This window comes from Humulus lupulus, chromosome 3, assembly GCF_963169125.1.
Source record: "Humulus lupulus chromosome 3, drHumLupu1.1, whole genome shotgun sequence".
Taxonomy (NCBI): domain Eukaryota; kingdom Viridiplantae; phylum Streptophyta; class Magnoliopsida; order Rosales; family Cannabaceae; genus Humulus; species Humulus lupulus.
This window is the reverse complement of record NC_084795.1, coordinates 50,983,927-51,056,015: the sequence shown is the minus strand read 5'-3', so window position 1 is coordinate 51,056,015 and position 72,089 is coordinate 50,983,927. Positions and strand designations below refer to the sequence as shown.

Sequence of the window (72,089 nt, the reverse complement as noted above, 5' to 3'; positions counted from 1 at the left end):
TGGGCCTTGCAAGCATGAAATAGGCCCTACACGCATAATGTGGGCTTGTTACAACATAATATACAATAAAAGAATACAAAAAATACATTCAAATATTGGTTACATAAATATCCCATAAGATTCAGATCACTGTGGTTGAGTACAACATCCTTCAAGCAAGCTGTATCACTAATACGCCATTGACCATATCTTTGTTGTCGATCAGACACCTTTCGAGCAGTGACTTGCAAATGCTACTATTCGTCTTATTACTTGACAACAATAACTCCTTCTAGTGCTCTTGAACAGAAACGACCAACGCATGAAAACCGACCAACATGGATGAGTTTAATACCTAATGCTGCCTCGTGTAATTTTCATATGCCACATCATCATGTCCAACTTTGGGTTAAACATTTGCCCCCCAAGTTTATCTTAATGTGACCAACACTAGATACACTTGCATGCTTTGACCAGGTTGGTACCTTTTCAAATTCTGACACATCAAAAAAGGGAGTACCATTATTTTGAAGTGATGATGACATTTTTTATAAAGCAAACGAAGGTTTTATGATTCCAAGGTAGACTGGCACCACTTTTTAGGCAGAAATGATGGTCTTTCCGGTTTCCCATGCTGGTGACGTCACATTATTTTAAAAACAATGATAACCTTTTATCTTGATGACATCATTTGCTCGCACGTGGGCAAGACTATAAATAGCCCTCCCTTTCCTTCTTTCCTCACTTCATTCATCTTCTCCAAATTTCTCTTTCTCTTTAGGAAACCTCTCAAAACCGAAGCTCCCTTCCTTGATTCCTAGAATCCGTGACTCATTCTTCAGCATTTTCTCCTTCAAAATCAACACTCAAGTAAGTTTTTCGATTATTTACTTGTAATTTTTTACTTTCGCCTTCACCCAATCTTTGGTGATTTAGAAAATTTTCAATCAGATTCTTAGTATTCTTGAGTCAACCATAGGAACATAGAGTTTTTTTTTTTTTTTTTTTTAAATTGTTGGTTTTCATAGATAAATTAGTGTTTGGGAAGTACAAAAATACACTGTAACACCCTCTTAATCCAGGACTGTTACACTGTGTAATTAAAATAGTGTTTAACTCGCTACACGAGTCATTTGGAGTTAAAACGTGTAATTGAAACTAACGCAAGGTTTGGATACTAAAATTTTTAGTCAAATAGTAACCACTTCATTAAAAGAGTTTAAGTTTGATACACGGGATCCCGAAAGAGTTTATAAACCAAAATAGTTACAAAACAAATGGGCATGAACATGTGTTAGGGGACAAGGGTTTTAGAACAACAATGGAGGAAATTGAAATAATGCAAAACAAAAACAAAAACAAAACAAGAGAATTGAACATGTTGAAGAACCTTATCCAAATTCTCTATTTTAACCATTCTGTTGCATAAATTCATTGAAGCCATGCATGAAGCATGTGTTAGGGGACAAGGGTTTTAGAACAACAATGGAGGAATGAAACAATTCAAAACAACAACAAAAATAAATGATAGGTTTGAACAAGTTGAAGAACTTTATCCAAATTCTCTATTTTAACCTTTTTATGGAGATTGCTTAAGGTTCTACAAGTGAAATGAGAATTGGGACTTATCAAGCCTTTAAATTCTTGAAGCAAGTGATTTCTTGGAAGACCTAGGCAAATCCCCACTTGAATGACTTAAAAAAAATCAAAGCTAAAATTAAAAAAAGGCTATTTAGGATTTTTACCCCCCAAACTATTACCTCTACCGTATCGTGCCCCCTAATTTTTTCAGGCCGTTAAAAATTCTCCCCGAAATATTCACAATAATGTAAAGAAGGACTTCCGTTAACTTTCAACACATGTGGCTAACAGAATGTTGACGTGACTCTTTACATGTTGATGTGTCTTGGCCACGTTAGCACCATGTGTGTAATTTTAAATTAAAATTTTAAAAAATCTATTATCTTATTAAAAATTAATGAATTAAATATTAAAAATTACAATTAATAAATTAAACCATTTTTTATACATTAAAAAAAATCATATTTAAAAACAATTAAATAAAATAAAATTCATTTATTTTTTATTTTTTTCTCATTATTTAGTTTTAGTTATAAATGTGAAAATTAGATTTTAATTTTTTAATTATTTTTTTTAAATCTGGTTTTACATTTTTTTAATATATAAAAAATGGTTTAATTTATTAATTATAATTTTTAATATTTAATTCATTAATTTTTAATAAGATAATAGATTTTTTAAAATTTTAATTTAAAATTACACACATGGCGCTGACGTGGCCAAGACATATCAGCATGTAAAGAGCCACGTCAGCATTCTGTTAGCCACAAGTGTTGAAAGTTAACGGAAGTCCTTCTTTACATTACTGTGAATATTTCGAAGAGAATTTTTAACGACTTGAAAAAATTAAGGGACACAATACAGTAGTGGTAATAGTTCGGAAGATAAAAATCCTAAATAGCCTTTAAAAAATAGTTGATGTGTCACCTCCTTGTATGATGTTAGTAAAGCTGAAAAAGGTTGGTCCCACAAATGTTTGACCACTTTGTTCGTTCAAATCACTCCTAACTTGTTTAGATATGTTTAAATACCTTCTTGTACTAATTTACACTCAATTTGGTGATATTTTGATGATAATTACAAATTCTCAAAATTCACACCTACTTGTATGTAAAATTTTCAAACCTTACATCTAGTGTATTATTTTAATTTTATATTTAACCAATCATAATAGCACGTCCATAGGAGATTACGAAGGACTAACAAATCAACTTAATTTTATTCTCAACTAGATGTACGACCACATCAAGCTCGGTAGGCTTAAAGTCAGAGACAAAGGTGTGCACAATTAATGTTAAATCTGCCTAATCAAGTAAGATTTAATCAATCGTGTAAATAGGGAAAATCAGTTATGACTGTTGATTTGATTACTTGAAATTTAAATATCTATTGGTATTAATTGGGTAGTAAGAATTCTCAAATTTAAGTGGATAGTCAAAGGAAGCTAACTATGGAGGGGTGAATCTTTTGTATACATAAAAAGAAGTTTGCGAGAGAAGAAAGAATGATCAAATATAATTATAAAGGTCCTGTTGGTAACTATTAAAAAAAACAGTTTTTTTATTTAATTAATTAAAAAATTTAACAATTCAACCTAAAATAGCTTTTGATAACTCTATTTTTATTTTTTATTTTTTTAAATTTTAAAAATAGAAATTTTTTACTTTTAAAATTTTTTTAAACAATTTTCATTTTTTCCTTCTCTTCTTCAAATTAACACATCACATTGTTAACACAAAAAATAAAAATAAAAGTTATCAAACACGTTTATTATTTTTTGTTTTTAAAAACAAAAAACAAAAATGGTTACCAAACATATTTTTATTTTTTAAAAATAAAAAAACAAAAATAAAATAATATTTCTATTGTTATGTTTAAAAAATTTAAAAACAAAATTTTTACCAAACGGACCCAAAAGTGTCGAACCACAATAATTATTAGCCAAAGTGTTGTAAAAAAAAATATTTAAACATTGTGGTTTCAAATTCTATTAACAATGTTAACTAGTTTGAGAAATCATCAATACATGCTTTAGAAAATGTGATTATTTGTATTTTGAGTTAGATATTTTTCCAGTTTTGTAATAATTTTTTTAATATTATTTAATTATTTAAATTATTTTATAAGTTTTATCATATTTTTTAAATAATTTGTATACAACTGTATTTTGAGAAATATATTAGTATTAATGCCACAAGTACCAAATATAAGTATATAACCATTTATAAGTGTAATTATAAATATATAATTTTTAACTTATAAGCTTAATTAAATTTAATTTGGAGTATGTTATAATATATATATATATATATATATATATCTATTCTATATAAAAAGTGTATAGATAACGAAAATTCTTAGTTTTAACGGATTTTTAATTTTTTTCAGTTAACTTTAACGGAATATTCTTATATTTAACAGAATATTTTTATATTTAACAGTAAACTGTAAACATGACTTAAACTTAAATAAATAAATAATTAAACAAATTAAAATAAGATATTTTTTAGATATTTTACGATGATAATTATTTAAAAATAATAAAACTATATATTTTATAACTTAAATAAAACTTAATATTATATTAAACATATAATATATAATTATTTGTTGTGACTGCCAAATTCAAAAACTACAACAAACATAAACTTAAACAAAAATAAATAAATAATTCATTAAAATAAGATATTTTAAAGATATTTTATGATAATTTAAATAACTAAATCATATTTATTTAAAAATAATAAAGACATGCATATTATTTTTTTTATCTTATAAATTTGTGTGATAGTTTATTTTTATCAAGTGATTGAAGTTTTTTTTCTTCATCAAATTCACCAAAGGACATTACGAGATATATTAGAATCTAAAAATAGTTTATGCATATATACTACTGTCTACCCTATGACTTTTTCTATTCTTATTTTATTTTTATTATCAATTTATTTTTAAATATTATTCTATTTTATATATATGTCATGTAATCATGTAAATATATATTTATGTTGTTGACGCCGTTTTTCGTCAACAGATAAAAGAAGAGAGCACGTAAACAATTAAAGACAATGGCCAAAAGAAACAAACGAATCAAACACACGGTTTTTTACGTGGTTCAGCAGTTAAATCTGCCTAGTCCACGAGTCTCTGTTATTAATCTCAAGATTATCTCTGAACAATTCTTTAGCATGAATTCTACAGAGTTTTCTCTCAAGGATCAGAATTTCGGTCCTTTACAATGGTGCATGGCTTCTCTATTTATAGAGAAGGATGCAGAATACTATCCCACATATTTTGGGTAGTTACTCTTTTGTGAATAAAACTAAATGGCTTTAAATGCCTTTAATCAGATAAAAAAGGAAACGTCCCTGAAGACCAGGGAACGCATAACTGACTAAATAATATCCCACGATTCTTGGGGATTTACATCAATAAATGAGGATTACATCTCATGTTTACAATACTTGTAGATATTCAAGGTGGTTATAGCGTATCTCCAAGGCTTTAGCATCTCAGGTTTCATGTCATTGTGCGAGCCACTGACATCTCCCGAGCTAACGTTGCTTTCGAGATGGGATATCGAGCTCAAGACCCATGCTCCGAAGTTCCTGAAGATGAGGGTGTTCTCGGAGCTACCTTTCGAGATCGAGATCATTTCGAGATCACCGCATTCGAGATCATATATCATACTTTGCAGGCTCGACTTACAATCCTAGAGCATACCCTAACCCTCACGAGACCATTTAATGCGAACTCAACTTTCGAGGTCATATTTACTATGGCTCGAAACCTGGGTATAACATCTTGCCCCCTCAAAAGTATTTGTTCGAATCCTAAGAGAAGGAAACTTTTGAACTACTTTTTCTGGGAACCGTACCGTCACACTCTTGAAAATGGACACGCGTCAGCCGGGTATTGCTCACTTTAGGTACTTGAGTACCTTGGGAACACGCCCACGATCGTCCGTCTGACAACTTTTCGGCGCCTTCTTGTCATTAATCCCCATCCGTTCGATCTAGTGAGCATTTCACTCGACGCTCCCGATTAACTCCATTTTTCCACCTATATATACAAGACCCCCCTCTTCGTCTTCTTCTTCACGTTTGTTCATCATAAACCAGAAAAGAAAAACAACCAGAAAACCAGACTCTCTTAAGAAGCTTCTGTCCTGCACATGTTTTCTCGACCCAAGAAACAAAGAAATCCTGGTCTGTTCGAGTCAGTGAGTTCTTTCTTGCAACCTCTTCTTCAATCGACGATTTCGCTGCAATCACCATCAATGTGTAAGTACGCCATTTTTGTTGTTCTTTTTATACTGTATTTGCTGTGTATGCTAGTTTACGTTCTTAGCATGATGCGATAGGAGGTTTTGAACCGATAGGTTTTTATGCTTTCTGGATTTTCACTCTGGACGTTCGTCTCTGGTTTATACCCAGTTTTGACGTTTGAATGTGGTTCCTATTTTCTGGGTTTTGAAATTCTTAGGCAACGTTTCTTGTACATTAAGCTTTTGGATAAAAACATGGGCTTTGACAAATGCACGAAACCCAAAAACGCTTTTCCTGGCTAACCGCCACTCTCCTTTCCCTTGAATTTCGGGATTTTCAAAAAATTACCCACACTCCTTTTCTTTTTCGTGGAATACACGCCCCTGACACTTCAATAAAGGGTCTTAGTATTTAGTCTCGTTCCTAAATCTCCGAGCTCATTCCATCGAGCTCGTGACTCTTGCATGCATGGCCCTCACCATTTTTTATTTCTCGTTAGATGTCACAGAATCTGGAAAGACGGTGGGGGTCATTGCGAGCCATCCCTTACGAGCCTAAATCTCCGAGCCCAGAAACGCTGTTCGCCCGGAATCAGCGTCGGATAAAAGAATACGAGCTTGCTCGCGAGCAAGAGGATATTCGAGCCCACTATCGCCGTCAGATAGACGAGGTCATCGAAAAGAAGAGAAGAGTTCTTCGGGAGGCCATCTATCCGGAGCCCAACCCAGGACCTAGGCCGATCCCCCTCGACCCTGCGTTAAAAGTCACGGTTGAATATCATCCGGGGGAACTCCAATTTTCGTTAATGGCGGAGCCTTCGTCTTCGCAGCCTAGGAGGGAGATGTTCGAAGCTGAGTTCTACCAGAGCTCGGTTACCACCACCGACCAAATAACTGACATCTTGGCCCTTCATGGCCTCAGTTCGTTAGACACCCTGAAGTGTCGAGCTCCGGCTAGTCACGAACGGAGCTGCTTCGCCCCTGGTGGCCGCGATGCCAGTGTGAATTACGCGGCCTGGAGCCAGGAACATATAAGGGCGGGAGCTCTGCTGCCTTTGAAGTCCTTTTTTAGAGACTTCACTGATTTCGTTGGGTTGGCTCCATTCCAACTCAACACCAATTCGTACAGGGTGCTGTCTGCCCTGAGATCCTTATTCCACGAGCTGCAGTGGAAAGGACCCTCGCCTCAAGAGATTTTATATCTCTTTTGCTTGAAAAGTAACCCCTCCCGAGCTCGGGGAGGGGATGGTTTTTACTATTTCTCGAGCTACCCTAAGGAGACAAAGATTTTTGAAGATCTTCCAAACCACCCTCCTGACTCCAAGAAGGCTTTTTTCTGGACAGACGGTCTGTTCCCGTCTCGACATCGTTCTTTCAGGCGGATTCGTAAGTACTCTTGTTACTATTATTTTTTTGTGCTCGGAGTTTTAGCCCTCAAGACCATACTTAGCTGAAATGTGCTTCGCCTTTCAGCTAATTTTTAGCGTCCCTCCCCCTCCAAGACAATGAGGGAACACAGAGAGGCCTTGCTCGGACTTCCTTATGGCAGGAGGTCTCTCTCATATCTTCTTCATGAGGTCCAGCTCCGAGCCTGTGGGTTGTTGGGAGAAGGTCAGTCAACCTCTGACTGGTCTAATAAAAAATACGAACGTTGGGAGGAGGTGCCACAGCCCACAAACACCCTTCTTCCGAGGAGAGAAAAGAGGGCACCTCTCCCAGTTCGCTTGAGGAGTCCGCGATCTGGGAACGAAGCCAACGACGAAGCCTCGAGCTCGGACTCAGATGAAGGTAAAACCCTTCCTACTTCGAGAATATGGTCCCCCACTTTGCTAAAACACAGGCCCAATAGACTAGTCTCGTGCCCACAGGATAGATACCACTTCTACATATGGAGTTGGGTAGATGACTGTGTCCATAGGTTTGATAGTGGGCTCGGGAAATATGATACCATGTACACCACGAACGAGGTGTGGAATGGAATAGCGGTGCAGTACGGGACCAATGACTATAGGGACCTCTCGAGGTTATCACCGACTTATAGGGAAGGCACCCCCCCCCGCCTCTTCTGAAGACGGGGGAATTTCATGGTCCCCAAGCTCAAGCTCGGGGAAAAGTTCCAGTTAGGTTTTTTCTACCACCACTCTATACGTGATACTGAAGTAACTTGTACACCTCTTTTACTGACTCACTGTGTTGACTTGTGCAGGCGATATGGACTCCGACCTCGACGCCCTTATCGACAATGCGGGAGCGAAGAGGAGCAAACGCCCCAGGGCAGGGGGACTGAAAACCAGCCAGCCTGGGAAAGGCTCCAAGAGATCTAGGAAAACGCCTCCTCCTCCCCCGCCGACTTCGAGCTCTGCTGCTGCGTCGACTGGCCAGACTAACGCCCCCACGACGATGCCATCCTCGCAGGCCGTCGTCTCTGCGGTGGCACCGGCCTCGCAGGCTGGTATCCCTGCCGTGGTCGAATCCCAACCTCCTGTGGCGGGTCAAACATCTTCTGCTCAGCTCGCCAAGAGACCTTTTGCTTCTCGAGCTCAGAAGCTAACCATTTCCACCCATATGGACTCGTATGTGGTGGATAACGCTGCCGGACCTCATGGATCTACGCTGATTTCGGACGTCATGTCCCGGATCGGCCAGAGCTACGGCAGTTTCGAGGCTCCTCAGTGGCAATGTCTAACTGGCACTCGAGACCGCACTATCCTGTACGAGAAGAGTATCGAGCACACTGCCGCGGTAAGTATCCTTCTATATTCCTTTTGCTTACATTCATACTGTCTCGAGGCTAATGGTGGTTTCTTCCTTTTTTCAGGCTCTTGCTTTCACTGCCCAGCTCAATTACGAGCTGAACAACGAGATCCATTCGAGCAGGACTCACGCCCAAGAGGAGAGGGACCTCCACCTTAGAGCGAATGATGATCTGAAGGCGGCGAATACTAAGCTCGAGGCAGTGGTTAAGGAGCGTGAGGAAATGGCCAAGGAGCTCGGAAAGCTGAAGACTGAACTCGAGGAGCAAAAGAAAGATAACATCCAGCTTCGGGAGACCAATAAGAAGCTCGAGGAAGACCAGACCGCCACCTTCGACCTTATAGAGGATGTCAAAACTCGCCTTACTGCCGAATACAAAGAAAAGAAGGAAACGGCGGTCGACTCAGCCATGTATCGGATGTGGGCTTATAACGAAGAGCTGGACACCAGCTTTTTGGGTCCCTACGAGGCGTCGTTCCTTGAACGATGGAATGCTCGGCTCGAGAAGGAAGAGGCTGAACGACTTGAGAAAGAGAAGGCTGAGCAGCTCGAGAAGGAAAAGGCTGCTCCGGGTACCGTTTCGGAGGAAGCTCAGGAGGATAGTCATGCTATTCGTCCTGAGGGATCCGGTGCCACTGATGCTGAGAAGGCCAAGGAGACTCCTCTTTACTGAGTCTGACCTCGGGGAGATCAGTTATCGGGGCTGCGTCCCCTTATGTAATTATTGTAATTTATGCCCATGGGGTTGATACAATTTCTTTAACTAATTCTTTTACATGCTTTACATTTCTTGGCTCGAAATATTTTGCACATTTTTATAATTGATGAACCGGTTATGTTTATTTATGCATACAAACATAGTTTGGATTTAGGCTCAAAATTCGATGCATTCATGCATAGTTTATTCGAATTATCCGTTTCCGACCTCGTTACTTATCAAGGTCGGATATTACTTTAACCATGAACTCGAAAGTACTTATATGGTATGTAATATGAATGATTTGGTTATCTTTTTAGTCACTTTTCCTCTTCCTCAGTATTTTGGCTCCGAGGTTACGAGTTCGAAACTATTTTTCTTTAAGATATTCCAGCCTCGACCTCGACATATTTCGCAATAGGTTTAGGTTCCCATTTATCATCGATCGATAATTTGGCTGGTTTGTTCCAAACCTGTTAAGCTTGCACATCTGGTTAACTCCAAACGTTTTAGGTTTTTGGTAGTTCGGTTATGTCCGAACTATCTAAGCCCGCGTATTTGGTTATATCCAAACACTTAGTATGTTTTTGATAACTCGGTTAAGTCCGAACTATCTAAGCTCGCTCGGTTAAGTCCGAACTATTTAAGCTCGCGTATTTGGTTATATCCAAATACTTTATGTTTTATTTATTATTTATTATTTTTTAAGCTGGTGGTATGTATACCAATGATGCCCCCTTAATATTCTATGAGTGTGACCATAGGTTATTAAATTAAGAGAGATTGCAAAAATAAAAAATAAATTACATGCGAAACAAAGTAGACATGTTATTCAAAAACAAACTAACTGTTATACCCAGATTTCGAGCCATAGCAAATATGACCTCGAAAGCTGAGTTCGCATTAAATGGTCTCGTGAGGGTTAGGGTATGCTCTACGATTGTAAATCGGAGCCTGCAAAGTATGGTACAGACCTCGAATATGGTGACCTCGAAATGATCTCGATCTCGAAGGATAGCTCTGTGGGCCCCTCATCTTCAGGAACAACTTCGGAGCAGGGATCTCGAGCTCGATATGCCATCTCGAAAGAAATGTCAGCTCGGGAAGTGTCAGTGGCTCGCACAATGACGTGAAACCTTAGATGCTGAAGCCTTGGAGATACGCAATGATTACCTTGAATATCTACAAGTGTTGTAGATATGGGATATGATCCTCATTTATTGATGTAAATCCCCAAAAAAACGTGGGATATTATTTAGTCAGTTATGCGTTTCCTGATCTTTGGGGAACGTTTCCTTTTATATCTGATTATTGGCATTTAAGGCCATTTATTTTTATTCACAAAAGAGTAACTACCCAAAATATGTGGGATAGTATTCTACATCCTTCTCTATAAATAGAGAAGTCATGCACCATTGTAAAGGACCGAATTTATGATTCTTGAGAGAAAACTCTGGAGAATTCATGCTAAAGAATTGTTCAGAGATAATCTTGAGATTAATAACAGAGACTCGTGGACTAGGCAGATTTAACTGCTGAACCACGTAAAAACCGTGTGTCTGATTCGTTTGTTTGTTGTAGCCATTGTCTTTAATTGTTTACGTGTTCTCTTCTTTTATCTGTTGACGAAAAACGGCGTCAACAGTTTGGTGCTTTCATTGAGAGCCTCAAGCATCCATCCCAGAAAGATTCATGGCTACAAACAATCAGAACACTCCTGAAGAAAATTACCAAAGGCGTCCTGGAAAACAACCGATGGAGAACCCGGACGCTGAAGAAAGGAGTGGATCCTCCGATTCCCGGGGACCACCTCCACAACCAAGGGATGAGGACATGTATTATAACCCTGAGCGTTATGTCCCTATTGTAGAATTGGAGAATCGGCAGCTGAAACAACTGCTGGCAGATGCCAACAAACGTAACGAGAAGTTGACTAGGATAGCCGCGGAGGTGCAGGTGGCTCAGCCCCCACCTCCGCGCGAAGACCAAGTCCCTCCTCCAAGGGACGTGCACGTTCCTCCCCGGAGGCCCCGTGGGCGTCCACGAAAAAATGCTAACACAAGGAGGCCAGCGCAACCTCCAGCACCAACAGAGCCATCTGCTCCTTCTAGGCCTCAGAGGAGTACCCAAGCTCGGGTCCCACCTAATCCACCTGTGGAAGTGCCTGCAGGAACTGAGAACAACCGAGCTCCTGTCGAGGCTCGGACTCAGGTTCCTGGTAGCGCACCAAATGCAACCGGCCCATCTCGGGCAAATTCTGGACCTTCCAGGCCGAGGCAAGGACGGCAACCACCTTCACCTATACGGTTTCCTCCGTCTCCCATAAGATATCCTTCACCTCCCCGCAGGAACGCTCAACCTGGTCGAGATCAGGATCAAGGGCGTACAGGGGAGAGACAAGGAGACAGGGAGACGTTCCAGGGGCGGAAAGGCGCGCCATCCGAGAGAAGTCAGACGTCCCGATCTCGCACTGCAGTGACGAGGCGACATAGAAAGGATCCACCACGAAATGACCGATCGATGAGTTTCACTAGCGATGAGTCCGGAGAAACAAGGTCTGTCAGTAAACACGACCGGGGTCGTAAAAATACTGGGAATCACAAGAGCCATCCCAACCTGCGCAATCACCTGAATCAGAGCAGGGGAAAGGGAGATCAGACAAACCCGGATCTTAGGAATCATCTGAATGGGCGTAGAGATCCCTCACGGAGACGCGAGCCTGGGATCGCGATTAATGACTATCAATTCCAAACACCGCCTAAGGACCCAGTACAAGAAAGGATCGATCAACTCGAAAAATCCTTTAGGCTTTTGAAGAATGAGCGAGGAAACGGTCGATATGAGGACTCTGATGAGGAGCTCGAGCCGTTTGCTCCCAATATTTCTAACACTCAGTTCCCCCAAGGGTTTCGGATTCCTCACGTCCCAGCGTTTGAAGGAAAAACCGACCCATGCAGCCATCTGAGTACATTCAACACTATCATGAGAGCTAGTAACGTGGGTTACGAGCTCAGATGTATGATGTTTCCAACATCATTGGCCGGGCCTGCCAAGAGTTGGTTCGAGAAGTACAAGAGACATTCTATAACTTCGTGGGATCAATTGTCTAGAGACTTCAAGAAGCAGTTCCGGGCTATGGTGGGAGTCAGACCCGAAGCATCCACTTTGACTAACGTCCGACAACAACCAGGCGAAACACTAAAGAGCTACCTGACAAGATTTAATCTAGAGGTCGCCCGAGCTCGTGACGTGGATGACAGCGGGCACTTGATGGCCATCCGAGCTGGTGTTTTACCCGGGAGTGCCCTTTGGGATGACATACAAGGGAAACCGGTGAGGTCGATAACCGAGTTTAACAGACGGGCGCAGAAATTTGTCAATGTAGAGGAAGCGAGGTCAACACTCAAAGCGACCTCGCAGACCGAAACTACAACGATAAACATTAACTCCGCCTCAACCTCGGTTGACCCTCTAGTTACACAGCCTACCTCGGAGAATCCTTCCAAGAGAAAAAAAAAGCGAGGGAAATAATCCCGAGGCTGATGGAGGAAAGAAGAAAAAAGGAGAAAGATATTTCTCCGTATATAAAGTGCATACCGAGCTCAACGAGTCTCGGGAAAACATATACCTGGCTAATGAAAACCAGGTCCCCTTCAGGCGTCCGGATCCTATGAGGAATCAAAAGTCCAAGAGGGACTCCAGCAAGTATTGTCGATTTCATAGGGACACCGGCCACACAACTGATGAGTGCCGACAGCTGAAGGACGAGATCGAAGGATTGATCTCGAGAGGTTATTTCCGGCAGTATGTCAAAAACCAGAATACTGGACAGGCTACTGCCAGCCAGAGAGTAGCCGCGCTTCCGGGAACACAGAATAATAACTCCCGATCTCGGGATGAGGATAGGCCTCCGCCGATAGATGGAGAGGACGTAATAACCATCTCGGGAGGTCCTCATCTCGCAGGAGGGGGCAGAAATGCTCAAAAACGATATGTGAATGAGCTGAAAACAGGGGACGGGTCTCCATATGAACCCGAACCAAGGGCACCAAAAAGCCAAAGGGTTGAGACTCAGCCTATAACCTTCACCAAGGAGGATGCCTCTCACGTCCAGTTCCCTCACCATGATTCACTCGTCATCACCCTACAGCTTGCCAACAAAAGAGTGCGCCGAGTTCTCATAGACAATGGGAGCTCAGTTAACATTCTTTATAAAGCAACCCTAGAAAAAATGGGACTCTCCCTTCGCGACCTGAGGGCTTGTGCAACCACTTTGTACGGATTTTCTGGAGAAGGAACCGCCTGTATGGGGTCCATTGAACTCCCTGTGACCTTGGGAGATTATCCAGTCTCGGTGACCAAGATGATGGAGTTCGTGGTAGTAGAGTTACCATCTGCCTACAATGTATTGCTCGGAAGACCCGCCTTGGTCGGGCTGGGGGCAGTTTCATCTGTAAGGCATCTAGCCCTTAAGTTCCCAACTCCAAGCGGGGTCGGAACATTGAAAGGAGATCAATTGGCAGGAAGGGAGTGCTACAACATTTCCTTAAGGGGAAAGAAACAAACAAGCGCACAAGCACTTGTTGTCATACAGTATAAAGATGGGACAGTTTTAGAAATTGATGAGAAGATCGATCCAAGGATTGAAGAGAAGATTGACCTCCAACCTTTGGAGGAGCTCGATGAATCTGATCCCTCGAAAAAGGTGAAGGTCGGGAAACACCTCCTAGACGAATCAAAATAGCAATTAATTTGCTTTCTGAAGAAAAACCAGGATGTCTTCGCGTGGTCCCACTCTGACATGGTGGGAATAAGCCCTAATGTAGCGAGCCACGCATTGAATATAGACAAAAGCTTTCCCCCGAAGCAGCAAAAGCGAAGGCAGCTGGATGAAGACAGAAAGAAAGCACTAAAGGAGGAGGTGGATAGGCTGAAAGCAAATAATTTTATAAGGGACGCTTTTTACCCTGATTGGGTGGCCAATCCAGTGTTGGTCCCGAAACCCAATGGGACATGGAGGACGTGCATTGACTACTCAGACCTCAACAAGGCCTGCCCGAAAGACTGTTTTCCACTACCGAGAATTGATCAGCTCGTGGATGCCACGGCGGGGCATGGTCTGATGTCGTTCATGGATGCCTATTCTGGATATAACCAGATTCCCATGCATGCCCCCGACCAAGAGCATACGAGCTTCATTACGGATAAAGGGCTCTACTGCTACAATGTCATGCCATTCGAACTCAAGAATGCCGGAGCCACGTACCAGCGGCTCGTAAACATGATGTTCTCAGAGCAAATAGGGAACAACATGGAAGTTTATGTTGATGACATGCTTGTAAAGTCTCAACTTAACAAGAACCATGTTGATGACCTCGAAGAGTGCTTTGGCGTGCTCAGAAAGTACAACATGAAGTTGAATCCTCAGAAGTGCACTTTTGGGGTGTCTTCAGGGAAATTTCTGGGTTTCATTGTCAACTCTCGTGGAATCGAGGCTAATCCCGATAAAATAAAGGCCCTGATCGATATGCCTTCACCTCGGAAGCATAAAGATGTTCAAAGCTTGACTGGCAGGATGGCAGCTCTGGGCAGGTTCATTTCGAAGTCAACGGACCGCGGTCTCCCATTCTTCAACTTATTGAAAGGAAGTAAAAAGTTCGAATGGACAGACGAGTGCGAGCTAGCCTTTCAAGAGCTCAAAAGGCACTTAGCCGAACCACCCATCCTATCAAAACCTGAGACGGGAGAAGTACTGTTCTTATATCTCTCAACAACTGAACACGCGATAAGCGCGGTGCTCGTCCGAGAGGAAGAGAGAATACAGAAACCCGTCTACTACATCAGTAAAAGATTACTGGGGGCAGAGTCAAGGTATCCACTGATGGAGAAACTCGCCCTCAGTCTGATCCACTCATCTCGAAAGCTCCGCCCTTACTTTCAGGCACATCCTATCCACGTACTAACTGATCAACCATTAAGGCAAGTCTTGTCCAAACCAGAGGCGTCTGGTCGACTCCTTAAGTGGGCTGTTGAGCTCGGACAATTCGAGATCACCTACCATCTGAGAACAGCCATTAAGGCACAAGCGTTGGCAGATTTTATAGTGGAGTGCACCGGTACAGCCGACGACGAGGTAACAACCACGGCCCACGAGCTGTGGAAACTTTACGTCGACGGGTCGTCAAATGAAAATGGAGCGGGGGCAGGAGTTATTCTGATCTCTCCTGCAGGGAGCAAATTTCACTCTGCATTAAGGTTCGGCTTTAAAGCATCTAATAATGAAGCTGAGTACGAGGCTTTACTGGCGGGACTACGAATAGCAAAGGAACTCAAGGCCAGAGCTATACATTGCTACAGCGACTCTCAGCTCGTAGTTAATCAAATCTTGGGAGAGTACCAGGCTCGTGGCACAAAAATGGTAGCTTATCTGGAGAAGGCAAAGTACGCATTGGAGTTTTTTGAGTTTTATGCAATCGAACAGGTTCCCCGATAACAAAACTAAAATGCAGATGCCTTAGCTCGGCTCGCCACTTCCACTGAAAATGAGGAGCTGAATGTTGTACCCATAGAACATTTGTCAGCACCCAGCATTACTGAGTCAGACAAGGAAGATGTGTGCATGATCGAGACAGAACCGACCTGGATGAGCCCAATCGTTGAATACCTCGAAAATGGAATTCTTCCAAAAGATCGAAGTCAGGCTCGGAAACTAATGTATCAACTTCCTCGATACACCATCCTGGATGGAAGGCTATATAGAAGAGGGTATTCCATGCCATTGCTCAGATGCGTGACTCCCCCCGAGGCAAAGAAGATTATTAGAGAAGTTCATGAAGGGTTTTGCGGAGATCATACCGGGGGGTATAGCCTATCCAAGAAAATTATACGCCAAGGATATTTCTGGCCAACCATTAAAACGGATTCTTTCAAGTTCGTGAAAAAATGCGACAAGTGCCAGAGATTCGCCACGATACCCCGAGCTCCACCTTCCGAACTAACCATGTTGACGTCCCCATGGCCTTTTGCGGTATGGGGCATCGACCTCATAGGCTCACTCCCAACTGGCAAAGGAGGAGTAAAGTATGCTGTGGTCGCGGTTGATTACTTCACAAAATGGACAGAGGCTGAACCACTAGCGACCATAACTTCAAAGAAGATCCTAGATTTCGTGGTAAAGAACATCGTATGCCGATATGGAGTGCCAAGAAAGATTGTGTCTGACAACGGAACTCAGTTTGACTGCGACTTATTTACCAACTTTTGTAACAAGAACGGTATAATCAAGAGCTTTTCGTCAGTGGCTCACCCTCAGGCGAACGGACAGGTCGAAGCCGTTAATAAAACTCTCAAGAGTTCCTTGAAGAAAAAGTTGGAAGAAGCAAAGGGACGGTGGCCTGAGGAATTACCCCAAGTCCTTTGGGGATATAGAACTACAGCTCGGACATCAACTGGACATACCCCATTTTCTCTAGCATACGGCTGCGAGGCAATGTTGCCCATTGAGGTCGAGATCCCAACGATTCGAACTCAGATTTACGACCAAAGTACCAATCATACTCAGCTCGAAGAAACCTTAGACTTGATCGAAGAAAAAAGAGAAGAGGCTCAGCTGAAAAATGCTGCTTACCAGCAACGGACCACGAGATATTTCAATAAGAGGGTTCGAGACCGAAAGTTCGGAGTGGGAGACCTGATTTTGAGACGAGTATTCTTAGCAACCCGAGATCCAGCAGCAGGAGTACTCGGACCAAACTGGGAAGGACCATACCAGATAGAATCAGTCATCCGCCCTGGCGTATACAAACTTGCAAGATTAGATGGGAGCCTCATACCACGAGCATGGAATGGCGAACACCTTAGATCTTATTATCAATAGTATAGGAAAAGTGTTGCCTGTAACCATGATTTTCTATCCACGTTAGTTTGCTTTTGAATTTCATCAAATAAAATGTCTACTTTGTTTCGCATGTAGTTTATTTTTATTTTTGCAATCTCTCTTAATTTAATAACCTATGGTCACACTCATAGGATATTAAGGGGGCATCATTGGTATACATACCTCCAGCTTAAAAAATAAAAAATATAAAAAGTATTTGGATATAACCAAATACGCGAGCTTAGATAGTTCGGACTTAACCGAGTTATCAAAAACAAAAAAGTATTTGGATATAACCAAATACGCGAGCTTAGATAGTTCGGACTTAACCGAGCGAGCTTAGATAGTTCGGACTCAACCGAGTTATCAAAAAAAACATTAAGTATTTGGAAATAACCAAGTACGCGGGCTTAGATAGTTCGGACATTACCGAACTACCAAAAACGTTTGGAGTTAACCAGATGTGCAAGCATAACAGGTTTGGAACAAACCATCCAAATTATCGATCGATGAAAAATGGGAGCCTAAACCCATCACGAAATATGTCAAGATCGAGGCTGGAACATCTTAAAGAAAAATAGTTTCGAACTCATAACCTCGGAGCTAAGATACTAAGGATGAGGAAAAGTGACTAAAAAGATAACCAAATCATTCATATTACATACCATATAAGTACTTTCGAGTTCATGGTTAAAGTAATATCTGACCTTGATAAGTACGAGGTCGGAAGCGGATAATTCGAATAAACTATGCATGAATGCATCGAATTTCGAGCCTAAATCCAAACTATGTTTGTATGCATAAATAAACATAACCGGTCCATCAATTATAAAAATATGCAAAATATTTCGAGCCAAGAAATGTAAGCATATAAAAGAATAATAAAGGGAATTGTGTCAACCCTGTGGGCATAAGTTAAAATAATTACAGAAATAATGGGACGCAGCCCCGAAAACTGATCTCCCCGAGGTCAGATTCAAAGAAGAGGAGTCTCCTTGGCCTTCTCAGCATCAGTGGCACCGGACCCCTCAGGACGAATAGCATGACTATCCTCCTGAGCTCCCTCCAAAACGGTACTCGGAGCAGCTTTATCCTTCTCAAGCTGCTCAGCTTCTTCCTTCTCGAGCCGAGCATTCCATCGTTCGAGGAAGGATGCCTCGAGGGGACCCAAAAAACTGGTGTCCAGTTCTTCGTTATAGGCCCACATCCGGTACATGGCTGAATCGACCGCCGTTTCCTTCTTTTCTTTGAACTCGGCAGTAAGGCGGGTTTTGATATCCTCCATGAGGTCGAGGGTGACGGCCTTGTCTTCCTCGAGCTTCTTATTGGTCTCCCGAAGCTGGATGTTATCTCTCTTTTGCTCCTCGAGTTCATTTTTCAGCTTCCCAAGCTCCTTGGCCATTTCCTCACGCTCCTTAACCACTGCCTCGAGCTTAATGTTCGCCGCCTTCAGGTCATCATTCGCTCTAAGGTGGAGGTCCCTCTCCTCTTGGGCAAGGGTCCTGCTCGAATGGACCTCATTATTCAGCTCGTAATTGAGCTGGGCAGTGAAAGCAAGAGCCTGAAAAAAGGAAGAAACCATCATTAGCCTCGAGACAGTATGAATGTAAGCAAAGGGAATATAGGATACTTACCGCGGCAGTGTGCTCGATACTCTTCTCGTACAGGACAGTGCGGTCCTGAGTGCCAGTTAGACACTGCCACTGAGGAGCCTCGAAATTGCCGTAGCTCTGGCCAATCCGGGACATTACATCCGAGATCAGCGTAGACCCGTGAGGACCGGCAGCAGTATCCACCACATACGAATCCATATGGGTGGAAATGGTTAGCTTTTGAGCTCGGGAAGCAGAAGGTCTTTTGACGAGCTGGGTAGAAGGCATTTGACCCGCCACAGGAGGTTGGGATTCGACCACGGCAGCGATACCAGTCTGCGAGGCTGGCGCCACCACAGAGACGACGGCCTGCGAGGGTGGTATCGTCGTGGGGGCGTTAGTCTGGCCAGTCGACGCAGCAGCAGATCTCGAAGCCGGCGGGGGAGGAGGAGGCGTTTTCCTAGATCTCTTGGAGCTTTTCCCAGGCTGACTGGTTGTCAGTCCCCTTGCCCTGGGGCGCTTGCTCCTCTTGGCACCCGCATTGTCGATGAGGGCGTCGAGGTCGGAGTCCATATTTCCTGCACAAGTCATCACAGAGTCAGTAAAAGAAATACAAGTTACTTCAACACTATATATAGAGTTGTGAAAGAAAAAACCTAACTGGAACTTTCCCCCGAGGTTGAGCTTGGGGACCATGAAATTCCCCCGTCTTCAGAAGAGGCGGGGGGAGGGCCTTCCCTATAAGTTGGTGATAACCTCGAAAGGTCCCTATAGTCATTGGTCCCATACTGCACAGCTATCCCATTCCACATCTCGTTCGTGGTATACATAGTGTCGTATTTCCCGAGCCCACTATCAAACCTATGGACATAGTCATCTACCCAACTCCATATGTAGAAGTGGTATCTATCCTGTGGGCACGAGACTAGTCTATTGGGCCTGTGTTTTAATAAAGTGGGGGACCACATTCACGAAGTAGGAAGGGTTTTACCTCCATCGGAGTCCGAGCTCGAGGCTTCGTCATTGGCCTCATTTCCCGACCGCGGACTTCTCGAGCGAATTGGGAGAGATGCTTTCTTTTCCCTCCTCGGAGGAAGGATGCCTGTGGGCAGAGGCACTTCCTCCCAGCGTTCGTATTTTTTACCGGACCAGTCAGAGGTTGACTGGCCCTGTCCCAACAAGCCACAAGCTCGAAGCTTGTCCTCATGTAGCAGAAATGAGAGAGACCTCCTGCCATAAGGGAGTCGGAGCAGGCTCTCTCTGTGCTCCTTCATTGTCTCGTCGGGGGTGGGACGCTGAAAGTTAGCTGAAAGGCGAGATACACTTCAACTAAACATGGATTCAAGGGCTAAAGATTCGAGCTCAAAAATAGAAAGTAACGAGAATACTTACGAATTCGCCTAAACGAACGATGTCGAGACGGGAACAGACCGTCTGTCCAGAAAAAAGCCCTCTTGAAGTCAGGGGGATGGTTCGGAAGGTCTTCAAAGATTTTTGTCTCTTTGGGATAGCTCGAAAGATAGTAGAAACCATCTCCTCCCCGAGCTCGGGAGGGATTACTCTTCAAGCAAAAGAGATATAAAATCTCTTGGGGTGAAGGTCCTGTCCACCCCTGCTCGTGAAACAAGGACCTCAGGGCAGACAGCACCCTGTATGAATTAGTGTTGAGTTGGAATGGAGCCAACCCAACGAAATTGATAAAGTCCCTGAAAAAGGACTTCAGGGGCAGCAAAGCTCCTGCCTTTAGGTGTTCCTGGCTCCAGGCCGCGTATTTCACACTGGAATCGCGGCCCCCGGGAGCGAAGCAGCTCCGTTCATGCCTTGTCGGAGCTCGACACTTCAGTGTGTCCAACGAGCTAAGGCCATGAATGGCCAGGATGTCAGTTATCTGGTCGGAGGTGATAACCGAGCTCTGGTAGAATTCGGCTTCAAACATCTCCCTCCTAGGCTGCGAAGATGAAGGCTCCGCCATTAAGGAAAACTGAAGTTCCCCCGGATGGTATGCTACCGTGACTTTTAACGCGGGGTCGAGGGGAACTGGCCTAGGTCCGGGGTTCGGCTCCGGATAGATGGCTTCTCGAAGAACCCTTCTCTTCTTTTCGATGACCTCGTCTATCTGGCGACGATAGTGGGCTCGAATGTCTTCTTGCTCCCGTGCGATCTCGTATTCTTTAATCCGACGTTGGTTCCGGGCAAAGATCGATTCCGGGCTCGGAGATTTGGGCTCGTAAGGAATTGCTCATAGTGACCCCCACCGTCTTTCCGGATTCTGTGACATCTAACGAGAAAGAAAAAATGGTGAGGGCCATGCATGCAAGGATCACGAGCTCGACAGAATGAGCTCGGAGATTTAAGGGTAAGAAACTAAGAATTTAGACGCTCGCTAAGGGGTCAGAGCGCGTGTTCCACAGGGAAGAAAAAGAACGTGGATGATTTTTTGAAAATCCCGAAGCTCAAGGGAAAGAAAGGTGGCGGTTAGCCAGGAAATGGCTTTTTCGGGTTTCGTGTAATTGTCAAGAATAAGGGTTTTTACCCGAAAACTTGGTGTACAAGAAACATAGCCTAAAATTTTCAAAATCCAGAAAGTTGAAACCACATTCAAACGTTGAATCTGGATATAAACCAGAGACGAACTTCCAGAGTGAAAATCCAGAAAGCCTAAAAACCTATCGGTTCAAACCCTCCTATCGCATCATGCTAAGAACGTAAACTAACATACACAGCAAGCACAGTATAAAAGGAGCAACAAAAATGGCGTACTTACACAGTAATGGGGAGTGCAGCGAAATCGTCGAGTGGAGAAGAGGTTGCAGGAAAGAACTCACTGACTCGTACAAACCAGGATTCTTTTGTTTCTTCGGCCTGGAAAACATGCAATGAGCATAAACTGTGGTAAGAGGTTTAGGGAGTGTTTCTTTTTTCTGGTCTGTGATGAGCAAATGTGAAGAAGATGAAGAGGGAGTCTTGTATAAATAGGTGGGAAAACTGAATTAATCAGGAGCGTTGATTGAAATCCTCAACAGATCGAATGGAGGGGAGTCGATGATAAGATAGCGCCGAAAAGCTGTCAGACGAACGATCGTGGGCATGTTCCCAAGGTACTCAAGTACCTAAAGTGAGCAATACCCATCTGGCACGTGTCCGTTTTTAAGAGTGTGACGGTATGGTTCCCGAAAAGAGTAGTTCAAAAGTTTCCTTCTCTTAGGATTCGAACAAATACTTTTGAGGGGGCAAAATGTTATACCCAGATTTCGAGCCATAGCAAATATGACCTCGAAAGCTAGTTCGCATTAAATGGTCTCGTGAGGGTTAGGGTATGCTCTACGATTGTAAATCGGAGCCTGCAAAGTATGGTACAGACCTCGAATATGGTGACCTCGAAATGATCTCGATCTCGAAGGATAGCTCTGTGGGCCCCTCATCTTCAGGAACAACTTCGGAGCAGGGATCTCGAGCTCGATATGCCATCTCGAAAGAAATGTCAGCTCGGGAAGTGTCAGTGGCTCGCACAATGACGTGAAACCTTAGATGCTGAAGCCTTGGAGATACGCAATGATTACCTTGAATATCTACAAGTGTTGTAGATATGGGATATGATCCTCATTTATTGATGTAAATCCCCAAAAACTCGTGCGATATTATTTAGTCAGTTATGCGTTTCCTGATCTTTGGGGAACGTTTCCTTTTATATCTGATTATTGGCATTTAAGGCCATTTATTTTTATTCACAAAAGAGTAACTACCCAAAATATGTGGGATAGTATTCTGCATCCTTCTCTATAAATAGAGAAGTCATGCACCATTGTAAAGGACCGAATTTCTGATTCTTGAGAGAAAACTCTGGAGAATTCATGCTAAAGAATTATTCAGAGATAATCTTGAGATTAATAACAGAGACTCGTGGACTAGGCAGATTTAACTGCTGAACCACGTAAAAACCGTGTGTCTGATTCGTTTGTTTGTTTTAGCCATTGTCTTTAATTGTTTACGTACTCTCTTCTTTTATCTGTTGACGAAAAACGGCGTCAACACTAACATAGATAGAAAATCATGGTTACAGGCAACACTTTTCCTATACTATTGATAATAAGGTCTAAGGTGTTCGCCATTCCATGCTCGTGGTATGAGGCTCCCATCTAATCTCGCAAGTTTGTATACGCCAGGGCGGATGACTGATTCTTTCTGGTATGGTCCTTCCCAGTTTGGCCCGAGTACTCCTGCTGCTGGATCTCGGGTTGCTAAGAATACGCGTCTCAATACCAGATCTCCTACTCCGAACTTTCGATCTCGAACCCTTTTATTGAAATATCTTGTGGTTCGTTGCTGGTAAGCAGCATTTCTCAGCTGAGCCTCCTCCCTTTTTTCTTCGATCAAGTCTAGGGTTTCTTCGAGCTGAGTATGATTGGAACTTTGGTCGTAAATCTGAGTTCGAATCGTTGGAATTTCGACCTCAATGGGCAACATTGCCTCGCAGCCATATGCTAGAGAAAATGGGGTATGTCCAGTTGATGTCCGAGCTGTAGTTCTATATCCCCAAAGGACTTGAGGTAATTCCTCAGGCCATCGTCCCTTTGCTTCTTCCAACTTTTTCTTCAAAGAACTTTTGAGAGTTTTATTAACGGCTTCGACCTGACCATTCGCCTGAGGGTGGGCCACTGACGAAAAGCTCTTTATTATACCGTTCTTGTTACAAAAGTTCGTAAATAAGTCGCAATCAAACTGGGTTCCGTTGTCAGACACAATCTTTCTTGTCACTCCATATCGGCATACGATGTTCTTTACCACAAAATCTAGGATCTTCTTCGAAGTTATGGTCGCCAATGGTTCAGCCTCCGTCCATTTTGTGAAGTAATCAACCGCGACCACAGCATACTTTACTCCTCCTTTGCCGGTTGGGAGTGAGCCTATGAGGTCGATGCCCCATACCGCAAAAGGCCATGGGGATGTCAACATGGTCAGTTCGGAAGGTGGAGCTCGGGGTATCGTGGCGAATCTCTGGCATTTGTCGCACTTTTTCACGTACTCGAAAGAGTCCGTTTTAATGGTTGGCCAGAAATATCCTTGGCGTATAATCTTCTTGGATAGGCTATGCCCCCCGGTATGGTCTCCGCAGAACCCTTCATGAATTTCTTCAATAATCTTATTTGCCTTGGGAGGAGTCACACATCTGAGCAATGGCATGGAATACCCTCTTCTGTATAGCCTTCCGTCCAGGATGGTGTAATGAGGAAGTTGATACATTAGTTTCCGAGCCTGATTTCGATCTTTTGGAAGAATTCCATTTTCGAGATACTCAATGATCGGGCTCATCCAGGTCGGCTCTGTCTCGATCATACACACATCTTCCTCGTCAGGCTCAGTAATACTGGGTGCTGACAGGTGTTCTACGGGTATAACATTCAGCTCCTCATTTTCGGCGGAGGTGGCGAGCCGAGCTAAAGCATCTGCATTTGAGTTTTGTTCTCGGGGAACCTGTTCGATTGCATAAAACTCAAAAAACTCTAATGCGGACTTTGCCTTCTCCAGATAAGCTGCCATTTTTGTGCCACGAGCCTGGTATTCTCCCAAGATTTGATTAACCACGAGCTGGGAGTCGCTGTAGCAATGTATAGCTTTGGCCTTGAGCTCTTTTACTATTCGTAGTCCCGCAAGTAAAGCCTCGTACTCAGCTTCATTATTAGATGCTTTAAAGCCGAACCTTAACGCAGAGTGAAATTTGCTCCCTGCAGGAGTGATCAGAATACCTCCTGCCCCTGCTCCATTTTCATTTGACGAGCCGTCGACGTAGAGTTTCCACAGCTCGTGGGCCGTGGTTATTACCTTGTCGTCGGCTATACCAGTGCACTCCACTATAAAGTCTGCCAAGGCTTGTGCCTTAATGGTCGTTCTCGGATGGTAGGTGATCTCGAACTGTCCGAGCTCAACAGCCCATTTAAGGAGTCGACCAGACGCCTCTGGTTTAGACAAGACTTGCCTTAGTGGTTGATCTGTTAGTACATGGATAGGATGTGCCTGAAAGTAAGGGCGGAGCTTGCGAGATGAGTGGATTAGACTGAGGGCGAGCTTCTCCATCAGCGGATATCTTGACTCTGCCCCCAGTAATCTTTTACTGATATAGTAGACGGGTTTCTATACCCTCTCTTCTTCTCGAACGAGCACCGCGCTTATCGCGTGTTCAGTAGTTGAGAGGTATAGGAATAGTACTTCTTCTGTCTCAGGCTTCGATAGGATGGGCGGCTCGGCTAAGTGCTTTTTGAGCTCCTGAAAGGCTAGCTCGCACTCATCTGTCCATTCGAACTTCTTACTTCCTTTTAATAAGTTGAAGAATGGGAGACCGCGGTCCGTCGACTTCGAGATGAACCTGCTCAGAGCTGCCATCCTGCCAGTCAAGTTTTGAACATCTTTATGCTTCCGAGGTGAAGGCATATCGATCAGGGCCTTTATTTTGTCCGGATTAGCCTCGATCCCACAAGAATTGACAATGAAACCCAGAAATTTTCCTGAAGACACCCCAAAAGTGCACTTCTGATGATTCAACTTCATGTTGTACTTTCTGAGCACGCCAAAGCACTCTTCGAGGTCATCAACATGGTTCTTGTTAAGTTGAGACTTTACAAGCATGTCATCAACATAAACTTCCATGTTGTTTCCTATTTGCTCTGAGAACATCATGTTTACGAGCCGCTGGTACGTGGCTCCGACATTCTTGAGTCCGAACGGCATGACATTGTAGCAGTAGAGCCCTTTATCTGTGATGAAGCTCGTATGCTCTTGGTCGGGGGCGTGCATGGGAATCTGGTTATATCCAGAATAGACATCCATGAACGACATCAGACCATGTCCCGCCGTGGCATCTACGAGCTGGTCAATTCTCGGCAGGGGAAAACAGTCTTTTGGGCAGGCCTTGTTGAGGTCTGAGTAGTCAATGCACGTTCTCCACGTCCCATTGGGCTTCGGAACCAACACTGGATTGGCAACCCAGTCAGGGTAAAAAGCGTCCCTTATGAAATTATTTGCTTTCAGCCTGTCCACTTCCTCCTTTAGTGCTTTCTTTCTGTCTTCATCCAGCTGCCTTCGCCTTTGCTGCTTCGGGGGAAAGCTTTTGTCTATATTCAATGCGTGGCTCGCTACATTAGGGCTTATTCCCACCATGTCAGAGTGTGACCACGCGAAGACATCCTGGTTTTTCTTCAGAAAGCAAATTAATTGCTATTTTGATTCGTCTTGGAGGTGTTTCCCGACCTTCACCTTCTTTGAGGGATCAGCTTCCTCGAGCTGAACCTCTTCGAGCTCTTCCAAAGGTTGGAGGTCAACCTTTTCCTCAATCCTCGGATCGATCTCCTCATCAATTTCTAAAACTGTCCCATCTTTATTTTTTATGACAACGAGTGCTTGAGCGCTCGTTTGTTTCTTTCCCCTCAAGGAAATGCTGTAGCACTCCCTTCCTGCCAATTGATCTCCTTTCAATGTTCCGACCCCGCTCGGAGTTGGGAACTTAAGGGCTAGATGCCTTACAGATGAAACTGCCCCCAGCCCGACCAGGGCGGGTCTCCCGAGCAATACATTGTAGGCAGATGGTAACTCTACTACCACGAACTCCATCATCTTGGTCATCGAGACTAGATAGTCTCCCAAGGTCACAGGGAGTTCGATGGACCCCATACAGGCGGTTCCTTCTCCAGAAAAGCCGTACAACGTGGTTGCACAAGCCTTCAGGTCGCGAAGGGAGAGTCCCATTTTTTCTAGTGTTGCTTTATAAAGAATGTTAACTGAACTCCCATTGTCTATGAGAACTCGGCGCACTCTTTTGTTGGCAAGCTGTAGGGTGATGACAAGTGGATCATGATGAGGGAACTGGACATGGGAGGCATCCTCCTCGGTGAAGGTTATAGGCTGAGTTTCAACCCTTTGGCTTTTTGGTGCCCTTGGTTCGGGTTCATAAGGAGACCCGTCCCCTGTCTTCAGCTCATTCACATATCGCTTTTGAGCATTTCTACCCCCTCCTGCGAGATGAGGACCTCCCGAGATGGTTATTACGTCCTCTCCATCTATCGGCGGAGGCCTGTCTTCTTCCCGAGATCGGGAGTTATTATTATGTGCTGCCGGAAGCGCGGTTACTCTCTGGCTGGCAGTAGTCTGTCCAGTATTCTGGTTTTTGACATACTGCCGGAAATAACCTCTCGAGATCAACCCTTCGATCTCGTCCTTCAGCTGTCGGCACTCATCAGCTGTGTGTCCGGTGTCCCTATGAAACCGGCAATACTTGCTGGAATCCCTCTTGGACTTTTGATTCCTCATAGGGTCCGGACGCCTGAAGGGGAACTGGTTTTCATTAGCCAGGTATATGTTTTCCTGAGACTCGTTGAGCTAGGTGTGCACTTTATATACGGAGAAATACCTTTCTCCTTTCTTCTTCTTTCCTCCATCAGCCTCGGGGTTATTTCCCTCGCTCTTTTTCCTCTTGGAGGGATTCTCCGAGGTAGGCTGTGGAGCTGCTGGGTCAGCCGAGGTTGAGGCGGAGTTAATTTTTATCGTTGTAGTTTCGGTCTGCGAGGTCGCCTTGAGCGTTGACCTCGCCTCCTCTACATTGACAAATCTCTGCGCCCGTCTGTTAAACTCGGTTATCGACCTCACCGGTTTCCCTTGCATGTCATCCCAAAGGGCACTCCCGGGTAAAACACCAGCTCGGATAGCCATTAGGTGCCCACTGTCATCCACATCACGAGCTCGGGCGACCTCAAGATTAAATCTTGTTAGATAGCTTTTCAGTGTTTCACCCGGCTGTTGTCGGACGTTGGTCAAAGTGGATGCCTCTGGTCTGACTCCCATCATAGCCCGGAACTGCTTCTTGAAGTCCCTAGACAATTGATCCCATGAGGTTATCGAGTGTCTCTTGTACTTCTCGAACCAACTCTTGGCAGGTCCGGCCAATGATGTTGGAAACAACATGCATCTGAGCTCGTAGCCCACGTTACTAGCTCTCATAATAGTGTTGAATGTACTCAGGTGGCTACATGGGTCGGTTTTTCCCTCAAACGCTGGGACGTGAGGAATCCGGAACCCTTGGGGAAACTGAGTGTTAGAAATATTGGGAGCAAACGGCTCGAGCTCCTCATCAGAGTCCTCATATCGACCGTTCCCTCGTTCATTCTTCAAAAGCCTAAAGGCTTTTTCGAGCTGATCAATCCTTTCTTGGACTGGGTCCTTAGGCGGTGTCTGGAATTGCCAGTCATTGATTATGATCCCAGGCTCGCATCTCCGTGAGGGATCTCTACGCCCATTTAGGTGATTCCTTAGGTCCGGATTCGTCTGATCTCCTTTCCCCCTGCTCTGATTCAGATGATTCCGCAGGTCGGGACGGGTCTTGCGGCTTCCAGTATTTTTACGACCTCGGTCGCGTTTACTGACGGACCTGGTTTCTCCGGACTCGTCACTGGTGAAACTTATTGATCGATCGTTTCGAGATGGGTTCTTCCCGTGTCGCCTTGTCTCCGCAGTGCGAGACCGGGACGTCTGACTTCTCTCAGATTGTGCGCCTCTCCGCTCCTGGAAAGTCTCCCTGTGTCCTTGCCTATCCCCCGTACGCCCTTGATCCTGATTCTGAACAGGTTGAGCGTTTCTACGGGGAGGTGAAGGATATCTTACGGGAGATGGAGGGAACCGTATAGGTGACGGTGGCTGCCTCCCTTGCTTCGGCCTAGAGGGTCCAGAATTTGCCCGAGATGGGCCAGTTGCGTTCGGTGCACTACCAGGAACCTGAGTCCGAGCCTCGGTAGGAGCTCGGTTATTCTCAGTTCCTGCAGGTGCTTCCGCAGGTGGATTAGGCGGGACCCGAGCTCGGGTACTCCTCTGAGGCCTAGAAGGAGCAGATGGCTCTGCTGGTGCTGGAGGTTGTGCCGGCCTCCTTGTGGCAGCATTTTTTCATGGACGTCCACGGGGCCTCCAGGGAGGAACGTGCACGTCCCTTGGAGGAGGGACTTGGTATTCGCGCGGAGGCGGGGGCTGAGCCACCTGCGCCTCTGCGGCTATCCTAGTCAACTCCTCGTTATGTTTGTTGGCTTCTGCCAACAACTGTTTCAGCTGCCGATTCTCCAATTCTACAATAGGGACATAACGTTCAGGGTTATAGTACATGTCCTCATCCCTTGGTTGTGGAGGTGGTCCCCGGGAATCAGAGGACCCACTCCTTTCATCAGCGTCCGGGTTCTCCATTGGTTGTTTTCCAGGACGCCTTGGGTAATTTTCTTCAGGAGTGTTCTGATTGTTTGCAGCCATGAATCTCTCAGGGATGAATGCTTAAGGCTCTCAATGAAAGCACCAAACTGTTGACGCCGTTTTTCGTCAACAGATAAAAGAAGAGAGCACGTAAACAATTAAAGACAATGGCCAAAAGAAACAAACGAATCAAACACACGGTTTTTTACGTGGTTCAGCAGTTAAATCTGCCTAGTCCACGAGTCTCTGTTATTAATCTCAAGATTATCTCTGAACAATTCTTTAGCATGAATTCTACAGAGTTTTCTCTCAAGGATCAGAATTTCGGTCCTTTACAATGGTGCATGGCTTCTCTATTTATAGAGAAGGATGCAGAATACTATCCCACATATTTTGGGTAGTTACTCTTTTGTGAATAAAACTAAATGGCTTTAAATGCCTTTAATCAGATAAAAAAGGAAACGTCCCTGAAGACCAGGGAACGCATAACTGACTAAATAATATCCCACGATTCTTGGGGATTTACATCAATAAATGAGGATTACATCTCATGTTTACAATACTTGTAGATATTCAAGGTGGTTATAGCGTATCTCCAAGGCTTTAGCATCTCAGGTTTCATGTCATTGTGCGAGCCACTGACATCTCCCGAGCTAACGTTGCTTTCGAGATGGGATATCGAGCTCAAGACCCATGCTCCGAAGTTCCTGAAGATGAGGGTGTTCTCGGAGCTACCTTTCGAGATCGAGATCATTTCGAGATCACTGCATTCGAGATCACCGCATTCGAGATCATATATCATACTTTGCAGGCTCGACTTACAATCCTAGAGCATACCCTAACCCTCACGAGACCATTTAATGCGAACTCAGCTTTCGAGGTCATATTTACTATGGCTCGAAACCTGGGTATAACATATGTCAACGTTATGTTTAAATGTCATATATGTAAAGATTATTAATATAAATATTTGTATATAATATAGAACTATAATTCATTCGATTATAAAAATATATATTTTTTAAAAAGATAGTGAACCAGTTTTTATTAAAATTATATATAAGGTTTACAACTTTAAAACATTGCACGTTGCTTTTACCTAGTATATATATATATTAGGTGGAAGCAATATGCAATGTCTATTTACTTAGTTTTATTTATAAAATGGATTAATTTATTTTTATTATATATTTTTAATTTTTATATAAATTTTAAATAAATAAACAATATCTAATATAATGTATGACATGAACATATTAAAAAAAATTAATCAAAACATTATATATAGCTTTTTTTTTTTTTTAAAAAAGTAGCTTCATATATATTCCATCTAAATTGGATGTATAAATTCTAAAATATTTATAATATATATTGATAATAGTACTTCTTTAAAAAATTAGGATTATGAATTAAATAATATTATAATAATTATATTTTATAATATTTGAATTTATATTAATATAATTATTAAATATCTAGTGTACCATATTTTTTTAATTAGTTTTAAAGGTATATTTGTAAGGTTCCGTTAAAGTTGACAAAAAAAAATGGTTAAGCAAAATATCTATTAGACACACTTTTTATATAGGCAAATTTACAAAAATGCCTAAGATTTTAAAAAGAATACTAAAAATATAGATTCTTAAAAAAAAATTACAAAAATACAGAGGGGCATAATCATAAATATATAATATTTTTTTTGGTAAACGAAGTTTAAAAATTTGTAACAATACAACTTTTTTGTAATCATATGTTACAATTTTGTGAACAACATTTACAAACTAAATAGAAAATTGTAAACTGTTACCCGTATTTTTGTAATTTTTGTAAAATTTTATATTTTTCATTTTTTTTAATTTAAGGAAGTTTTTAAAAATATGATTTTAAAAAAATTAATTTATAAAATTATGCTTTATCATACGTGAAAATTTTGCTTGAATTATTTTTTAAAAGCCATACTTTATATGGCTTTTTTTGACAATTAAGTAATAAAAAAATATCATATTCTCACATGTGATAACTAATCCTCCAACAAACAAAAAAATTAAACATGAATAATTAATAAATTATTTATATAAAATGCACTCAAAATTAAAGAGTTGCATGATTCATTTAAATTTAAATTTATATATATATATAAATATATATTGTTATTTTATTTTATATATGTAGTTTATTTTTTAAAAACAAATTATCCTAGGTAGCTTTTTATATATTTTTTATTTTTTGTTATAGATAAAACTCAAATTTAAGAATGATTATATGAACTTTATATTAAAATTTGAATAAAATTTAAGTATTATAATGTATATGTATATGAGTAGTTTCATATATATATAAACCTAGTTTTATTATATATATATTTATTTTTATATAGCAGTGTTCATCTTTTTTTTTTCCTTTTTTTATTTGATCCCAACGATGTTCAACTTGGAGATCCGACTAGTAAAGCTTCTCTTGAACCCTAGAACACAAGAACAAGGTCATGCATGGCTTTTAGATCACATGCATGCACAAGTAACCCTAGAGTTTCGAGTTTGAATAAGAAGGAGAAGAATGGATCACAAGAGATGATTTCACTTACCTTGAACTCAGTTTGCTTAGGGTTGAATGGAGTCTCTCCTCGAGAGAGAAAGAGAGAGGAACAAAATGATAGGGAGTGAGAGAGCCTCTGATTTTTGTTTTTCAAAGTTAGATAAAAAATGAAAAGGGAAGGGGAAGAGGAAGAGGGTGCCTCAGTTTTGGGGAAAAATTGTAGGGAAAATTGTTTTGAGAAAAATAAAATAAAACAAGGATTATACCCTTAGCTTGTGAATGGGTAAGACTCTTCCTATTCTCTTTTGTGTATGTGTCCTAGCTTTTGAAAGCCCTAGGACCTAGCCTTGCTGCCCACTCCTCTCTCTTTCTACCCTTGGAAATTACTTTTATGCATTTGTTTATTTTGTCTCATATTTAAGGGATCCTAGGGCTCTTTGAGAATTTTGTGCTCTAATTTTCCCTTAACTTTTAACCTATAGTTTTTAAATATTTCCAAGCTTAAATAATTAAATTAAATGTTACCCAAAAATAAATTTGTCACATATCACATAATTTTGATAATTTTATCAAATTGAACAAAATGCCCTTAGAGGCCCGAGCAAGAACTTCTCATTCTTAGGCCCAGTTGATTGGAATTCAAACCTCAATCATTTTTTCTAAAACTTATTGGCTCGACTATAAATTCTTAGTTGCCAGACATAATTAATATTTTTATGCCATAGAATTTCCTATTTTATTTAATCCGAGATTGTTCTCCCATTAGGACTTATTCCTTGGTCTGAGACCAATCTTTCTTTGCATAAAGATGGATCCATTACCTGATCATTACAACAGCTATAAATTCACTAATCATCACAAATTCATATAATATCATTTATCAAAATAATATTTCACATAATTCTTCACCAGCTCCAACCGACTACTAACGTGTATTCAAAACACGGGATGTTACAATAGCAACACATTAATTCTGAATTATTGAATAGGTTTTCAATGAGTATTTTCTAGAATTAATGGGAAAATTAAAACTATATGGTTTATAATTATTTTTTGTAATTTGGAAAACCTAAGTTATTAATCATCAAAATAAAAATACTAAACATTTTTTCTTAAAATAATGGGCTTAGTTTAAGATTATTATTCTATCTCCATTGTAGATTTATCAAGGTTGATGTCTTAATGGGGCCTTGAGGCGCTTAGATTGGTCCCCTATGGATGGTGTTCATTAAGCATTTAACATGGTTAAATTTCGTTAGATAGATAATTATAGATCCAATTCTATTAGACTCATCCCTATGGTGACAGCTAGGACTAAATCTATATTACCGATATTGTGGGTCAAGCTTATAAAGTAAGAGATAATTGGGTTTCTTACTTTGATCAAATACGAAGGTTGTCAATAATGGTTTTAGACCATCATTAATTGAGTTTTTACTCTATTTAACTAATGATGTTTTATGACTCTCGCCTACCGGGACACAAGCGTTATGGACTAGTTAAATACCTTAGAAATAGAGATATGTTTGTTTTTAGTATTTTTCTCATATCTTACATGTTTGATATATGTTAACTATCTCTTATAACTTAGTGATTAGATGTTTATTGAGCAATGTGCTGATTTCTATTTATTGATAAAATTGTAGTTCTCTAAGGCTTCCAACCCCTTCCTCTCTTTACTAGTGTTGATCGGTGACAACTCTATGTTCGGGATGACAAAGGAATCTCTTGAAGTAGCACCCATGTATGTATGTGACAAGTTGAATTACAGGATGACACAATTCCCTAATGAACTTCTGATGAACGAAGTAATTAATGATGGACCGAGCAAAGAAGGAGAGAAGAAGGCTTCTACTACTGCAGCTGCTACTGAGGGTGCCCAGACCGAAGCTAACCTAGCTCTCGCTCCAAAGGGAAAGAAGAGAACCGAAAACCCTAAACCTGCCAAGGTTGCAAAACCAAAAGGTGTTGCGAAGCCTGCAAAGGGCAAGAAGAAAGGAAAGAAAGCTAAAGGTTCATGTTTCTACTACAAGGAGACTAAGCATTGGAAGAAGGACTGCCCAAAGCTCCCAGTAGCTGGAAACCAAGGTAATGATAGTTTTTCATTGGTCTTAGACGCATGTGTTTTGGAAGATAATAAATTCATTTGGATTGTTGATTCAGGATCCACTAACCATGTATGCACTTCTTTACAACTGCTTAGCCAATGTGAGGGAGTGAAAGATGGGGAGCTAAAACTGAGATTCGGGAATAGAGCGTTTGTCGAAATCAAGGCCAGAGGACAAGCTCTAAATTTTGGAACTAAATTTTTGTTTTTAGACAATGTTTATTTTATTCCAAAATTTAGTCGTAATTTAATTTCGATTTCTTTATTACTTGAACAACAATTTGTTGTAACTTTAACAAGTTTTTATATATCTATTTCTTTCAGTGGATGTGGATTGTGTGTTGCATTTATGAAAAAACAGAATTTTCGTTATGCGACCAAACAAACCTAACCTAGGACCGATAAATGACAAAAGATCGATAACGATAATATGACATATTTATGGCATTTACGTCTTGGTCACATTATCTTTGATAAAATTCAAAGACTTACAAAGGACGAGTCTTTGAGGGAACTCACCATTGGTGAATTTCCTATCTGCGAGTCTTTTTTGGAGAGAGAATATTTGGATATGCAGTTTGAAGATCATTTAATTGAACTTGGAGTTATATCTTAACTTACTGCCCCATGCACCCTACAACAAAATGGTGTTATGGAACGACTGATTCCCACATTGTTGGAAATGGTTAGGTCTATGCTAAGTTACTCAACTCTTCCCACATCTTTTTAATAGAGACCGCAAAAGACATCTTAAATGTTGTGTCGTCCAATTCCTAAAACATCTCTAGAACGCTGGAATGGTCGTAAACCTAGTTTACGTCACTACAAAATCTGGGGGTGTCCCGCCCATTACCAAAGGAAAAAGGAAGGAAAGATAGAACTGCAAACTGAAGTTTGCATGTTTGTTGGCTATCCTAAAGGTACTCCAGATGGTATTTTCTACATTCCTTTAGACAAGAAAGTGTTTGCTTCCACAAATGCTACTTTTCTAGAAAATGACTATGTCCAAAACTTTAAACCTCAGAGCAAAGTAGTATTAGAGGAAATGATTTCATATTGGATTCCTACCAATGTTCCATCATCATCAATGCAACTTGATGTTGACATTTCCACTCTTCCACCTCAACCGATGAAAGTCATGTTGAATGAAGAAGACAATGCCATTGTTCCAGTGCAGAAAATCACAGAGCCACGTCATAGTGGGAGGGTTTCTCAGAACCTCGTTCGCTACGGTCTGTATGGTGAAGCTAACATGGCCTTTGGTGACACAAGTGATGATGACTCGTTGTCTTTTAAACAGGCAATGGCTAGTCTTGAATAGGAACTATGGCTCGAAGCCATGAAACAGGAAATTGAGTCCATGTACTCTAATTTTGTCTCATATCTTGTAGAAGCACCTAGTGACTTTAGGGCCATTGGGTGCAAGTGGATCTACAAGAGGAAATGATGAGCTGATGGAAAGGTTGAGACTTATAAAGCTCGACTCATGGCAAAAGTTTATAACCAGAGAGAAGGAGTGGACTATGAGGAAGCTTTTAGTCCAATTTCCATGTCAATATCCATCCGCATACTCCTATCCATAGCAGCAGCTCTTGATTATGAGATCTAGTGAAATGGATGCCAAGACTGCTTTCCTTGACAAGAATCTTGGCGAGATTATTTATATGGATCAACAAGAGGGATTTAAAGTAGTTGTACAAGAAAGGAAAGTTTGCATTTTGAATAGGTCCATTTATGGACTTAAGTAAGCTTCTTGTTCCAGGAATCTTAGGTTTGATGAAATCATTAAAACCTATGGCTTTGAGCAGAATGTGGATGGGCCTTGTGTTTACCAACCAAAGGCTAATCACACTGTGGTATTCTTGGTCCTTTACGTAGATGATATCTTGCTAATTGGAAACAATGTTAAGCAATTATCAGACGTAAAGGAATGGTTGAGCACTCAATTCCAGATGAAGGAATTGGGTGAAGCAAGTTATTTCTGGGATCGAGGACCTGGATTATTAGTGCTAGGCTGCGGGACATAGGTGTCTTCTGAGGAAGGAGGATTTTCTCCTGCTATCCCCTCGAGCTCAAGCATTCCTCTGAAGGCGAGGTGGCGTTGGATGTTGAACCAGTGCCGGCGGGTGTCTTATCGATGAAGCTATCCTCATTCCATCGGGGCGCACTAGATTAGCCCGCCTTTGTTCTACCTCAGTCTCTCAGGTTGGAGGTAGAACTGGTTCATTTCTCTGTGCCGGAGGCTCTGATTATGGCACATATGGATTTATTGGGGTGTTTTTCCTCCTTGAATTGGTCCCAGCTCGCCCTGTTGGGTTGTTCTAAACATTCTATGGAATCCGCTCAGAAGGCACGGAGCTCGGGGTCGCAGTTCTGACAGATCAACTGACATGGGGTCGATGGTTCCTATGAGGATTGGCAGGTTGAGTATTCTGCTGATTTAGCTCTAAGGGTATGGAGCTCAGAGTTGCAGTTCTGACAGAGCGACTAAGATTAGGTCAGTTATAATGGGAAAACTTATACAGGATCTTGTTTATTTTCATGTAAATCTTATATTAAACAAATTAATATGAGACAACCTAGAACATGTTTCTATAATTGAATTTAAACAGAGATAATGATAAGAACACTTACATTATATGCAATGGAATGTACTAGTCCTTCCTTCAGTGTCTCTAACCCTTGTATCATTTCTGTCGCAGGGTATCACCAAGAAACTGAATCGATCTTTGATTTTCTTCATAGCCTTCCAAAGTATCCTTAGAATCACTTAGACTAGAGTGCGAAATTATCAACACATGAGATAGAAACAAAGAGAAGAAGAGAATATTGAGCTTAGAAAAGGACTTATCCTGCAGAGAGAATCTAAAACCTAGAGCATCAAGAATAGATCTTATGATCTTCTCATATTCACCATTCTGATCGTCTCAATCATCTGTTTTCAACTTTCACTTAGCATTCCTTTTATAGGCTCAATTATGTCATTTATTTAATTAAAAATCAATAAAATAATAGATAATATCAACCATTAGGTCGAAATTATCATGGGCTTTAGGCCCATGAAATTTCCTATTTAATTATAAGTCTGTTGGACTTAAAATCAACGTATATATTATTGTCTATTGATTAATTATTTAAATCCTTTATCAAATAAATTATTTATAACTTGAACGTTGATTTAAACTTATTTATTAATTTAGACACCAATTTTACTTAATTAATAAATCTGCCCTAAAATCTATTTTCTTCTCTAAATTGTATAACTCTATGAAACTATCCAAAATTGACCTGGTCAAATTTTATAATTCTAATTGATAATTAAATCAATTAATTGAGACTATCTAGATAATTTTATCCAAGGTATAGTGGGGACCATAGGCCTATGAAATCAATCTCCAATAAGTTATCATAAATTTAACAAATAAATTTACTAACTTATTAATTCCTCATGACTCCACTAAAGACTCAGAATTGCACTCTTTAATTCATAGAACGCTCTATAACCAATATAGATACATGATCAATTATCCATTGTTACAACCATAATTTTCATTCAATCCTCTATAGACGATCTACAATGAGATGAGACTAAAAATACCGTTTTACTCATCATTGTATTTTATCCTTAAAACATTTAGTTCCTTGTATATGATATTTCAGTAAACTAATATTAATTACTGAAATGAGATCTCTATCATTTAGCACCTTGAACCAAACTAAAAGGAAACCATCGTTTTACTTCTTCATCAGAAGCTACAGATGCTCATATCTATGATTAACACTCCCACTCAATTATACTACCGAGTTCCCAAGGTGTAAGTATGGGCTAGTCTGTAGGGTAAGCTGGTAATGAAAAACTCAAAGAACTCACATAATACAATCAGTTAGAATACTAACCACTCAGAATTTAGATTGAATTGACCTATGGTCAACTATATGATATGACTAGAATAGATAATAACAGTATGTTTACTTATCCTATCTACTATCAATATCGGTCCAGTCCGATGTAACAAATACATCTGATCTTATCTACTTTGCTAATCTTCTGGAAAGAACATAACACTACAATGTGTAAGTAGAACATACTGTAGATTGACAAGTCAGTGTAAATCCTGTGCACTGACTAATCTTAGGACTAACTTATGTTTGAACGTATAATCATATTTATATTCCCCTGTGATTACGTTACTATAAATACGATTAGATATATGTTTGGAATTTAATAGAAGTTCATATTAAACAAATAATCATGAAAATAAAACATGTGAGCAAAGTGTAACGACCCAAAATCACTCATAAGGCTTAAGGGCCTTGATTAGCGTGTCAGGAGGACATAATTGGTTTATGTGTGATTTAAATGATTAAATGCATGATTATGTGATATGCATGATTATATGATTATATGGATATGTGAGATGCATGTTTATGAGTATTAATATGCATGTGGGCCATGTTTAGCTTATAGGGGCATATTTGTAATTTTGGCCTCATTGTGGGCATAAATGTGATCATTTGTGGTAAATTGTTGAGACCACATTATTATGTGGATATATTTGCAGCATATGACTCGAGGCGTTCCTAGTGAGCGGTTTGGCGAAATAGTCACGGCGCAGATTTATACTTGACTCGGGGGAGCGTAGGGGTATTTTTGGGAATTTAGGGAATATATTGGAGATTATTAGACATTGGGTAAATAATTGGTGATTAATTGGATGATGGGATTTAAGTGGTAAATATTAGGAACACTCGAGGAATTAGTGGGAATTGGGAGCAAAATGACTAAAAAGCCACTTTAGACACCTTAGAAGGATTGAGATGGTTAGAGGGGTAATTAAGTCATTAGGCTACTTAGAGATAAAATCAGAAAAGAAAGACTCACCTAAGTCTAAGTAGAAGTAAGTAGAAGTCTTCAGCCTATTTTCTCTCTCAGCTCATCTCTCTCCCACGTATCTTTCTCTCCTTAGTTTCCATTTGAGATATTGAAGCTTTTCTTCAAGGTGAGAGCATGTGCTAAGCTTGGGCTGGGAATTTTTGGAGGAAAACAAAAGGGAATTGAAGGGGAATTTAGCTGGGTGTTGGAGTTGGAAATTCAAAGGAGAAGACTGCTATATTGAGGTTTATCGCCGAGGCTCGAGGCTAAGGATCGTGCTCAGAACCAGTTCTCCTTCTCCGCTCGGAATCAAATGTAAGAAAAGTGCATCCGTTTGTGTGGCTATGTTGGGACTAAGGGTTCCCTATACTTGTTTACAACGTTGTATGATTGTGTTATGCCATGTGAGCATGAAATAAACGACCTAAGAGTGCCAGAATTGATACTTGCCCACAAGACGCGGCTCGGCCACTGGTAGCTGAGGTTAACTATATAATCACTAAGCTCGACCTAAGTGAGCCAGAGTCAATGGGAAAAACAGAGGGTGCGGCCTAAGGGTGTCGAACCTGGGTATTGTATGATGTGTTTACTGTTGTTAATATGATGATTTTGACATGTTGAATACCTCGTTGATAGATTATTGATTTGTTGATTGATATCACTGAGTATGTGAACGCTATGGTATGCTGAATATCTAGTTAATGTTTTGTGAATTATTTAATTATTATTATTGGTTATGCTGTGTATTATGGTTTTCTTGCTGGGCCTTGGCCTACGGGTGCTACGCGGTGTAGGTAAAGGCAAGGGTAAGCTGGACCAACCCTGAATAAGATGGACCAACCCTGAATAAGAGAGCTCTAGGGGTGGAATGTACATAGTCAGCTGCTCGGTCGTCATAGTTGAGGGATGGACAGGGATAGGAGAACTATTCTTTTATTGATAATAAATGAGATTACAAAGAAATTGAGTTTTAATTAGAGCATAAAACCCCAACAGGTTATTCCTATGGGACTTATGGGACCCACATTGCCTCCTTCCGATTTTAACTTTAGTTGCAGAAGGGGGTAATCGATCCAAGATCTCATCAATGTGCTTGTTAGCCATAGCGAGATGACTCCTTAACTGCGCATTTTCCATCTCGATTACCGTTAGATACCCCAGATTGGGATTTGGTGGGCATAATGCTAAGCTTCCAGTATCGTCTTGGCCCATATGTTGCTTTACAGGACGGTGCTGAGCGTCTGGGCCTTTTACAGCGGGAACGACCGTATGATACACCTCCTGATCACATGGTTGTTCCATCTCATTGTCATGCATAGACCGGGTGACCACCATGGTGAGTGTTGGATGAATCTTGTGTGAGGGATTAAGGGCTAATAATCTCTCAAAGAAAACACCAATCTGTTGAAGCAATTTTTCGCCAATAGTGGATTAAGAAATTCGACAACAGGGATAATAGGCTTTCATACTAAACCGTGATTAAACAATGAGCAATATCACAAACACTCACACTTTTACGTGGTTCAGTGGTTAAAATCCACCTAGTTCACGAGACAATCTTATTAATCTCTTTTAGGCTCAGGATGAAATTGTTTCTTACAATTTCAGCAGAGTTTCTATATATCAAGAAGCAACCTCTTTTCATATCCATTCCCTTGATATTTATAGAGTGTTTTCCTGGAGAACTTGGGTAACCATGTGCATAAATATGGTAAATAATAAATTAGAATAATCCCCCATTTACATAGGGATATGATTGCCTATGGAATTTATATTTGTTTTCTCAGGTAATAAATGTGTAATAAAATCTAGGTATAAGGGATCTCCGAGTCTTTTGAGATCCTTCATTGTGTGTCATGATCAGGCTTCCGCGAGTTGAACACTTATTTCGAGCTGGATATCGAAGAGCTAACGGAACTTGACACGGGCCAAGTTCATAGTATCTAGAAGGCGATCTAGCCATCACACATCTCGAACTAGGTTATTGGCACAATAGGCGACCTGAAGAATATATTGTTGTCATATTGCCAAGTTTAACTCGAACTGCTCACACCAGAGTTAGTTAGATGTTCTACCTGTTCGCTTTCTCCATGCGCTTATCTGCCAACTGTACCCCGTGCTAAGTGATTATGTTTGTGTTTATTTTGGGGTACAACACATATCATGAGCCCAACCCATATGGTGTGGGCCAACCATGATAGAACTTCATTTATATTTTATTTTTTAATTAATTTAATTATGAAAATAAGCCCTTGGATGTGTCTATAAATAGAGTGCTATAACTAGGGTTTTCATATGACAGTTGACAGAAAACAAGTTTTGGTAAGTGCTCATAAAAAATTCTAAAATTACACTCTTCTAGCCACTCTCTCTTCTTCTCTTCTAGTTCTCTATCTCATGTGTTGAGAATCAAACTACACTTATTCTAGGTTGATCGGGGGCTTGGTGAGGAGTATTGTGTTCTTGAATATACCCTCCTACTACCAGGATTCAAGGGTAGAAGAAGCTGAAGGAAGGAGTTGTGCTAAAGGAAGGAGTTGTTCCAATTCTGCTGCGTAATATAAGTTTCTAATTACTTTATTTTACTTTGTATTTGTATCAATTTTATGGGAACATATTCTAGAAATTTACATGTTTGTTTGATAATATGTGAATTACATGAAGATAAACAAGATTTTGTAATGTGTATTTCCTATGTTTAATTCCTCCAAATTAATTTAGAGTGATATGTGTAATATTTTCTTTAATATATGAAGAAATTCATAAAGTGCAAAATAATTTTTCGAGCTACATTATATTGGTATAATATAATAATTTTTTTTATGTATTAATTTATTTTCTAATTGATCTTGGTATTTTACACTATATTATTATAAAATTCTTGATGGTTGTTTCATTGTTCCAGTTTCTAATTGGATTTCACCATCCATGGCAGCGCTATAGTATATTGATGCCATCGACTTGCTGCCGAAGAAGCAAACTTACTTTGGCACTGGACATTTCGTGATTGGAAACACACATATGATGAGCTCGCATTGGGTGACATAAGTTTAGAAGAAGAGAATAAGTACGAAAACAACTGAAATTAAAAGATCTTCGTGGGAGTGGTTTTTCAATGATATATATTGTTCCTACAAATGAGAAAGGACTCTTACTTAGCGTCATATATAATAATAATAATAATAATAATAATAATAATAATAATAATATATCGTTAGGATTTCCAGATTGCAAAGAAACAAGCTTTTAACAAAATTTTCCTTTAAATTCCAAAATAGTCTACAATTAATACTCAGTCCTCACTATGTCTCAACTCACCCTCCCAACCCCATCAAATCCTTCACTCTTCTCCTTTCTCTTCATCGGCTTCCTTTTCATCTTCTTGGCTCGTGCCCCGACCCAAACCCTTGCTCGAAATCCCCACACCATCACCTTCCGATCCCCAAATCTCTACCCAGAGGGCATCACCTGGGACCCATCAGCCCAACACTTCATTGTCGGTTCCATCCGTGACCGGAAACTTGTCTCCGTCTCCGATGCAGGCGTTGCCGAAACACTAATCTACGATCCAGATCTTCCCGAGAACGCCGCCATCGGTGGCCTCGCAATCGACTCCGTCAACAACCGCGTCCTCGCTGTCGTCCATGCCTTCGATCCACTCCCTCCCTTCGACGCCCTAGTCGCTTACGACCTCCGCACGCGCCGCCGCGCGTTCCTCTCGCTTCTCCCATCTGACGGAGAACAGCGTCCGATCGCGAACGCCGTCGCTGTTGATTTCAAAGGCAACAGTTACGTCACCAACTCGGCCGGGAACTTCATCTGGAAAGTCAACGACCGAGGAGAGGCCTCGATCTTCTCCAAGTCGCCGGCCTTCACAGCCCACGCCGTGGACCGAGACTCTCCGTTCAGCTTCTGTGGCCTAAACGGCATCGTTTACTTCAGCAAGGGTTATCTATTGGTGGTTCAGAGCAACACTGGGAAAATGTTCAAGGTTAATGAGGACGACGGTTCGGCCAGATTAGTCCTTCTAAACGAAGATATGCCTCTCGCCGACGGAATTGCCGTCCGGAGTGACGGCGTCGTTTTCGTGAACTCGCCGAAGAAGCTTTGGGTCTTGAAAAGCCAGGATAGCTGGGGAGAAGGAGTGGTATATGACAAAATTGACCTCGATGAAAAGAGGTTCCCAACTTCGTTGACGGTAAGGAGTGACGATATATATGTGGTATATGGGCATGTGTTCGAGGGCATGTCGGGAAATTCAGGTAGGGAGATCTTTGGAATTGAGGAGTTGAGCTCGGAGAAGGAGAACAGAGAAGACAGTGTTTGGATATTTGTGTTAGTTGGGTTGGGTTTGGCCTATTTCCTGTTTTGGAGATTCCAAATGCGTCGGCTTATCACCAATGTAGACAAGAAAATCAATTGACATATTTATATATCTTTTTTTTTCTTTCTAGCATGTGAATTTTGGTTAATGTAACAGATGTAGATTCTATTATTAAGTTTTCCGTTTCAATTTGATTACTTTGAGTTTCGACTATAACGTTGTTTTTCTATTTGAAGTATTTAATGTTACATGCTAGTTAACCTAATAGGATCAATTCGTTCTCTAATAATTTGATACAAGTTGTACGCCCTGGTTTTCCCACGGGCTGTTTAGCAGGACGAGCCTCGGACTAATCAGGTTTAGTCCGAGGCTCCCGCAGGCCGGAAGTTTTATTTCCAGGACGGACCCTTGTTAGTTCGAGGGGGTCCTGTTTCCAGCTCGCATTTGTTGCCCAGGAGAGCCGAGAGTGACACCCGAAGGCCACAGACGGGAGCAGTTCGGGTTACGAACTGCTCAGGTCACGAGCTTCTCAGGAAGCTCCGACCCTATGGGAAGTCAACACGCAAGATAAACGTGCATATTCCTGCCATCACGTGCCCGATATCCCCCTGACTTCTCGGACACGCAGCAGGAACGTGCGTATTCAGACACCCACGGACGGGTTGGGTCGTGCGACCCATTATCTCCTTCCATGCTGATTAGACCACACTTGTGTGTCAGGTTTAGGAATTAATCATGTATGTCACAGATTTGATATGACAAATGGTAAGGTCACGGGATGACCTCCCTACCAACTTCCAGGTGCATTCTCCTATAAATAGGAGACCCTGGGAGTTGATAGGGGTTGGAAAAAATAGTCTTTGAAGGACTATATACTTTGTAAATCAAATACCCCAAATACCCAGAGAGGATGAATAATATTGACTAGTGGAGTAGAATGATTTTAACCTTTGAACCACTTAAAAACGTGTCTTGAGTTACCTAGTTCTTTCCAAAAGATTTCATATCTGTGACGGTTATACTTTTAGTACTAATCTCTTTCTCTTATTCTCTTAATTACCTGTTGCCGAAGAATCGCGTCAACAGTTTGGTGCTTTCATTGAGAGCAAGTTCGATTAGTACTACCACAGACATCCAACTATGGTGACCACTCAATCCAGGCATGGTAACGAGACAGAACAACATGATGGGCAGGAGGCCCACCAGGTTGCCATCCCTGATGAGCAAGCTCCTGAAGTCCAGCAGAGGCTGGGAAAGCAGCCGGTGGGCCAAGACGACACTGGTAGTTCAGCGCCCCGGCTGCCTAATCCGAATCCATGTTATTATTCTGCGGTGGAGATGGAGAATGTTCAGCTGAGGAGCCAGTTAGCAGCAGCTGGTCAGCAAATCGAGGATATTCTGAGCCGACTACCCCCTCTCACAACCAATGGTAACGTTGGAGAGAGGCAAGGCGAGGCTCCTAAGTCTCGCCGGAGTAATCGGTCCAGGCATAGCTGTTCGGGTAGACTTCCTGCAGCCAACTCCACCCCTTCATCACACCATCAGGAGGCAAACCTCAGGGAAATGCCTTGGACCGGATAGCAGCAGTACAGCCGTTCGGTTAGGACGTCGACCCCTAGTTCTCAGCCTCCCTCGAGAGCGCCCAGAAGAGATCGAGGAAATTCCCGAGGAGGGGCCGAGGAAGGACAGAGACGTCGAGCCGTCCCCGAAGGACATCCAGTTCCTCGTCCAGCTCGCCCAGCGCGGGACCAGCAAGCTGGCAGGGCCGAGAGGGCCCCACCGAGTTTAGTCCGACCGGACGGAACTAGGATCGCCTCCCCGGTCAGGCATCCTCCTTCTCCCATCAGATATCCGTCTCCTCAACCCGTCCGAGACATCCCGACCTACGGAAATAGTAGGAGGGACCCGCCATCAGCCGGGCCCTCCCGGCGCAGCAGGGTGCCGGGGGAAGGATCAGGTCGGAGCCGCCAAAGACACACCCCGAGCCTGTCCAGCAGGAGTCACTGGACCGGCAGTGCACGGAGTGATCTCTCGGGAGGAGACCTGCGCCAGCGACTAAGTTCAGCACAAAGTCACCGTACTACCCAGGGAGGCGACCTTCGAGATCGCCTCAATTCTCACAGAGAGGATCGAGTTAGGGATGGTAGCCAGGGCCGTTCAGTGGGGGTCCGATCCGAAGTACGTAACGGTGGAAATGTCCCAAATTACCTATCTCAAGATAGGAGGGGCAACAACCCACCTAATATGTACAACGGGACCAGAGCTGTTGAACAGCCCCGGAATAACCCAGGATCTCAGGACAAAACCCTAGAGCGCCTAACCCAGATGGAGGAGCTGATGAAGAAGCTCCTATCAGAAAAAGAAAAAGACGAATATGATTCAGGGGACGAGATGGAACTCTTCGCCCCCAATATAGCAGCAACGGCATACCCTTCTGGTTTTCGTATGCCCCACCTGTCAAAGTTCAACGGGGATGGAGACCCGTCTGACCACTTAGGGATGTTCAACACCCTAATGATGGCCCATAACATCGGCCCGGAGCTGCGTTGCTTGATCTTTCCCTCCACCCTGGTTGGACCTGCCAGGCAGTGGTTCAAGCAGAGTAAAAGGCAGTCAATCAGCTCCTGGAAGACCTTCTCGGCGGACTTCAAGATGGCATTCCGCGCCTCTCAGGCCACCCGGGTCCAGGCCGATTCTCTAGCTAACGTGAGGCAGAAGCGGTGAGACGTTGAAAGTCTACTTGAGCAGATTTGCAAATGTCGCTGCTCGAGCAAGTGATGCTGACTATAGCTCCAAACTAATGGCCATGAGGACCGGGATCCTAGTCGGCGGAGACCTGTGGAAAGATATTCAAAGGAGGGGAGTCAGCTCGGTTAGCGAATTCCTTAACAGAGCCCAAGAGTGGATAAACTTGGAAGAAGCTGAAGCCTCGGCCGCAGGGACCAGCCAGGTCCCCGAGAAGACCGCTGGGACGGAGACGGAGATCGTAGTGGCGACTCCCGACGTCGCGCAGAATAACCAGCCCGGTGGTAGCAAAAGAAAAGGACATGGTGAAAACAACCAGCACGACCAGAAGAAGAATAAGTTTGTGGATAAGTTCAAGCCCGTGTTCACAACCTATGCCGAGCTCACCCAGACCAGGGAAAATATTTTCCTGGCCAACGCTACTCGGGTCCCCTGAAAGAGGCCTGAGCCATTGAAGCACCCTAAGGGAAAGAAAGACGCTTCCAAATTCTGCTGTTTTCATAACGACGTCGGGCACAACACTGACGACTGCAGGCACCTCAAAGATGAAATTGAGACTCTCATCCGAGCAGGTCCATTGGCGCAATACTCGCGGAACAGGGTCCCGACAAGTCGACCCGCTCCGGAGGTCCCAGCCAGTCAGCCCGGACCTCGGGTAGATCAGGACGTCCTTCCCCCCGTGGTCGAGGGAGAGATCTCCACCATCTCTGGAGGACCACACATGGCTGGCACGAGTAGAGGTGCCCAGAAGAGGTATGTGAATGAATTAAAGGCCCACAACGGAGCGGAGTTCGCCCCGGATGTGCGTCAATCAAAACAGCAAAGATTAGAGAAACAACCGATAACTTTCACGGAGGAAGACGCAGGCCATGTCCAATTCCCTCATAACGATCCCTTGGTCGTAGCAGTCCAGCTCGCCAACCGGAGAGTAAGGAGAGTGTTGGTGGACAATGGGAGCTCGGTGAACCTCCTATTCCAGTCCACCTTAGAAAAAATGGGTCTGACCGTCTCCGAGCTGAAGGCAATCTCGATGATGCTATATGGTTTTTCAGGAGAAGGATCAGCAGCGATAGGGACAATCGAGCTGGTGATCACCCTAGGAGAGGAGTCCCGGACAGTGTCCAAACTACTCGAATTCGTGGTCATTGACTGCTCCGCTGCCTACAATGCCATTTTGGGCCGACCTACACCCATAGCCTTCGAGGCTATCACTTCCATCCGGCACCTCGCCATGAAGTTCCCCACTTCAACAGGGGTCTGTACTATCAAGGGCGATCAGCTCGCTGCCAGGGAATGCTACAGCATTTTCATGAAGGGAAAATCTAAACCCGGGCAGGTGACGATGGCCATTCAGGATGAAGAGGAATCTCAGGGACCAAAGGCGGCTCCTGAGATTGAAAAACCTCAGATTTACGAAGATGAAAAGACCGCCCTAAGTGAGGATATTGATCCCCGTGTAGGCGAGGACAGGTCCGAGCTACAAGCTATTGAGGAGCTCGAGGAGGTGAGCATCGATAAACAAAACCCATCGCGGACGGTTAAGCTCGGAAAGAACCTCTGCGATATAAGAAAGGCGGAGCTGACTACGTTTCTGCAAAAGAACCTAGACGTATTCGCATGGTCGCATGAGGACATGATAGGAATCAGCCCGAGCATCATCATGCAAATGCTCCACCTAGATAAAAGCGTCCCAGCCAAGTCTCAAAAACAGAGGCGTCTGGGAACAACCCGAGCCGAAGCCCTCGAAGAAGAGGTGGCCCGACTCAAAAAGTGTGGTTTTATTCGTGAAGCCAAATTTCCAATTTGGGTCGCCAATCCCGTGCTAGTTCCAAAGCCCAACGGGAAGTGGCGGACCTGTATTGACTTCTCCGACCTGAATAAAGCCTGCCCCAAGGATTGCTTTCCATTGCCAAGGATCGATCAATTGGTGGATGCCACGGCGGGGCACGAGCTCATGTCCTTCATGGACGCGTACTCAGGCTACAACCAGATCGCGATGAATCCGGCAGACCAGGAGCATACCAGCTTCATGACCCCAACTAATGTCTATTGTTATAAGGTCATGCCGTTTGGTCTGAAGAATGCCGGAGCTACCTACCAAAGGCTAGTGAACAGAATGTTCGCGGACCAGATCGGGAAAAACATGGAAGTGTACATCGATGATATGCTTGTCAAGTGAAAGACTGCCAGCAACCACGTTGCCGACCTGGAAGAATGTTTTAACATACTGCGAGAATATGGCATGAGGCTCAACCCTCAGAAGTGCACTTTCGGTGTTGCATCGGGGAAATTCCTGGGTTTCATAGTCAATACCCGAGGAATCGAGGCAAACCCCGACAAGATCAGGTCACTACTCGAGCTTCCTTCCCCCAGGTCGCGGAAAGACGTCCAAGGCCTCACAGGAAGGGTGGCAACACTGAACCGGTTCGTCTCCAAGTCGACCGATAAGTGTCTACCCTTCTACAACCTGCTCCGGGGAAACAAGAAATTCGAACGGACAGTGGAGTGCGAAAGCGCATTCCTCGACCTGAAAGCGCATTTGGCTGAACCGCCTGTGCTATCAAAACCCAAGGTAGGAGAACCTCTTTTCCTCTACATGGCCGTCACTGAGGACGCAGCTAGTGCCGTCCTAGTACGAGAAGAGAACCAGGCTCAGAAGTCGGTCTATTACATCAGCAAGAGACTCCTCGGAGCTGAATCAAGATATCCAATGATGGAGAAAATGGCGTTCTGCCTAATCACGGCCTCGCGAAAGCTCAGGCCATACTTCCAGTCCCACTCTATACACGTCATGACCGATCAGCCTTTAAGGCAGGTTTTGCAAAAGCTTGAAGCATCGGGACGCTTGCTAAAGTGGGCGGTCGAACTCAGTTAGTTCGAGATTTTCTATACTCCCCGAACTACCATAAAAAGTCAGGCCTTGGCCGACTTCGTGGCAGAATGCACGGGATTCCAGGAGATTTCATCAGGAGACTCACCTCAGGTCGCCTCCCCCCACTCGTCGTGGAAGATCTTCGTTGATGGCTCATCTAATGAGAACGGCTCCGGGGCCGGAATCATTCTGATATCCCCAGAGGGACATAGATTCCACTCGACGCTAAGGTTCGGGTTCAAGGCGTCTAACAATGAGGCAGAGTACGAGGCCTTGTTGGCTGGACTTAGGATAGCTAGTGAGCTAAAGGCGAGCTCTGTCCAATGCTTCAGCGATTCCCAGCTCGTGGTGAATCAGGTTCTAGGCGAATATCAGGCGCGAGGACCCAAGATGGCCGCCTATTTGGCAAAGGTAAAGTCCGAGCTATCTGCGTTTGGGCGAGGGTCAATCGAACAGATACCTCGGGAGCAGAACGCCAACGCAGATGCTCTCGCCAAGCTCACCACCTCAGAAGAGACAGAAACCCTGGGGTTGGTGCTAGTTGAGTTCTTGGAGAAACCTAGCATAGACGGGGATCGGGCAGAAATTGAAATGATTGACATCAGGCCGACCTGGATGACTCCCATTCTTGAGTATCTCATCGAGGGCAAGTTACCCGAAGGGCGCAACGACGCACGACAAGTCCTTTATCAAGCTCCGAGATACACGCTAGTCGAAGGGGTGCTGTACCGACGTGGATATTCCCTACCTCTCCTCCGATGCGTTCTTCCAAGTGAAGCGAAGGCCATCCTGCAAGAAGTTCATGAAGGATTCTGCGGAGACCACACTGGGGGGCAAAGCCTGGCCTTGAAGGTTCTCCGGCAAGGTTATTACTGGCCGGCTCTGTCCAAAGACTCGATCTCATATGTAAAAAGGTGCAACAAGTGTCAGCGATTCGCTGCGGTTGCCCGAGCTCCTCCGGTCGAGCTAAAAATGATTTCGTCTCCCTGGCCATTTGCCGTTTGGGGGATAGATCTGGTAGGCGCCCTGCCTACTGGAAAGGGCGGGGTCCGTTACGCCGTAGTAGCCATTGACTACTTCACCAAGTGGGCCGAAGCAGAGCCGTTGGCGACAATAACATCGAAAAAGGTGCTAGACTTCGTGGTTAAAAGCATCATATGTAGATTTGGCCTACCTAAAAAGATCGTCTCCGAAAATGGCACTCAATTTGACAGCGATCTGTTCACCGAATTTTGCGAAAGGCACGGGATTGTGAAAAGCTTCTTGTCCGTGGCCTATCCCCAGGCGAACGGCCAGGTCGAGGCTGTCAATAAAACTCTGAAGGCGAGCCTCAAGAAGAGGCTAGATGAGGCAAAGGGGATCTGGCCAGAACAGCTCCCCCAAGTCCTGTGGGCATATAGGACCTCACATCGGACTCCCACGGGTCACACGCCTTTCTCCCTAACCTTTGGGAGTGAACCAGTCCTCCCCGTGGAAGTTAAAGTTATATCACATAGGGTCCAACACTACGACCAAGGCAGGAACCACGAGCTCCTATGCCATTCCCTAGACTTAGTGGATGAAAGGCGAGAAGATTCACCACTCCAGTTCGCCCATTATCAACAGAAGATCACTCGTTACTTCAACACTAAGGTCAAGAGACGTGCCTTTAGCGTCGGTGATTTGGTCCTAAGGAGAGTTTTCCTGGCCGGGAAAGATCCCAAAGATGGGGTTTTGGGACCAAACTGGGAAGGACCATACCAGGCCATCGAAGTCATCAAAGAGGGAACTTATAAGTTAGCTCGGCTTGGTGGAGGGGCGGTCCCGCGGACATGGAATGCCATCCACCTAAAGAAATACTATCAATGAGCCACTTGTAAGGCCTAGCAGGTCCCTTTCCATGTATAAATAAAAATCAAATGTTTCTCTTTATTTGCAAGTGTGATTTTAAAGTAACCACGAAAGACCCTTTCCCAGTTACTTGGGGGGCATATGGTACCTGGATATAACCAGGTCTCCTTAACGACTTAGGTGTTAATTTTTATCCATGGATAAGAGTTATCACAAACTAAGCCTTATCCTGGTCTTAACCAGGTCATAAAACTTAGAAGTTAACTAAAATTTATTGACCGCGGTTCTTCTTTAAAGAGGCCGGGATATGGATAAAAGTTGACGCGAACTAAGTTTTCAAAATAAGTTCCTGGTCTTAACCAGGTTATAAAACTTAGAAGTTAACTAAAATTTATTGACCGCGGTTCTCCTTTAAAGAGCCCGGGATATGGATAAAAGTTGACGCGAACTAAGTTTTCAAAATAAGTTCCTGGTCTTAACCAGGTCATAAAACTTAGAAGTTAACTAAAATTTATTGACCGCGGTTCTTCTTTAAAGAGCCCGAGATATGGATAAAAGTTGACGCGAACTAAGTTTTCAAAATAAGTTCCTGGTCTTAACCAGGTCATAAAACTTAGAAGTTAACTAAAATTTATAGATCGTGGCTCTTCTTTAAAAGCCCGGGATATAAATAACGGTTAACCCGAACTAAGTTCATAAAAATAAAGGGATGAATTGTAGCCAAATGCATAAAAATATATATATGTTAAAATTGCTGAGCAAATTGTCTCGAGGTGGAAACACCTCATAAAAAAAAAAAAATTACAATAGAGAGTAAGATAGTTCAAAATGCACAAAGAGAAGTATCCTAAGCCCCATCAGTTGGCCCTTTGGAGGTCGCGGTCTCGTCCTGCTCCGCCGCGACAAAGGCCTCTCCAGTCTCCGAGGGAGGTACCTCTTTATTTAGGCGGGCTTGGAGCTTCGGCAGCAAAAACGCCCAGAGGTTCGGTGGCATGAAAGAAAAGTCTGCGTCCGGATTGTGGGACCAGCAGTGATAGAACAGGCCTTGTAAGGACTGCTCCGAGACGGCCCGCTCGGCTTCCAGGGCGGCCTGGGCCTCGGTCTTCGCTGCCTCGAGATCCGTCCGCGATGCGGTCAGGGAGTTTTTAAGCTCTTGGTTCTCGGAGCGGATCTTCTTTAGCTCGGCTTTGGAGGCCGCCAGCGCGTCTTTCGCCTCCTGGGCCTCCTGAAGGGCGGTCTGGTGCTCAGCCTCCATACCCTCGAGCTGGGCCTTGGTCCTAGCGATGCCTCTGTATGCGGCAGCAATGCCCTGCAAGAAAGGAAGGATAAATTAACTAACTGGAAGAAAAAAGGCGGCGTGTGAGTGTTAATGCTTTAAAAGAAGGGGGCAGTTTACCGTTAGGGTCATGTCCATCGAAGACTCTATAACTCGGACCGGGCTCATTGTTTCGATGGCCCGGAGCTCCTTCTCCCTGATCTTGTAGAAATGGCTGACGGCATAGCTCGCCGACTCATAAACCGTCCCCCGGAATGCTTCTGGCATCTTCTCCAGGTCCTGGGGATCGACCGGGATACGCACATCTGGGGCTGCCGTGGCAGGATTCCCGATCTCCATTACCCTGTCCTGGACGGCTAATGGAGATCGTTGGGGTGGCGGGAGCATGGGTCCTGTCCTGGCAACAGGAAGGATCGCCCCCGCGCCCTGGGATGGAGGGGCTTTCTCCTTTTCCTTAGTCGGGGATTTGGTGGCGGTCCCAGCCGAGCTCTTGGACTCGCGGAGCCTTTTTAACATCGGCCCCGCTGGGGGGTTCCCACCGAAGACCACGCCCCGCAGACTACCTCCGGGCTGAGACATCTCTTCTGCGAAGAACAAAAAACATGGTTATTACAAGGTAGCAATCATGCAGAAATAGAGAAAAGGTTTAAAGGCAATAAAGTAAGCGAATACTAAGGGAGCCCTACCCCCCGAGCTGGAAGAGCCTAAGACGATTATCTCACGAACTGGCGCAGGTTCTAGGTCCGGTTCTAACTCGGGGCTGGACTCTTCTACATACTGCCTAGTCCCCGGAGCATAGATGCCCCTCTGGAGCACTGGCCACGTGCGTAAGTTGGTCCCATACTCCTAAAAAAGGATCGACCTAAAAGCTAGGGTGTTATCTACTACTACGGTACCCCTAGGCCGACTCTCTTGGTTGTCCAGCACGAGCTGGTCAACGCAATGGAGTAGGAGCGTATCCAGGTCCGGATTCCTCTGATGACGATGGACGAGCTGCCTAGGATTGAACCTAACCAGCCGGGGGTCTGCAGTGGCCCTATCTACATTCTTAAATAAGTAAGGATTACCTTGGCTGGAGGGACCCGCGGCTGCTCCAGATTGAGCCCTCTCCTCGACCATCGTCTGGGCGACCTCCAAGGTCCTCTTCCTACTCCTCACGAGAGGAACTTCATCACTCTCTTCCTCGCCTTCGTCATCTGCGATCTCCGCGAGGATCGGTCTGTTGTCGCGAGCTGGAGGCGGCCCCCGGGGCCTCTTCAAATTCAAAGTCTGATTTGGGAAAATCAGCTTGCAGAATACCATCGTCTCGTCGGTCACGAGCGTGCGGTAGTCTTTCTCACTGGGGGGTAAGCTCGCCAGTGTGTCGTATTGACCCCCGAGGGTCACGGACTTCTCAGTCCTCGCGTAGATGGCTGCAAGATTGGTTAAAGTCATAAGTGGGATAAGGAGGGGGCTAAAATAAGATAACCCTTAAAAGGCGGGCTAAGGTCAAGGATCACTTACGAGGGCGATTAAAGTAATGATGATCGCAGTTGCGGAACCCAGTTGACATGAAAAACTGGTCCTTGAAGTCATTCGGGTGGCTCGGCAGCTCGATGACCACTGCTGTATTAGGGAATCGGGTTAAGTAATAGAACCTGTCGCCTCGCCCCCGCTGATCCAGGCTGGCTTTGAGGCAAAAGAAGTATAGAATATCAGTAGGAGTGGGGACCTCCCACTCGTGCTTTTGAAATAAATACCTCAACCCCGCCAGCAGACGGTAGGAGTTGGGAGGGAGCTGAAATGGGGCCAATCCCACATAATTCAGGAAGTCGGCGAAGTACTGGTCCAGGGGGAGGAAGGCCCCTGCCTTGAAGTGTTCACCGCTCCAGGCCGCGAACGATTCATCGAGCGGCGTGCAGCTCCGCTCGCCCTCCGCAGCAGATCGGGCAATCACGGAGGCCCTCCCCAGGGAAATGTTGTGGTTGAGGAAGAGTTTGGTGATCTTTGCCTGGTCAGTTATCTTCGAGACGATTCTCTCTGCCTCGAAAAACGCGTCAGGGGCCACCTCGGCCTGTTTCTCCACGGCCGGTCCAAAGTGAGGAATTGGCGAGCTGGGCATCACCGCCTTTCCTTTATCTTGCTGGGAGGACGAACTTCCCACATTCTTCTGTGACAGATTTCTCTTTGGAGCCATCTGGTCGCCTATCGAACAAAAGAAAACACTTTAGATAAGGCGACCCAAGCAGGAGAATGAAGCAAGTATTAAGTACACGAGCTGGGGTAAGCCTAGCCCGTGGAGAGTGGTGCCACGCGGTCCAAGGAACACGCGCCTATGCCCTCAACAGATCCCATATTACTCGGAATTCGTGTGTCAGGGGGCTCAGAGTAAAAATTTGCCTTGGGGGGAAAGTTTCAACAGGCAAAACGTGCAAAACCGCTTTTGAGGCGTATTCCATAAGCTACCCGGTTTTGCACCCAAAATTCCTAAAGGTCATACCCAGAAATTGTCCCTGAAGAAGCACCATGAACCCATACTCTAAGACGATGTCCCATGGCAGGCGTGCCCTAACCTGAGAAGGGTTGTCACCCTCTGTATTCACGCAACTCAGAAAACCCCTGCATGTGGCTACAGTAATATTTTTTACCTAAGCTACAGTGGCATGCTTTCAAAGTGAACAGGGTCAGAAGAACTTACAGTATGTGGCTGGATGGTGAGCGAGATTGCTGCGCTGGTAGGAGCTTCGTTGGTACAGTGACCTCCAAGGCTTTGAAGAAACTCGCATGCTTAAGCTTTGTGAACGGAGAAGATGAGAACAACAGAGATGAGGGTTTCGTTCTTTGGAAGGTCAGAAAAAGAAGAAGGAAATTTGGGAATTTTTTGAATGATAAGGTGGCCCGTGCATGGGATGACCACCCCCTTTTATACAAGGGAAGGATCACGTGTAAAAGGCTCTTGGGAGACCCTCCACTCGAAATGTGAAACGACGGCTGGACAGTAGGCTAGGCCATTTAATGCGGTTCTCGTAGAGTGTACCGTCGCCACCCACGGCGTTCCACGTATCAGACGCCTGCGAAAAGAATGGAATGCGAAGGGTTGTGGGGGAAGTCTAAAAGCCCCTACTGTGGTCTCCTATATATGACGTCATAGACCACGAGCAGGAGCTTGGGGGGCAGATGTACGCCCTGGTTTTCCCACGGGCTGTTTAGCAGGACGAGCCTCGGACTAATCAGGTTTAGTCCGAGGCTCCCGCAGGCCGGAGGTTCTATTTCCAGGACGGACCCTTGTCAGCTCGAGGGGGTCCTGTTTCCAGCTCGCATTTGTTGCCCAGGAGCTGAGAGTGACACCCGAAGGCCACGGACGGGAGCAGTTCGGGCTACGAACTGCTCAGGTCACGAGCTTCTCAGGAAGCTCCGACCCTATGGGAAGTCAACACGCAAGATAAACGTGCATATTCCTGCCATCACGTGCCTGATATCCCCCTGACTTCTCAGACACGCAGCAGGAACGTGCGTATTCAGACACCCACGGACGGGTTGGGCCGTGCGACCCATTATCTCCTTCCATGCTGATTAGACCACACTTGTGTTTCAGGTTTAGGAATTAATCATGAATGTCACAGATTTGATATGACAAATGGTAAGGTCACGGGATGACCTCCCTACCAACTTCCAGGTGCCTTCTCCTATAAATAGGGAGACCTTGGGAGTTGATAGGGGTTGGAAAAAATAGTCTTTGAAGGACTATATACTTTGTAAATCAAATACCCAGAGAGGATGAATAATATTGACTAGTGGAGTAGAAGGATTTTAACCTTTGAACCACTTAAAAACGTGTCTTGAGTCACCTAGTTCTTTCCAAAAGATTTCATATCTGTGACGGTTCTACTTTTAGTACTAATCTCTTTCTCTTCTTCTCTTAATTACCTGTTGCCGAAGAACCGCGTCAACACAAGTATTTTTTATTTAAACACAAGTTAACATGTGATAATAAAACGTGTCATTGGTGAAAATGACCATCTCATAAACGAAAATTAGTAAACTAACCACTTCACTCTTAAATACCCATCTCCTTCAATTTTTTTTTATATAAATGAATTAATATTAGTTTTAATAAAAATATGTTGTTATATTAGGGTGAATGTTTTTATTATTTCATTTTAAAAATATTTATTAGTAAAAATGAGATTATGAATTAGAAAATTGTTAGATGGTTAATTAGTATTTTATTTTTGGTATTAAAATGAAAACTTTGTTGGTTTGGTAACTATTATGTAAAAAATTAAATTTAGTAGATTATAGAAGTTATAAATTGTATTTTAGAATACCTTTAAGGGAATTACTTTTAGTTAGTCTTATACTTTAATAATATATTTTTGCAATTAGATTTAATATAATTGAATAGTATATTTTTGCAATTAGACTTAATATGCTTCAACAATATATATTTTTGTATGTAATTTGACTTTTAGTTATAAGATGTGTTTGCAACGTTCCCTTGTTTTGTCAGGATATTTTTCGAGTGTTGTTTGCATGTTTTTTTTACTTTGGGATAGATAAAAATATATTCGTTATGCTGCCGATTTTTTTTTTATAAATTTAGGATATCAACTAAAATGTTTAATAAAATATTTCTTCAATAAGGCAAATATTTAATTGATTTCATTAGTGATTTAACAAATAAATTTAATAATTTTTTAATTATGATGAAAATAAATTTTATAAATATTAGTGAACATTTTAATGTTAAATATTAAATATAAAACCAATTAAAATTTATTATATAATTAATTTAAAATAATAAAGTAGTTTAATTTAGAAGAAAAAAAAGTAAGCCTAATACTTTTTAAATAATTTTTATTCTAATCAAATAATGTTAAAATTACTAAATTAAATATTTAACGAAAGTTTAATTATTAATAAATTTAAATAATTAAATATAAACAAATAAAGATAATTATTAAACATATTACAATTAGACATCATAAAACATTATAATTTATTGAAAATAACATAAGATATTATAAGACGAAAAATTTATCTATTTGTTTGTCTTTCGTAATAAGAAATTATTGCCAAAGACAGGATAGTGTATTATTATCACATAGTGATAATTTTTTAATAACTTCTATTTTTACTAAAATCCTTAGATCCGTTCAGAGAAAGTGAGTCATTATTGACTCTTAAATTTGCCTCTCTCTGAATTGTCCAGTTCGATCAGTTTAAGATTACTATATACCTTAGTGTGATATGTTACTTATTTATTGTTTCATTTGTAGAGATTTCGGTATGCATCTCTTTTGTTCTCGTAAGTGGGTAGACTTAATTTTAGTTTGTGCACTTATGAGTGTTGGGGTTTTATGACCTAATTAAAACTCAAATTCTTTGTAATCTCATTTTATTATCAATAAAAGAATATAAATAATTTTTTGACTTGGTCAATCACTTTGCTCACATGTTTTATTTTCATGATTATTTGTTTAATATAAACTTCTATTAAATCCCAAGCATATAGTTAATCTTATTTATAGTGACGTAATCACGGTGGAATATAAATATGATTATATGTTCAAAATAAGTTAGTCCTAAGATTAGTCAGTGCACCAGATTTGCACTGACTTGCCAATCTACGATATGATCTACTTACACATTACAGTGTTATGTTCTTTCCAGAACATTAGCAAAGTAGATAAGATCGGATGTATTTGTTACATCGGACAGGATCGATATTGACAGTTGATAAGATAAGTAAACATACCGTTATTATCTATTATAGTCATATCATATAGTTGACCATAGGTCAATTCAATCTAAATTCTGAGTGGTTAGTATTCTAACTGATTGTATTATTTGAGTTCTTTGACTTGTTCGTTACCAGCTTACCCTACGGACTAGCCTATACTTACATCTTGGGAACTTGGTAGTATAATTGAGTGGGAGTGTTAATCATAGATATGAACATCTACAACTTCTGATGAAGAAGTGAAACGATGGTTTCCTTTTAGTTTGGTTAAAGGTGTTAAATGATAGAGATCTCATTTTAGTAATTAAATTAGTTTACTGAAATATCATTTACAAGGAACTAAGTGTTTTAAGGATAAAATACAATGAGGGGTAAAACGATATTTTAGTCCTATCTCATTGTAGACCGTCTATAGAGGATTTAGTGACAATTATGGTTGTAACAATGGATAATTAATAACATATCTATATTTGTTATAGAGCGTTCTATGAATTCAAGAGTGCAATTCCGAGTCTATAGTGGAGTCACGAGGAATTAATAAGTTAGTAAATTTATTTGTTAGATTTATGATAACTTATTGGAGCTTGATTTCATAGGCCCATGGTCCCCATTGTACTTTGGATAAAATCATCTAGATAGTCTCAATTAATTGATTTAATCATCAATTAGAATTATCAAAGTTGACCAGGTCAATTTTGGATAGTTTCACAGAGTTGTGTAATTTTGAGAAGAAAAGAGAAATTATGGCAGATTTATTAATTAAGATAAATTAGTATCTAAATTAATAAATAAATTTAAATCAAGATTCAAATTATAAATAATTAATTTGATAAAGGATTTAAATAATTATTTAATTAATTAAATCAATAGAAAATAATACAGGCCTTGATTTTAAGTCTAATGGGCTTATAATCAAATGAGAAATTTCGCGGGCCTATAGCCCATGATAATTTTGACATAGGGCTTCAAAATGGCTGTTATTTTATTAATTTTTAATTAAATTAAATGGCCTAATTGAGTCTATAAAAGGAGTGCTTAGAGAGAAGTCAAAAAAAGAAGTTTGATAAGTCACAAGTAAGATTTTCTCATAGTTTTAGATTCTCTCTAAACACAAGTCCTTTTCTAAGCCTCTTTGTTATTTTCTCTTCTTCTCTGTATATCTATCTCATGTGTTGAGAATTTCCCACACTAGTCTAGGTGGTTCTAAGGATACATTGAAGATTGTGAAGAAAATAGAAAATCGATTCAGTTTCTTGATAATACTCTGCGACAGAGAGGATACAAGAGTTAGAGAAACTGAAGGAATGACTCTTTAATTCCGCTGCGTATACTGTAAGTATTCTATTCTTTGTTTCTCTTTGAATTCAATTTTAGAAACATGTTTTAGGCTATCTCCTATTAATTTGTTTAATATTAGATATACATGAAAATAAATAAAGATTCTGTATAAGCTTTTTCCAACAATGAGAACTATGGGAAGGCGCTGCCAATTTTTTTTACAAATATGTAACAATATTATGAGCGTAAATCACATTATATGCATATTGTAAACCTGAATGTGATAGGTTCTTTACCCTTATAGAAATGGAGTGAAAAGGTGTATTAGGACACACACACAAATTGATTGTAAGTTTGATGATAAGTGTTCCGTGCAGTGCTACACTCATACAATGTCGATCGACAAGAGCTGCATTTATTTGACAGATCGATTATCTGATGAGTACGAAGCTGGTGTGATGGATTCTCTTCAGGAAGCTAGGCAGTGTGTTGACTCAAGGGGATTGGTGAAATGTCTGTGTAGGAGGTGTGTCAACGTTGAATTTCAGAAGATTGATGTATTAGAAAATCATCTCTTTATAAATGGTTTTCTACGGATATATACCAATTGGCATTGGCATGGAGAGGATGAAATATTTCCAATGAGGAAAGTGACAGATCGAAATGATGGATGTTCTCAATGATGTTATGCAAAATGACAATGATGAATATGAAGAGAATGAGCGCGATCATGAGATACCTACAGGAGACTACAGGGGTGGACAACATTATAACGATTTGTTTGTTAAGATCGAGGCTCCATTATTCCCTGGATATCAAAATTACACATCATTGAATTTCCTAGTGAATTTGATGCATTTCAAAGTGTTGGGCAAAATTTCCAACAAAATATTTGATGGAATGTTAGAGTTGTTACATGATGCATTTCCAGCCCCAAGTAAGATTCCAAAATTGCATTACGCAGCGAAAAGGTTGTTGCATAAACTTGAATTGGGCTACGAGTCAATTCATGTTTGTAAGCATGATTGCACACTGCTAGCGTCTACTTTTGAGACCATTTTTGCAAGCGTCTACTTTGGAGACCCTTTTTGCTAGCGTCTACTTTGGAGACCCTTTTTGCAAGCGTCTACTTTTGAGACCCTTTTTGCAAGCGTCTACTTTTGAGACCCTTTTCTCAAGCGTCTACTTTGGAGACCATTTTTTCAAGCGTCTACTTTGGAGACCCTTTTTGCAAGCTTCTACTTTTGAGACCCTTTTTGCAATTTTTGAGGTGATCTCCCCTCGGGTCGGGACTTTCATGGCTAGATGGTCTTCGTTCAATCTCAAACTTGGTCAGCGACCCCTCTAGCACGACGCCCCCTTCTATATGGAATCTTCAGACGTATTGGTAGTAGGGCAACTGGAGGAAGGTTCACTTTCTTCAACATAGAAGTTCTTATGGCCCTCTTCCACATGTATGTACTTCTATGCTCTCTCTCGAAGTCATCCAAATTCGAAACTTCTCTTTTGAGCATGTTACCCCACAACTTGCTTCCTGGAGGAACTCTGGCTGTAATAGCCATCTTGTGCTCCGCTTTGGTTAAACCTCCCACCTTTGTTGCTTCTATACTGAACCTATGGATGTAGTCCTTCAGACTTTCATTCTCACCTTGTTTTATGTTAGCGAGGCTGGTAGTTGGCATGACGTAATCACAAGCTGCATGGTGTTGCTGAAGAAACTCATCAGAGAATTGTTGCCATGACTTGATTGTTCCTGGCCTTAACCTCTTGAACCACTTGTACGCCACTCCTTTAAGCATAACAACAAAGCAATGACACTTTGCCCTGTTGTTGACCCCTCTTAACCTCATCAAGTTATTGAAGGAGTCTAAGTGATATTTTGGGTCTATAGTACCCTCGTACGGAGTCATGCGAGGCTCTCTGAAGCCAGTGGGCATTTGCTCAGCCTGAATCTCCCTTGTGAAGGGTGAATCGCGGTCAAATTCTTCATCATCCATGTGCCCCCCAAGTGCAGTGGTGATCTTGCCTTGAGGGCTTCGCATTTTGGTGTCTAGTCCCCTCCTCTTTTTGCATAAGGAGTTTTGCGGGTTCTCGGGATGATCCCTTGCCTTGGTTGTGTCCCTCGGGGGAACCGCAGGGGGTGCGTTTCTTACTTCTGACCTCTCCCCATGGAGCTATTTTCTTAGGCCAGGGGGTGCCTACTTTGAGGGGATTTCAGCCTCGTTCTTACGACCATCACCTTCCCTCCGCCTTTGCTCCTGGGGACGTTTCGTCGGCCTAGGTCCCCCCTGGTACTTTGTCTGGGGGGTTTTATTGGTGGAAAGTTGGGTTCCCCCATCGTCTATGGGGACAGTGCTTTCCCCTTTTTCATGCTCCTTCCCTTTACGCTTAGGGAGGGGTATGCTTGACTTCCCTTGCAGTAGGTCGTTTAAAACCTCCTGCATGTTCTCCATCGTGGTTTCCAGCGTTTGAGTCTTTTTATGCAACTCGTGAATCTCATCCTTGTAGAAGCAAGTCCTTAAGCTGGAACTTACTGAGCGTACCCTGGGACCCTTGCCTGGCCAGTGCGTCGAGGGACCGGGGTCCTGGTGGCCTGAGCGTAGTGTCAACGGGGGACGATTAAGTGGATACACTAGTGGCTCTGAATGACCTCCGTCGGGCTGGATAGCTGGGGACGATGCTTCCCTCTCCTCCCCCGGGGGAAGAGGTTCCTCCGGTCTACCTCCATGCTTAGGTGGAGGGGGGTCTTTCTTGGACGCCCTCCACTCTACTCCATCACCGCAAACTTCATCATCTTTCATTTGCCTAGGCGTTTTGAACGTCTTAGCATTTTTCTTTGTTGGTAGTGATGAAAGAATGTTGGCCTGATGCTTGTTCTTCCCACAGACGGCGCCAAACTGTTGACGGTGAAATCTCGTCAACAAAATTAGGTCGGAAAACTCAAAGGTGAATGTGGTGATGTTTAGATAAAAACTTAGAATGAACTTATGGAAGGATAAACATAGATGAACAATGGAGTGAAAAATGTATATTGCTTAATAGCCTCTGCATACAATGAATTTTCCAACCCCCTTTCTGGATGGGTGATCATCTATTTATATTGGAGCTCTAATGGCTCCTTTGTACATAGTGGTCCCTCAAGACAAAATAGTACATGAGTACACTGTTAGGATAGCAGTACGGATGGTAGTGGTGTTGGAAGAGTGGTGGTCTTCTCTAGTACATGTCAGGGGCCTGCAAAAGTGCTCTTGTCTTGGTACCATATTATGCCCCCACTACTTGTCGGGTACTGACCTCATAAGCGTGTTGAGGGAGTCCTGGCCATGTACCATTCTTGTACTGCCACTACCAGCCTGGCGTGGACACCGTGCCATCCGTATTCTAACTCTTCGTGCTCCATGGTCGCCACGTGGACACCCCTAAGGACGAGGCTGGTGTGTGAGAGGAGGCCACCACGAGGACCACGGCGTGACTATTGCGTGTGGCATCTTGGGGGTCGCGAGACGCTTGTCTCTTGGTGGTGTCGTGAGGCGCGCGGGGCGCTGTGCGCGTGGGACGATGTGCACACGGGGCACCGTGCGCGCGGGACGCTTGGGCTCTCTACTAGTGTCCAAGGTGGAGTGGTCAATTTGAACAGGGTCATTTTGAGTACTAATTTGAGGGTAATGGACTTCAAACATGGTTGCTTTGGACCTTCCAGGGACCTTAGGCATGAGATGTGGGTTCTTTACCGGTGTTGAATTTTGAGCATCCACACTTTCCCCCCTTTTTTTAGGGGTGCAACACGAGGACTTCCCAAGAGGTCACCCATCCTAGTACTACTCTCGCCTAAGCACGCTTAACTGTGGAGTTCTGATGGGACCCGATGCATTAGTGCTGGTATGATCGCACCCCTAAAAAAAAGGGTCTCCAAAGTAGACGCTTGCAAAAATGGTCTCAAAAGTAGACGCTAGCAAAAAGGATCTCAAAGTAGACGCTTCCAAAAAGGGTCTCAAAGTAGACACTTCCAAAAAGGGTCTCAAAGAAGACGCTTGCAAAAAGGGTCTCAAAGAAAACGCTTGGAAAAATAGTACTATGCCTAATGACGAGAAGGACGCTTCTCGCAAGAAATAATAAGCGCGCGCAAAAATATATAAAAGGATAACTAGAACCCAAGGGGTCAATATATCCTTATAGATATGATCAAGGTGCACCAAAGAGAGATTTATCGAACCCCCTTTCACGTGGGCTCCAAAGGACCTCCAGCATGATAAATACAAAAAAAAAAAAGGAAGAGTCTACAAGAAAGCCTTAAGGCCTCTCTATAGACTGGGGGGCAAGTGTGGATACCAAAAATCCACCATAAAAAAAAATCTCCAGTACATGGTTAAAATACAAGACTAAAGGTCACTTAGTCACATTATCAGGCTCAGACCTGTAAGTCCTGTGAAACTGGGAGATTTTCCCAAGAGAAGCATCACCTTATGAGCCGTGAAGTATGGCCTTGCTAGGCTAAGAGGCCAAGCTATGCGTCACAAGAGGACAGGTGCACAAGGCCCTCCCATAGCGAGGCCCCTACTTGTCTTGACGCTGAGAGATGTTGAGGGCACTGGAGCTGTGAATGTAGGAATTCTTCCTTTGTGAATTCCAACCAAGAGAGCCACCCTCGCTATGCGAGGCTCACGACTGGCCTCGCATGCACGCTTCAGCACTCGGACACATATACCCCGAGGCGCCACCCTCGCTACGCGAGGCTCACGGCTGGCCTCCTACGCACATTGTGTCTGCGCGAGACATCGCGTCCTGCCTCCAAGTGATCACATGGGGTGCATGTAACGCCCTGGCTACCCCAGAACAGTTACGGTGAACGGTGGACCAGAAATTTGACTCGCTACCCGAGTCCTTTGGTCAAAAACGTGCTCTAAGCGTAATTAACAGGTTAAGGCATAAAACCAATAAAAAGGAAATGGAGATTTTCATTACAAACTGCTCTGCAGAGCTAAACAAAACATTTACAAGTTGTTCTCAGTACAAAATGGTCACTACTGTTGTAAAGTTACAGTCCCGCCGACCTAAGCGGCAAAAATAGGGTAAATCCCCTAGTTCCTCTGAGAACACCTTGACCGTGGTGGTCAAGCGGCTGCATATGTACACACCACCACATCAGCTCTCCACTCAAGGCTAGGTGAGCTTCTCTTTCCCTTTACCTGCACCACATAGCACCCATGAGCCAAGGCCCAGCAAGAAAACATAACACTTTATATAAACATTATCAAATGATTATCGTTATAATCACACTGAGCATAAAGCTTTCAAACAAATGAGTAAACACCACATTTAGTCCTGATAAACCACACTGAGTGACTGACAAGCGAGTCACTAAATCAAATGGGAGAGTGGCTGCTGAGTAAGTCACTAGCCTCCAAGCGCTTATTTCATTCATCGACCCTCGGGGTCGGTCTGGCATTAATGCTCTTTGAGCCATTCAATGCTGATAATCGATTTGATCAAATCTTGTTGGCTTGTGTGACACACGCTAAGGCCGTCCTGACTAATAAGTCAGCTCAACATGATTAGTGCCCCAGTACCACTGCCGAACCTGACTAATAAGTCACAGCTTCACAGTTGATACTAGCACCCTTGCCAAACCTGACTAATAAGTCAGTGCTATGCACAAATGAGAAACATATGCTAAGCATTCCATATACAATCCATGTCCATATTCTCACATTCCACATGCCTCAGGAATATCCATGCATGTCACACTTGGGGTGCAGTTTTCTTACCTTTGATTCGAGCTAGAATGAACAAGAGAACGACCCTTGAGAACGGTTTAGCTTTTAGTCCTTTAGCGGTTACCTAATCACAACACATATGGGATACCATCAATAATCAAGATAATCAAGGGTTCTCAAACCAATATCTAGCCTCCAAGAGATCAATCCAAACTAATCCAAGTAGTAAGGACACTCCCGAGGCCTAAAACTAGGTTCCCGGGGTCAAAACGAGCAAACGGAGCGAAAACAGGACAAGGGATGCGGCCCTAGCACCTTGGGCCGCGGCCCCCAGGGTTCCCAGAGGCAAGGGCCACGGCGCCCTTCAACAAGGACCGCGGCGCCCAGCAAGGGTAAAGGCTCCACCTGCTTCTTCAAAGAAGGGCCGCGGCGCCTCAAGAACAGGGCCGCGGCGCTCCACCCTGGGCCATTCCCAATCGCGTTTCTAACACTTCAAAGCCTCCAAAATCATCCCTAAACATTCCCCAATCATCAAAACAAAGTTCCCAAGCTCCCCCATGCATCAAAACCCTCAAAACCCAAGGTTCAAACGGATCGGAAACTCAACAATTCACAAAATCAATTCGAAGCTTAGAAACTCGGAAAAACTCAAAACTTAAACTTCGATTACCTTCAATTGGGTTGTTTTCTGTCGAATCCTTCGGTTAAGAAGCTTCTAATCTTTCTTAGGATCACTATGCCTCGATCCTCGCTCGATTCCGACTCCTAGAACTCAAGATTTCGTCAAAAAGGCTTAAACAGTAAAACGGACCTTGAAAAGGGAGAACGGAAGGTTTTCTTATCGTACGTTCTATCTGATAAGCTACTTCAACCTTAAGTAACCTCAAATAAAACCTAATGCTCGGGGTCCCGAAAACACCCCCGGGGACATTACAGTCAAAACCTCCAGAATTTCACCCTGATCCCAAATATTCCCAATTTATCACCAAATGAACATTTCTATTACCCCAAAATTGACCTTATTATGGTAAAACCGCTAATCCACTAAAAATATCCGTCTCATGTCAAATAGCTCGAATATATCTCCATAATAATGGAATCTCATTCACAAATCAAGTTATGCACCCAAATACACAAATTACCCTCAACGGGCCAGATTATCATCACACCCCTGTAATAAGAAATATGGACTCACATGCATGCATCTCACATCATATCATAATATAATCAACATATACATGAATTTATCAATTAATAACATAATTAGGCAAATATGGCCCTCCCGGCCTACTATTCATGCCGCTAAACACATCGGAGAATTCGGGGCATTACAACTATCCCCTCCTTACTGAAATTTCTTCCTCGAAATTTACCTGAACAGCTCGGGATACTGACTCTGCATAACTGACTCCAGCTCCCAGGTCGCCTCCTCGACCTTGCTGTTCCTCCACAATACCTTAACCAAAGGTATTGTCTTATTCCTGAGGACCTTGTCCTTTCTATCAAGTATCTGAATTGGCTGCTCCTTAAAGGAGAGATCTGGTTCAAGCTCCAAATATTCATAACTCAGAATATGGCCCACATCAGATACATACCTCCGAATAGCTGATACATGGAATACGTTATGCACGGCAGACAACGCCGGAGGCAAAGCCAATCTGTAAGCCACCTGACCAATCCTCTCCAGGATTTCAAATGGACCTACAAACCTAGGACTCAGCTTGCCTTTCTTCCCAAACCTTCTCACCTCTTTCCATGGCGAGACTCTGAGGAAAACATAGTCTCCCACTTGGAACTCCACGTTCCTGCGCTTGGGATCTGCATAGCTCTTCTGTCTACTCTGAGAAGCAAGCATTCTAGCTCTAATCTTCTCAATAGCCTCACTGGTCCTCTGGGCTGCATCAGGACCTAAGTATCTCCTTTCTCCTGTCTCATCCCAATGAATGGGAGATCTGCACTTCCTACCATATAGCATCTCATAAGGTGCTACTCCAATGGTAGACTGGTAACTATTGTTATAGGAGAATTCTATCAAAGGCAGATACTTACTCCAAGAACCACCGAAATCCAGTACACATGCTCTCAGCATGTCCTCCAAAATCTGAATCGTCCTCTCAGATTGCCCATCTGTCTGAGGATGATAAGCTGTACTGAATTTCAACTTTGTCCCCATGGCTTTCTGCAAACTCCCCCAGAACTTGGAAGTAAAAGTGGGGTCCCGATCTGACACGATCGACCTAGGTGCACCATGGAGCCGCACGATCACTCTCACGTAGAGATCTGCATACTGATCAACTGTATATGTAGTCCTCACTGGCAAAAAGTGAGCTGACTTGGTGTAGCGATCCATCATCACCCAAATGGAATCATGCTGACCTGTAGTCCTGGGCAAGCCCACCACAAAATCCATCGTGATGTCTTCCCACTTCCACTCTGGAATATCCAGAGGCTGCAGTGACCCTGCCGGCCTCTGATGCTCAGCCTTGACTTGTTGACATGTCAAGCACTTAGCCACATACTTTACTACATCTCTCTTCATCCCTGGCCACCAATATAATGATCTCACATCCTGGTACATCTTCGTGGTGCCTGGATGCAAAGAGTAAGGTGTAGTATGAGATTCATCCAGAATCTCTCGCCTCAATGCAGTGTCTAACGGAACACATATCCGCCCTTTGTATCTCAACAAGCCTACCTCAGACACTGTATAATCCCTGGATGCTCCAGCCAGAACATCCTCCCTGATCTTGATCAGCTGAGGATCACTCAACTGACCTTCTTTGATCCTCTCTAACAATGTAGACTGTAGCGTAATGTTAGCCAACTGGCCCACCAGCAACTCTATACCAGCTCTGGTCATATCATCTGCTAACTCTTTGGCTATCAGCCTCATACCATGAATCTGCCCCGGACCCTTCCGGCTCAAGGCATCAGCCACCACGTTGGCTTTTCCTGGGTGATACAAAATCTCACAATCATAGTCTTTCACTAACTCCAGCCAACGCCTTTGCCTCATATTCAGGTCTTTCTGGGTGAAGAAGTACTTCAGGCTCTTGTGGTCTGTATAGATCTCACATTTCTCTCCATAGAGATAGTGCCTCCATATCTTTAAAGCAAAAACCACCGCTGCCAACTCCAGATCATGCGTAGGATACCTCTTTTCATACTCCTTCAACTGACGAGAAGCATAGGCAATAACTCTCTCTGATTGCATCAAGACACAGCCCAAACCCTGATGAGAAGCATCACAGTAAATCACAAACTTCTCCTGGTCTGTCGGAAGACTCAGAATCGGAGCTGTAATCAATCTCTGCTTCAGTTCCTGGAAGCTATTCTCACACTTATCTGACCACACAAATTTCTGGCTCTTGCGTGTCAGTTCAGTCAAAGCACTAGCAATCTTCGAGAACCCTTCCACGAACCGCCTATTATAACCTGCCAATCCAAGGAAACTTCTAACCTCAGAAGCATTCTTTGGCCTTGGCCAATCTCTGACCGCTTCGATCTTTGCTGGATCTACCTCAATCCCCTCCTTACTGACAATATGTCCAAGAAAGGATACTTGAGACAACCAGAACTCACACTTCTTTAATTTTGCAAACAATCTGTGTTCTCTCAGTCTCTGTAGAACCAACCTCAGATGCTGCTCATGCTCTAACTCAGTCTGTGAATATACCAGTATATCATCGATGAAGATGATCACAAACTGATCTAAGTAGTCCTTGAACACTCTGTTCATCATATCCATGAAAGCAGCAGGGGCATTAGTCAATCCAAATGACATAACTAGAAACTCATAATGCCCATACCTGGTACGAAAGGCAGTCTTCGGTATGTCTCCCTTCTTAACCCTCAACTGATGATAACCAGAACGAAGGTCGATCTTAGAGAATACCCTCATACCTTGCAACTGATCGAACAGATCATCTATCCTTGGCAAAGGATATCGATTCTTAATTGTCAACTTATTCAGTTCCCTGTAATCTATACACATTCTCAGAGAACCATCTTTCTTCTTTACGAACAGAACTGGCGCACCCCAGGGTGAGAAACTAGGTCTGATGAAACCCATATCCAGCAGCTCTTGCAACTGCACTTTCAATTCTTTCAACTCACCTGGGGCCATTCTGTACGGTGCTCTAGACACTGGCTCCGTCCCTGGTGCCAGTTCTATAACGAACTCAATCTCTCTGTGTGGTGGCAATCCTGGCAAATCTTCTGGAAACACATCCAGAAACTCACATACAAGTCTAGTATCCTCTGGTCTCACTGGCATGACCTGAGTGGTGTCAACCACACTGGCTAAGAATCCAATGCATCCTCTCTGCAAAAGATCCCTAGCCCTTAACACAGAAATCGTAGGAACACGGGGTCCATGCACAGTACCAACAAATACAAAATGATCCTCACCTTCAGGCTCAAAGGTGACCATCTTCCTTCTGCAGTCAATGGTTGCCCCATACTTTGCCAACCAATCCATACCCAGGTTCATATCAAAGTCAGTCATAACTAACTCTATCAAATCCACTGACAACTCTCTGCCCTCTACTGTCACTGGCAAAGATCTGACCCATCTTCTGGATACCACTATCTCCCCAGTGGGTAACACAGTACCAAACTCCACAACATAAAAATCACAAGGTCTACACAACCTATCAATAATGCTAATAGCAACAAAGGAATGTGTAGCACCCGAATCAATTAACACATGATAAGGGATTCCTGCACTAAGAAGCTGACCTGTAACAACTGAGGGGGAAGCCTCAGCTTCTGCTTGAGTCAACGTGAACACTCGAGCTGGGGCCGAGCTGTCCACCTTTCTGGCTTCTTCTTTCCCTACTCGAGGGCAATCTTTCTTAAAGTGACCCACTACGCCACACAAAAAGTAGGCCTTTGCCTTACATTCTCCCAAATGGCGCCTCTTGCACCTAGAGCATTCAGGAAGAGTCTTCCAGGCTTCACTACCCCCAGGACGACCTATTGTAATACCACGAGGTCTCTTGTCAGGACCTGGAACTGGGAAGGTATCAGGAACCTTCATCTTCTGATCACTGGGGCCAACACCCCTACCAGAACCAACAAATGGAGGACCTGGCCTCCTGAAATCCCTTCTGGTTGCATTGTCACGCCAGATCTTAATCTCTGCAGTTTCAGCTGTAAGTGCCTTCTCCACCACCTATGCATAAGTAGTGACTCCTGCCACAGTGGTGATGCGAACGTCACGGGCTAACCTGGGCTGTAGCCCCTGGAGAAATCTCTCTCTCCTGGTCCCATCAATGGGCACCAACTCTTTTGGCAAACTTTGCCAAACGGTCAAACCTTAAGGCATACTCGGTTACTGATAAGCTCCCCTGAAGTAGCCTCATAAATTCATCAGCTTTCGCCGCTCTAATAGCGTCATTATAATACTTTTCATTGAACAAGGTCTGAAACTCCTCCCAGCTCAGGAGATTAACATTCTTGGTCTGACCAACTACTTCCCACCATATCCGGGCATCTTCCCGAAACATATAGGCCGCACATGCCACCCTCTCAGTACCAACTACCCTCATAAAGTCAAGAATATTGGTAATCATGCTCATCCATTGTTCAGCTTTAGTAGGATCAGCGCTGCCTTCAAAAACTGGTGGTTGTTGTTTCCTGAACCGCTCATAAAGAGGTTCCAATCTATTCTCAACCACAGGTAGCTGCCCAATAACTGGCACTGACACAGAAGGTGCCTCTGACACATTAACCACTGCAGGCACTTGTTGCTGCCTCAGGAGACGAAGCTCCTCTCCCTGTTTCAGTACTATAGCCTGCAAATCATTAAACAACTGCTGCTAGTTTGCAGGTGTTGGCTGTGGAATCTGGGATTGGTCATTCTCTTGACCCTGGCTGTTGTCATTATTCTGACCCTGACCACTCTGGCCAGCTGTAGTGTCTGTCTGTTCTGGGTTCATTCTGTCACTGATACCCTACTGAAATAATAGTCAATACGGCCAGTCAGGTAGTAATAACTAACCTCTTGCCGCCTCATGGTCCAAGAACAAGCAGACAATTATCATATTCCACAGTCATTCAATATGCACAAGCAGATACATGTTCATGGCACTCAGCACTCAGCATGTATCACATAACAGTTCATAATATTTCAGGGGCACAAGGCCAACACAGTGTCTCATCCATACAGGTAAAGCATTTGCACCACATTTAGGCAGTTATGCACATAACTACATAAAGAGTTTACCAAACCAAGAGTCGAGCTTGACTTCAGTGATGTGTGTACATGCCCAGCCAGTCTACAGGAACCTTAACCTTGGCATTGCTCTGATACCAAGTTGTAATGCCCTGGCTACCCCAGAACAGTTACGGTGAACGGTGGACCAGAAATTTGACTCGCTACCCGAGTCCTTTGGTCAAAAACGTGCTCTAAGCGTAATTAACAGGTTAAGGCATAAAACCAATAAAAAGGAAATGGAGATTTTCATTACAAACTGCTCTGCAGAGCTAAACAAAACATTTACAAGTTGTTCTCAGTACAAAATGGTCACTACTGTTGTAAAGTTACAGTCCCGCCGACCTAAGCGGCAAAAATAGGGTAAATCCCCTAGTTCCTCTGAGAACACCTTGACCGTGGTGGTCAAGCGGCTGCATATGTACACACCACCACATCAGCTCTCCACTCAAGGCTAGGTGAGCTTCTCTTTCCCTTTACCTGCACCACATAGCACCCATGAGCCAAGGCCCAGCAAGAAAACATAACACTTTATATAAACATTATCAAATGATTATCGTTATAATCACACTGAGCATAAAGCTTTCAAACAAATGAGTAAACACCACATTTAGTCCTGATAAACCACACTGAGTGACTGACAAGCGAGTCACTAAATCAAATGGGAGAGTGGCTGCTGAGTAAGTCACTAGCCTCCAAGCGCTTATTTCATTCATCGACCCTCGGGGTCGGTCTGGCATTAATGCTCTTTGAGCCATTCAATGCTGATAATCGATTTGATCAAATCTTGTTGGCTTGCGTGACACACGCTAATGCCGTCCTGACTAATAAGTCAGCTCAACATGATTAGTGCCCCAGTACCACTGCCGAACCTGACTAATAAGTCACAGCTTCACAGTTGATACTAGCACCCTTGCCAAACCTGACTAATAAGTCAGTGCTATGCACAAATGAGAAACATATGCTAAGCATTCCATATACAATCCATGTCCATATTCTCACATTCCACATGCCTCAGGAACATCCATGCATGTCACACTTGGGGTGCAGTTTTCTTACCTTTGATTCGAGCTAGAATGAACAAGAGAACGACCCTTGAGAACGGTTTAGCTTTTAGTCCTTTAGCGGTTACCTAATCACAACACATATGGGATACCATCAATGGGAAGGGAGACCCACTCAAACACCTGTTCCATTTCAAATAAAAGATGGCCTTGGAAGTCAATAACGAAGCCATATAGTGCAAAGTCTTCTCCACAACATTTTCTGGACCAGCTCTTCTATGGTCCAGACAACTAAAATCTAGCTCTGTCAGCAGCTTCGGGGACCTTCGCAGATCTTTTCTTCAGCAATACAATGCCAACTGCGAAGCTCCAAGAACGATGGCAGACCTCTAGCGAATTGAGCAAGGAGAAAATGAGCACCCAAAGTCATACTTGCAACGTTTCATCGACCTTGTACACCAGATCCATGATGTAGAGCCAGCAACCGCAGCCAACCTCTTCGTCAAAAGTCTGCAAGTGGTGTCTCTCTTACACGAGAATCTCACTATGACGCCACCGTATGACATGGCTGAAATCCAGGCCCAAGCCGAGGGAATCTTTAGGGTCTTGGAATTTCGAGAGCGCGCACAGAAGA

The 72,089-nt window shown here is 43.2% G+C and overlaps 1 protein-coding gene and 1 non-coding gene across 2 annotated transcripts; one reads left to right on the top strand and one right to left on the bottom strand.

Moving 5' to 3' along the window:
- The first annotated feature begins 41,656 nt into the window (after positions 1-41,656).
- LOC133822680 (uncharacterized) lies at positions 41,657-43,013 on the top strand. Its single transcript, XM_062255090.1, has one exon. It carries the CDS (start codon positions 41,778-41,780, stop codon positions 42,894-42,896), a length of 1,119 nt encoding a protein of 372 aa, XP_062111074.1. The 5' UTR covers positions 41,657-41,777; the 3' UTR covers positions 42,897-43,013.
- Positions 43,014-62,294: 19,281 nt separating this feature from the next.
- On the bottom strand, positions 62,295-62,413 carry LOC133827344 (5S ribosomal RNA). Its single transcript, XR_009890038.1, has one exon. It is a non-coding gene; the product is annotated as a 5S ribosomal RNA (ribosomal RNA).
- Positions 62,414-72,089: the final 9,676 nt, after the last annotated feature.

What these genes read in the sequence shown, in the direction of transcription:
- LOC133822680 (XM_062255090.1), top strand. Translation starts at nt 41,778, where the DNA reads ATGTCTCAACTCACCCTCCCAACCCCATCAAATCCTTCACTCTTCTCC.